Source organism: Pogoniulus pusillus, chromosome Z (assembly GCF_015220805.1).
Source record: "Pogoniulus pusillus isolate bPogPus1 chromosome Z, bPogPus1.pri, whole genome shotgun sequence".
Lineage (NCBI taxonomy): Eukaryota > Metazoa > Chordata > Aves > Piciformes > Lybiidae > Pogoniulus > Pogoniulus pusillus.
Window position 1 is genome coordinate 103,165,397 of NC_087309.1, and position 71,112 is coordinate 103,236,508.

Consider the following 71,112-nt stretch of genomic DNA (forward strand, 5'->3'; position numbering starts at 1 on the left):
ATTTGGCTTAGCTTAATTTAGTAAGAAAACCGCTATTAATTAATAGCTGAGTCCTTTTCCAAAAACTGACTTCCAAATACATATAGTCAGATTATTAATGGTATCCTCGTAGAATTCTCATGCAACTGAACCTGTTTATCAAACGAAATTAATCTTTGTATATATAGTTGTGGGGGCGGGTTTTGTAAAAATAAAAAATAATCTATTTTTGATAAATTTTCTTCTCGGCCACGAATTATTACTGCCCTCCGCAACACCTATCTACAGCACCTGTGTTATGAGATACGGTGGGAGAGGTAAGTGTCTGTGATATTTCAGCCTCATTGTGTAAACCATAGGGAAGCAGAGAGCATTCCACAAATAGGATTGTTAACAGAAGCAAAGTATCCATGAACAGATTTATTTTTTAGTTTCCATTATCCCAGAACAGCTAAGATAACTACATTTTCTGATGGAAGTTTAAAAAAATCCCATCCAGTGAGGAAGCTAGGTACACCTACGTGATGTTCAGTCTGTTTTTACTCTTGATACTAGTTTAAAAAAAGAAATCCCTCTTGCCAAGTTCTAGGCAAGATCACTGGGTAAACATTAGTCATCAGCTGTACCATCAGCTGGCAATGCTTTTGGAATTGCTTTTCCTTTCTGCAAGTCAGCTCATAGAAAGGTGCAAGCCAACATTAAATCTGTTAGTTATGATGAGGTTCAGCGAAGTCACTCTTCAATGTGTTAGCTATTATGAAGTTCCTCATTTTAAGGCACTTTTTTGGTGCAGCTTTGTAAAGCAATTCTCAAGTTCTTCAGAAGCAAAGCCATTGCCAGACACACTGACTAGCTCAATTATTAACAGAAGTTATTATCCCCAAATGTCCAGCAAAAAGACTGAAACATGATGAGTTAAATCTGCTTAACAGAATCACATTCCCCTGCACTAGCTGAGTACATGACCTTCAGACTTTTACAACAGCTTTTCCAAGATTTTCTCCCTTTAACATTCCAATGAAAGCTGCTGGCATGTTCTCAAATCCTTCAGTGACTTGTTCATGATACTTCAGTTTTCCCTGTTAAAAGGAAGAAAAAATGCTGAGGTTTCACTCACCAGCTGCCTAATCTTTATCATTACCTGTGCACTGGTGAGCTTCCACCTCAAATACTGTGTTCAATTTTGGGCCCTTCACTACAAAAAGACATTGAGGTGCTGGAGTGGGTGCAGAGAAGAGCAGTGAAGTTGGTGAAGGGTCTAGAGAACAAGTTCTGTAAGGAGAGGCTGAAAACTGGAGTTGTTTAGACATGAGAAAGAGGCTTAGAGAAAACGTCCTGAAAGGAGGCTGTTCCAAGGTCTTTTTTCACATATAACATGACAAGGTAACATCACAGGCCTCAACAAAGCAGAAGGGTTCAGGCATCTTCACCATGGTTTGGATTTCCCTAGATGGCTTGAAGATTAAGTTAGACGGAAGGGAAGTATCATGCTGGGACCTCACCTCAGCTATGAGGAGACCCCTTGCAAAGACTGAAGTTATGGTGTGAGTACAGCTTACAGAATACCATCCCTTCCCTCATTACCTCTATGACCCATTTCATCAGTGCCTTCAGACCTTCCTCCCGGCGGTTACTCCAGCGATTCACAATAAACCCTTCCATATGAAGCTCTTTGAAGATCATTGGAATCTGAATGTAAGGCCCTGCAAGAAAAAGGAATCAACAAAACATCTGCAATTATCAGTTTCATCTAAATAAGAACCAGTGCATAAAGACAGCTTTTAGCCAGGAAAGAATGAATCACTTTTGTTCCAGCCTGAAGCAACGGATATTTTTTTTCCAAACAAAATTTCCAGGACAGAACACCAAGGATTCACAGACAGATAGATAACCAGTGAAACAAAGGCCTCATCCATAAAACTGTGGGGATAAACACCCAATACTTCTCAAAAGTTTCACTCAGAAGTGGCCTTAGCATCACCTGAATCCTGGAGACACTGTTCTGACCCGCTTGTTTGACAGCCTGCCAAACTCTCATGCCCTTTCTAAATCTCAAAAAAGTCTACACACATTAAAAAACAGTTCCCTCACTCATTAAAAAAAAAAAAGCTACCAAAAGCTTGTCCCATTTTTAAAGTGATCTGAGTGTCCAAAGCCAGCCAATTATCAAAGTGAATTCAGACCTCCCACTTCTTCTAGAAGGCAAGTCTGGAAAAAACTTAATGTTATTGAAAGCGAGTACTCATCTCAGCTATATCACTAGCTGAAATCTTATGGAAAAACAACACAAACAAACAACCTCCTAGGCTGCCTCATCCAAAAAAACCCAAGGGAAATCCACTCTCTCATTTGAGAGTACATACTGTGTAAATGGCATTGGGCCACCACACCTGCCTTCTACTGATCTGTATCTGATTAGCGCCCTGGGGAGTTCTAAGCTGTTTGGTCTCTCCCTCATTTGTAACGAACTAATGTTCTCCATCCAGTACGGGTGTGCACAAAGGAGCATGAGGGCACATACACACAAGGTGTGTAGGCACACCCTTGCTGTGCCAGGCAGCAATTAGCTACCCAAACACACACAATAAAAACAACCAATAAAGCCAATCTATTGGAAACAATCAATAGCATCTTGAGAGGCTCCCATTATGTTTTCTTCTCTGTCACCAATAGACAGGAAATAGATTTAGACACAGGAGAGCAGGTTCACACCTTTCTGAGGCACAGAGTCGTTGTACTGAGAGATGGCTCCACAGACTGCAATTCTTCCATATTTCTTCATGTGGTTGACAGCAGTACTAGAGAATTCTCCACCCACCTGCAAGAACCAGAGCATGTGCAGTGTAGCAGACAATCCACTGCTTAGCACTAGCCTGTCTTGCACAGTGGAACCAACAGGTTCAATCAAAGGCAAGTGAGTTCCACTACTGCAAAGAGTCAGTGTAAGCACTTAGTCAATATCTATGGGAACTCGATCTCCCTCTTCTTAAAATTACTTAGGAATTTGTTTTAATAATAATTAATGCATTCATAAGAGTTACCAGGGCAAGGTGGGTGCGTTGCAATCCACAGGGAATGTCCCTGGACTGGCAGACAGAATGCTGAGTGAAAGACATGCTGAAGGGGTGTTGACTGCTCTTTAAACAAGGTAGCTAGCCTGAGAGTTTAAGGCTGGAACCTCAGTGATACCCCTGTGCCAGGTTCTATTATCCAGTATAAAGTATACATCAGGGATACTAAGAAATGAAGGTCTTGTTCTCTAGCTTGAAGTCAAACTGACATGGTTTGACTGCATCCATACTGCTAAATGCTCTTTGCCTCCAAATCAGGATAGTGACATTCAAATAGCTTAGTAGAACAATCCACAACCCCCATCAACTTCAGACGCACTTGAGAGAGTTCAAAAACTCTCTGCAAGCCACTGCGGTAATTTTACAAGTGGTCCTGGTAACCGTTTTGGTTCAGGTACCAGTGCAGTCCCCTAGACCACATCATGTGTGTATCTCCACACAGGTTCCCTTTTCAGTAGGAGCAGAGAACTGTCTGTGCTCCAAGATGGGGCAAGGAATGGACTGGAGCCCTCTCTCTGTTCAGCATCAGTTAAATGTTTGCTCCCCAAAATGCTTCCAGAGAGTGAAAATAAGCTTCTCCCTTTCTGTTGGCAAATATGACCAACAAACTGGCTCTGCCTTTCAGTCTCTGTTCTTTCTGTTACTGCCCATGTTAGCTGAAGAAAAGTGTGGGAGGCAGTGGGAAAGCAGTAGCGTCTTACAGAGACTATGTCTCAACTAGATGGAACTCAACATCGATTTCCTGGTGTAGTCTCCAATTAGATGTGTACAATATTGATTCCCTGCTGCAGTTTAAGGACAGTCTGCTCAAGACAAGGCCTTCTCTTTGGACTTACATTGTCAAAGAAACAGTCATAGCCATCAGGAGAGGCTTTACGTAGTGCTTCATCCAAAGATGTAACAGTCTTGTAATTAAAGGCTTCATCAAAACCTAATTTTTTCAGATAGGCAACCTTGGGATCTGAGCCAGCACAGCCAACCACTTTACAACCCTGCAAGGAAAGAAAAGGACCATTTCTAAACATTGCCTCACAGCACAGGCTCAGGCTAGCTTTGTTACACCTTCAGGAGCATATCCAATCTCAAGACCTTACTGTAGGCATGCTTTCAGGGATACTTGATCCCCTGATCATTGCCTTATTCCCCTGTCTCCCAGGTGAGCCTTCTAAGCAGCAAGTATGAGCAGTTCAAGCCACTCACTGCAATTTTAGCAAGCTGTCCCACCACAGAGCCCACAGCACCAGCTGCAGCATTAACCAGCACTATTTCTCCTGGCTTCATTTTGCAGACCTCCAGCAAACCAAAATATGCAGTGAGTCTGTGAAGAAAAAGAAAGAATGGTCAGTGAGGAATAGAAGAGGTCAGATATGCTACTTAGCCACATTGAAAAAAAATACTGCCACAACCAGAACAAAATTCATTTTTCCTCATTCTTTATGAAACACAAAAAAACATTTCTTAATTTTTGTTTATTTTTATACAACCATCTCAGAAATAAACCAGAAACAACTAACAGTTACACTACTGGTAAGCAGAATGCTGTGGCAGAATTCTACCTTAGGTGAAAATAGCTTCCCTTGTGCTCACCAGCCAAAAGGAGAAATACAGAGATAACTCTGCAAAGTGAGAACTCAGTTGCATGCTGGAACAGAGAGTAAATCCAAGACAGACAAAAGTCAGTAGCCACACCTACCAGATTGAGGCAGAAATCACATGATACTCAGCACAAATCAAAGCTGGCAGAAGAAGTAAAAATGGTGGGAAAATCTTGCTGAACTGATAGGCACATTGGTCCTGAGGACTACTGTGGTTCCTGGGTAAATAGTAACCAGTAGGAAGCACAAAAACCTAGCTCAAGTGTGTTCCACTGATCATGTAAATTCCAAATGACGTCAGGCTCTGCAGGCTTCCTGAACTGATGTGATCAGCTGGCCCAGAATCTTAATAAACTCTTATTGAAATCTCTAAATTCAAGCTTAGAGCTTCCTACTTAGTTGGAACTGAATACACCTAGCAGCTGACTGAAAAGTCATTTGCATTGTGTAAAGTTGAAATCTGAGAAGCTCTACATCACATAATCATTATGAAAGCCTTCCCATGTTGACAAGACTGACCAAGTCCTGATCTTCCATAGAAATTATAGAGTGAGAGGATGACTGGAAGACTGCAGTAGTCAATATGGATTCCAAAGTAAGCACCCCTCTGCTGCAGTGCAATTTAAAGGACCTCTATTTTGCTGCATAATACAATAGCTGTCTTCTGCTGTTTTGGGAGCAGTTCTGGAAATGTGGCAATAGCCCAATCAGCAAATTTGAGTCTTTCTACTCAGGCTAATTCAGATTGAACTGAATTCTTTCCAGCCCATCCTAGATACTCTTCCTACATTATTACTGTTCCTCAAGAAGAGGCATCATAACTTCCAAAGCAAACCTCCTCTGATAAAGAGGATAGGCAAACTTCAGAACCTCTACAAGGTAAGGGCATCCAGAAGCACACAAGTATTTTATCAGAGTGATTAGACAACATGCTGGTAGAATACGACAAGGTTAAATGGTTATATAGGTAGGCAGAAACACCCTGTACAGTAAAATTCAGGGACAGCTACCTTTGCATCTCAAAACTCACCCGGGCATGCCAACTGTCCCAAGAGCAAGAGATTTGGGGAGCGATTCTGGCCAAGCAGGAGGAAGGAGTTGTAGGTCTTTCCCATCAGAGATGAAATGAGTTCTCCAGCCACTGTTAGTCACAACAAAGGTCCCCACTGTGAATGCAGGATTCTTGCTTTCTACAATCCTGTTTAAAAGAAGACCCAAAAAATCAAAACCAAACCAACAAACTCTGTGAGAGACAATTCATTACTGTCTCTTCCCTTCTTTATTCCTGTTGCCCTGTGATGCAGGAGAAAATAAATATTTCACACCAGACTATTAGCCCATACCTGCTTGTGGTGTAGGCTTCTGATGCCTTTCCTAAAATGTCTACAAACTCTCATCACTAGGGAGATACTGGGCAAGACGACTCCAGACTCAGCTCTGCCCAAAACAAATTCAATGTTCTAATATGGATGCTGACTTTTTTGTATTTTTTCACTACCACCAGTGTGGTATAAATTCAGGCCAGAGATCAGTGAGCAAAAAAAAGGCATAAAAGAGGATGCTGGGATTAAAGGGTGGAAAAGCAAGAAGTCACAGAGGGGATGAAATAAGCTGTTTATTTAACAAGAATCTTTTTTAAAGGTTGGACACACTGAAGATGGAACCTCTTGAGGTAAGAACACTAGACAGAAAGAAGTATCCAACAACAATGAAAAAATTGTACTCGTGGTATACCCATACCAAATGAAAATTCAACTTCCTTAGCCCAGTGAGAAACCTGTGTTGGAAAGGGATAGGTAAACAGCTTTGAAATATTGTAAACAGATGGCCTTCTGTTCAGCAGACTTGGTTGTTAATTTACCCCAGCCCACAGTGTTCCTGCAGACAAACATAGGAGTCAAAGGCCACAGATGTTCCCAAGAAGAAAGTTTGGGTCAGCACAACAGGAACAAGCCAACAAAGGGAAACATCTGTGTAGCTAAATTACCATGAGCTTGGGGAAGGATGGATGGAAGATTAGGTAACTCCTTGGCTAGACCTGTATCCTAGGTGATGCTGGGATACTCTCAGCTGGAGAAGACAGCATGCATAGTTTCAGGCAAGTAGTTACTAGCACATAGATTTCAAAATGTGATGTTGACACTTGAAAGTGCAGTTGTCAGTCTGCCATACCTTTGCCTGAATAATTTCCTTTGAAAATATTTATCACACATAATATAAATATAAATAACACACACATTGTGTCAGAGGCCTACGTGTTCCCTATGAAGGTATGGTGGTTTAGGTGTTACCCACCCCCCCACACTTTAGAAGGTACCCCAGCTAACTCAGCCAGACTCTGGGAATATAAATGAAGCTATTTATTTACAGCTAGCACAGTATACAAGCAGATATTTACACTATATACAGTTATATACAGAAATATACAAGGTAAAAGTAATACAGAAACACAACTCCCCTCCCAGAAACCTGAGTCCCCAGGAGGGGCTCTCAACCACCTTCCCCCTGCCCCTCTCAACCTTATCCCAGTCTTAAGGAAGAAAAGAGGTTCAACCAAGAGGTTAAGAAGCAAGGTTAGTGGCAGTGAGGTTAGGGAGCTGCAGCTGAGTCCGAAGCCAGCCAGAAAGTGAAGACAAAATGGTGAAAGTGTTATCTAATGTTTACATTCTTCTTCAGTGAGACTCTGAGGGAAGGAGACATCACCATTGTTTTCCTTTCACAGCCAATTATCTACCTTTTCTCACCAAAACATTCTAGCCTGCTTCAAATTAGCACAATCCACCCCTGTCTACTTCAGAGTATCGCTAAGAACTATGTGATCTAATCTAAGTTCAGTTCACACTTCATTCCAGCTATCTCAGATATAGGTGATTCAAAAGCTCAGAACAGTTTGTCTCCTCACAGATGAGATGAGAACAGGGACTCCCAGGTGACGTTGGGTTCGTGCTCATGTACTGTAGATTCTCTTGTAGATCCTTTCAGTGTTGGACACTGATGGTACCTAGAACAGAAAACTCCTAACAGATTGTATTATACACTCTGAATTTAAACTCTCTCAGCTAAAGTTGTGGAATCAGTGTGGAATACACTGGATTTCACCATTCTCCTGCATTACCCAGTAGGTGTGACCAGGACCTTCAGCAGATACCACCCCTCAGACAGGTTTCCCTTCGCCCTAAGGAGAAAATACCCAAACAGTTTTCCCTAACAGATTCTTTTCACGTACAACAGGAACTTTATCAGTATCTACTGGTTGGACCAAGTCTGATTGTGCAGGTCCTGCTCTGTTTATTGAACCTCTACTATTTACCAACCAGGTAGCTTGTGCTAAATGTTTGTCCCAGTTTTTCAGAGTTCCACCCCCCATGGCTTTTAGGGTGGTTTTCAGCAAACTGTTGTAGTGCTCAATCTTCCCTGAAGCTGGTGCATAGTAGGGTATATGATAGATCCACTCAATACTGTGCTCTTTGGCCCAGTGTATCACAAGATTGTTCTTGAAATGAGTGCCATTGTCTGACTCGATTCTCTCTGGAGTTCCATGTCTCCACATGATCTGTCTCTCCAAGCCAATAATGGTGTTACGTGCAGTACCATGTGGAACTGGATAGGTTTCCAGCCATCCGGTGCTGGCCTCTACCATCATTAGCACATACTGCTTGCCAGAACGAGATCGAGGTAAAGTGATGTAGTCAATCTGCCAGGCTTCACCATACTTGTACTGTGACCATCTATCACCATACCATAATTGACCTATCACGAGCCCATCGGTATGTTCCATCTCTGCCTTGATGTCCAGATGAGTCACGGGCCCACTGAGCTAAAAACAGTTCACCTCAGTGTTTCCAGTCAAGGTCAAGATCAGAGTTGGTATCAACTTGAGAAATCTTAGCAGCTTGGTCTGCCTGCTGGTTGTGTTGGTGTTCCTCAGTAGCTCTGCTCTTAGACATGTGTGCCGCACCTTCACTGGAATTTTCTCCAGCCGTGCATCAATGTCCTGCCATAGATCAGCACACCAAATAGGCTTTCCTTTCCTCTGCCAATCACTCTTCTTCCAGTCCTTCAGTCAACCCCATAGAGCATTGGCTACCATCCACGAGTCGGTGTAGAGGCAAAGGATAGGCCAATTCTCACGTTCAGCCACATCAAGAGCAAGTTGAACAGCTTTTACCTCAGCGAACTGACTGGATTCTCCTTCGCCATCTCTCGCTTCCGTAACTCTCCTGGTTGGACTCCAAACCGCTACTTCCATATTCGCTTGTTCCCAACAAGACGACAGGAACCATCTGTGAACAAAGCATAGTTCTTTTCCTGATAGGGAGATCACCATAGGGAGGAGCTTCCTCAGCACAAGTTATTTTCTCCTCTGGAGGTTTGGTACAGTCTGTGCCTTCCGGCCAGTTGGTGATCACCTCCACCAGACCAGGTCGGTCAAGATTACCCATTCGCGCTCGTTGGGTTATCAAAGCCATCCATTTAGACCAGGTTGCATCTGTGGCGTGATACGGTACTGAACCTTTGCCTTTGAACATCCAGTTTAGAACTGGCAGTCTAGGAGCTAAAAGCAATTGTGACTCAGTTCCAATCACTTCAGAAGCTGCTTTCACTCCTTCATAGGCTGCTAGTATCTCTTTCTCTGTTGCAGTATAATTTGTCTCTGAACCTCTGTAGCCACGTCCTCAGAAACCAAGTGGACAACCATGTGTCTCATTTGGAGCTCTCTGCCAAAGACTCCAAGTTGGACCATTGTCACTGGCAGCTGTGTACAGAATGTTCTTAATGTCTGGACCAGATCGCACAGGTCCCAAGCCCACTGCATGGACTATTTCTCGCTTGATCTGATCAAAGGCTGCTTGCTGTTCAAGTCCCCACTCGAAATTGTTTCTCTTACGAGTCACATCATGCAGAGGTTTGATAATCTGACTGAAACCAGGTATGTGTAGTCTCCAAAATCCCACTGCAGCTAAGAAAGGGTGTCCTTCTTGTTGGTGGGAACTGCCATGGTAGAGACTTTGTTGATCACATCCTGAGGAATGTGACGGCGACCATCCTGCCACCGCACTCCCAGAAACTGAATTTCTCTGTCAGGTCCTTTGACCTTGTCTCTCTTAATGGCAAAACCTGCTTGCAACAGAATGTCAATGATTTTGTTACCTTTCTCGAGGACTTCCTGAGCAGTTTGGCCCCACACAATGATGTCGTCGATGTACTGGATGTGCTCTGGAGCTTTACCTTTCTCCAGTGCATTGTGGATGACTGAATGACAGATGGTTGAGCTGTGCTTCCACCCCTGAGGCAAACGGTTGAACTGATACTGGATTCCTCTCCAGGTGAATGCAAACTGAGGCCTGCACTCCTTTGCTATGGGAATAGAGAAGAAAGCATTAGCAACGTCTATGGTTGCATACCATTTAGCCTCCTTCGATTCCAGCTCGTACTGGAGTTCCAGCATGTCCGGCACAGCTGCGCTCATGGGTGGCGTCACCTCGTTGAGGGCACGAAAGTCAACTGTGAGTCTCCATTCGCTGTTAAGTTTGCGCACAGGCCAGATGGGACTGTTGAAAGGTGAATGAGCTTTCTCGATGACAGCCTGACTCTCCAATTGACGAATCAGCTGATGAATGGGCAACAAAGAGTCATGGTTAGTTCTGTACTGCCTATGATGAACAGTTTGAGTTGCAATTGGCACCTCCAGGTCCTCTATGTCATGATGTCCCACAACTGCAGATTCATCAGAAAGTTCAGGTCTAACAGACAATTTCAATTTACCATCCTCAATCTCTACAGACGCTATTCCGAAAGCCCATTTGTGACCCTTAGGATCTTTGAAACAACCTTGTCTCAAAAAGTCAATTCCTGGAATGCAAGGCACATCAGGACCAGTTACAATAGTATGTTTCTTCCACTCTTTACCAGTTAAACTGATCTCAGCCTGTATCTGAGTTAACTCTTGAGATCCACCAGTGATTCCAACAATAAATATGGACTCTGTCCCTTTGCAATTGGATGGCAATAAAGTACACTGAGCACCTGTGTCAACTAAAGCCCTGTATTTCCGAACTTTTGAACTGCCAGGCCACCTAATGAATACATTCCAATAGATTCGGTTCTCTCCACTATCCCTTTCCTCCTCCTGGCTGGAGGCAGGGCACCCCTAATGCTGAACATGGCATGTAGGGTGTACACAGTGATTGGTGTTGTCGTGAGAGAAATTGCAATTGTTAGAATAATTGCAGTTGCTCTCAGGAGCTGAAGAAGTGACAGCTACTTTTCTGGCACTGGCAGCAATGCCTCTGTTTCTGCCACTTTGCAGTTCCCTGACTCTCTTTGAAAGAGCTGAAGTAGGTTTACCATCCCACTTGTTCATGTTGTCACTGTACGTGCCACGCAGAATTGCCCACAGTGACACACGTGATTGCTGATGTCTAGGTGGAATTTGTCTCCTTCTGGGCTGGAATTGCCTTGCAGGAGGTGGGCGTCTGTTCCTGATGGCAGAAACATGCACCCATTCAGATGATGCAGGGATGGTATCCTTTACCAGATTGGTAATGTTTCTGAGATCCTCCTTCAGTTCTTTCTGTATGGCAGAGACTAGGCCAGAATGTGACAAGCTATCCTCTATCTGCCTGAGCTGATCAGTGAATTCACCAACAGTGAAAGACCCTCCATTATCACTCCTTGATAGGAATTTACTGGCCAAGATGTTAGCATAGGATGAAGGAGCAAGCTTAATAAGCTTCTTCATGAGACCTGTTTCAAGAGGAGTATCATCAGGCTCATGTGTACCATGATCTCCATAAAGCACTTCCTTCACAGCAAACTCCTTCAGAAGCTTAATTCCCTGCTCAATGGTGTTCCACTTCTTGGCAGCCCATGGCAAATCATCTCGGGAAGGATATCTCATAGCCACAGCCAACAGAAGGCGTGTCCACAAGCTAACCTTACCAAGGGGACTTGCCAGATATTTGTTCACTCCACTCTCCTTGGTGAGTGGTCCCAGCTGCTTGGCAGACTTGTCTCCTACCTGCAGAGCATTAGCACCAATGCCATGACATCTCACTAGCCAGCTTAGGATTGGCTCACCTGATTCCCTTGAGTATTCCTTTCTAACTTCCCTGACCTCTCTGAGAGGATCGTTGGAGTCCTAGATGTCATCGTCTTCCTCTTCCTCCTGTTGATCTGGTTGTCCCTGGCCTAGAAACAGAACCTTCCTCATAGCGCTCTTAAACTCATTGGAACCATCCTCTTTCTTGGCAGCCAACCTCACAGCGCTCTTCTCATTTGAGTACTGCGATCTCAGCATGTTCGCTAGGTCTTGCAGACTAAATGTTTCCTCTTCCTCCTCTTGCTCACCAGAGGTCCTCTCTCTTACATCCTCCTTTGAGTCACACTTTGTCAAAAGCTGTGTCTTGGCTTTTGCCTTAGCAGGTGCCAAAAAGGCCTGCACAGCAGCAGACTTTGATGTGTCTGCTGGAGGGTTTGAATCATTGGGGGTCTGGCCTGAGGTCTGTGAGTTCAGATCTGCCTTAGAATTAACAGGGTTCTGGTCTGCTGGCTGGGGATTTGAACTGGCTGAGCTGGTGTTATTAGGACTTGGAATGATTGGGCTAGTGTTACTATTAGTGTTATCAGTAGAGGGGACATTCTGATTTTGAGCCTGTACTCCTGGGATGCCTGCCAATCCAGCTTTGTTGTCATTCCTGTCAGGAACATTGGCAGTCTTCCCAGAATCTGAAGAAGTAGGTACAGGGACTATCCCTGGCTATGCCCCTGACTGGGAGAGAGGTGGTGTTCCCGAATTATTTTGATTTCCACTAGTACTTTGTTGATATGAGACTGTCCCTGAATTGGTCTGTGTCCCCTTGTTTTGGTTTGGTTTTGAAACAGAAACTTTCCTAGTTCTTAAAGCCACTGCATTCGAATTTTTCACACATAATGCCAGAATATAAAAATTAATACTATAAGAGCCAGGATAATACACACCATACCTGCCACAGTTTGTTTTGTGTAAAAATCTTTGCAAGGGTCTGGCATCTCAGTTTGGGGGTAAATTACCCTCATGAGGGCTGTAGTTAAAGCAGTATTTTGGTTGCTTGTAATATTATTGACAAAAACCCCTGTAATGTTACTGGTAAGATTTTCAGTGACATTAAAACCAGCATATCCAAGAATGAGATCACCCCAGGACCAGAAAACGTTTGTAACTTTAGCTTTAGCCTTCGTATAAGCTAAATTAAGAAAGTAAGCAACAATTTGAGCTTTTATCCAATTGAATGCCAGAAAACAGAAGCCAGACCACATCAGAGCTCCAACCAAATACAACAGCTGCTTTATTAGCTTCATTCTGATTCCCAGAGTTAATTAACAGTCACTCAAATGAATCTGCCCCATGTTGGGTGCCAAATTAAATATATATGGTGGTTTAGGTGTTACCCACCCCCCCACACTTTAGAAGGTACCCCAGCTAACTCAGCCAGACTCTGGGAATATAAATTAAGCTATTTATTTACAGCTAGCACAATATACAAGCAGATATTTACACTATATACAGTTATATACAGAAATATACAAGGTAAAAGTAATAAAGAAACACAACTCCCCTCCCAGAAACCTGAGTCCCCAGGAGGGGCTCTCAACCACCCCTGCACCTTCCCCCTGCCCCTCTCAACCTTATCCCAGTCTTAAGGAAGAAAAGAGGTTCAACCAAGAGGTTAAGAAGCAAGGTTAGTGGCAGTGAGGTTAGGGAGCTGCAGCTGAGTCCGAAGCCAGCCAGAAAGTGAAGACAAAATGGCGAAAGTGTTATCTAATGTTTACATTCTTCTTCAGCGAGACTCTGAGGGAAGGAGACATCATCATTGTTTTCCTTTTACAGCCAACTATCTACTTTATCTCACCAAAACATTCTACCCTGCTTCAAACTAGCACAGAAGGCAAATGAGATTTAGAGTTAAGAATTCATTCCAGCTAATTTCAGATGAGAATACAGCTGTAGCATTATGTAGACCCAAGTCAAGAACAGGTCATGCAGGGTGAGATGTCTGGAATGCCGGCCTGTTCCTTCGAGATCTGATGCATATGTGGATAAAAAGAACTGAAGATCTTACCTGGCAACCTGTGTGCCTATCATTATATCCCCTTCCTTCATGTCCATTTGGCTGCAAAGTCTGTAACACAGGCAGAAGTAGCTTACTGTAAGCAACTTTAACAACATTACAGATACATTATGAAATACTAACTGCTGTCTGACCCAAAGCGGCACCACAAGCAATGATGCAGAACAGATCACAAAGAAAATGTCTTTGTAATGATACAGTTTAATGTTTTCCATAGCCAGCTATTTAATCATTCCGTCTTGACTCAATACTAGACTAGTGTTGGAAATACAGTGGCATTCATTTTCTCAGCATGGTCCACCACTACAAGGCTAAGATGACAAAGAAGTATTTCTGCCAGTAGGGTCCACAAGGCCATTTCAGCTACTATTATTTCAAACTACCCAGTCTCCTTGAGCTTGAACTACCACCTACTAACATGGGCATACCAGCAATTTCCTACTTAGAATATGTAGCCTTATGTACAAGGTTGCTAAGATATGTGAAGCAGACACTGCAACAGGGCTGCAGTCTCATTTGAACCCATCATATTCCAGTGAGATAGACATGACAAGAAAAATCAAGTCTGTAACATTGTTATCCTAGTATCTGGCTAAATCTGGCACAGCTCTATACTGGGAGTCTTGTAACTGACACATTTCATAGAAAGTAAAGGCATATGGGATTCTTGCAATAGGAGTTGCTTCAAGCACATAGTCTTTGGAGTAAGATAAGTGGGAGATCAAATGCCATGTCTTAGCTATTGATTTAAAAGAAGAAAAGGCAGTACCGCATGTAAGGATCAACACTGAGAAACACTGATTCAAGCAGTAATTCTGTAACAAAAGACAAAGGAAATTATTAGGTATTAGCAGTGCAATAAAAGCATTGTTTCCACAAGTCTGTCTTTCAACAAAAGCAACCAGAATTCCTGACAGCTCAAAACTGTGCTTTAGGGAAAAACTACCAGAAACAATTACTACATTCATCAGCTTTTTCTGGATTATCGCTGTGGTGTTGCACATTTTCTTTAGTGTCTCCATAGCAGGTTAATTAATTTTCCATCTCCTTCATCTGCCTCCCCCCTTTCTAAATGGCTCAGGCCGTACCCCCCCCCCAGTCAAAGCACTAACTTTCGAGCCACACGCAATGCCTTCCCGTGATTCAGCCAGCAGAGGGGAGTAAGAAACCTTGCCACAAGTCAAACACAAACTACTGCCTTCAAGAGAAAGCAGGAAACTACTTACTGTCTCTAATGCCACTAGTTCCTGTGAAATATACTATTAAGTAAATTTAAATTCTCATTCACACAGAAATTTTAGCTGTTAATCTCCATCAAATAATAATTTTCATACATGCTAGAAGTGTATTCAGATATTATTTCCCCATTACTCAGTGAGAGTATGAGGAATGGTCAAGGCCATGTAACATAACAAGAAAGGTTATATCCTTTAAAATTGTTTTTCTGGCATCAAGTTATGCCGTCTCTTGCTGTAGGGGATTAAAACAGGACAGAAGAAATTATTCCATGCCCTTAAGTATCTACAGATATGGAATTTTTAATTCTGAAAGCTACAGAAGTATACATGTTATTAAAACAGTTGAAAGTATATGTAAGAAGAAATGACTTTTCAAACTTTTAAGTTGTAAATATCACTAGTACTTCAATGCAATTTCTTTGGCACCCCTTCTAAACAAAAGCAAATTTTGCAAAGGGGGGAATACAGCATGGTACGGATGTCCATGTGAAGCAAAAAAACAAAGTTAATTCTTCTATCAAGAGCTCTTGCATATAAGAAGTTCTCATTTTACCTGCCCTTTTTTAAATGAGACAAACACAGAAATAAAATCTGTGCATTTTCTCCCTCCTTTCTATTTGCCCTCTCCTACTGTCACAACAGGTCAAATGTAGCACTTGCAAAAAAATAGGTGTTGATAGTTGGACTTGATGATCTTAAGAGCACTTTTCCAAACAAAACAATTCCGTGATTCTATGGATGCAGATAGAAGTTTTCTTGTGTTGTTTCTCAAAAAGACCAGCCTAAAATTGATTCCAGTCCCAAGGCATCCTAGCTGTGGCCTCATTCCCACACGAGTGAAGTCTGCCCTCCTCCTGCACTATCCTCAGCACCTTCTCTATCAGAATTAAAAACTCCACTGAAAACCTCCTCCCAGAGGCTACCGTCGTCTCCAGCTTTCTCCACAGGATTTTGCAAAATAAAGCAGATGAAAAATTTTCACCAGTAAAGCACACTTGAGTTTTACTACAGTTTTCTCATTTGCTTTGTATCAAAGTTCACTGCCCTCTTCATAAATTAAACATAACCTGGCACCTTGTTGTTTTCAGTTTCAAGGGCACACATACCATGTCAGCAATTTTCTCTAGTAACCATTGTATGAAAACAGATTCAAATGCCTTTGTCATCAGGCACCCCATGTCATGAGGCAGTGTGAGACCAAAAAGCATGCTGGAGTTTGAAGAGCTTAGCCACTGTTTATATTATCAGAAGGCAGCTTGTCTTAAATCCCACCAAACATGTCAGCATACACTCTCTTGAACAATTCCCCATCTCTGCTGAAGTGCCTGGCTTGCCACAACTTGTGCCAACCTGTTTTTGAAAATCCAAGCAAGAGATACGTGCAAACAGCTGTACACATGCAGTCATTCACCAGCCATCAGACTGGATTTCCAGAACCTCTGGAAAAACATAAAAGCAGGTGACATTCCACTTACCTCCCTCCTTTAGCTTTGGCAGCTCTATTTTTTTCAGGTCAAAGTCACTGATTTTGGGGAAACCCTCAAAATGCTTCTTCAGAACCCATGCCTTGGCAGTCGCCATCCTGTGCCACAAACAGTACCTCTGTCAGAAAGATGACCAATGGTGATGGGCTGCCCATGTGGGCTGATTTAGGCTTTGTGAGACAGAACAGCATCTGGATCATGTGCCATCACACCATTCAGCCTCTGCTTGAGCCCTAGGGCAATATTGCTGGATCAAGGAAACAGCTGAAAAAGCCCCCTCACTGTCTAAGCTTCCTGCAACCTGCCTGCTGTCTGCAAGCTCTGCACCTTAAAGTAATTAAGGAGAGGGAATTACTAGTTTAATGTTACTAGTTTAATGAGGAAAATAAACCACTGAAACTCACTCTTTTCCCCCAATTACACAAGATGAGTACTGAACCCAAACTTTTACAAACTTGAGTCAGAATGCAAATGACAAAATACAGAGGTAGGAGAGACCTCTTTCCATGACACTTTGCATGCTGAAAGAAAAGCTTCTCTAGGTGCCAGGCTCAGGGCATGGAACTGAGAGCACACTCTCACCAGTATTTTCCATGCAAGATGGAAATGAGCAAAACACTTGCATTCATTTTACTTTTGCAGCCCCTTTTTCCTTCCTACAGGCAAGCACAGCAACGAGAACAAAGAACAAAGTTTATACTTAGTGCAGGCAGGTGGAAATCCCTCTTCTGTTGTCAAGGACAGACAGTAACCTTCTGCACCCAACTCAGTCAGTGGCTGGACTTCTTCAGTCACACGCTCCTCCTAAAAGGCAGAGATGTCTACTTTTATCAGCTGAGCTGGTACCGCCCTCAGACCATATCCCCAGGAGGAAATGTAAACCCGCAAGAGGCACACCCAGTGTGATTCACCTTTCTCCTATCGACATCATCATTACTGACCGCTCCAATTCAGCTCCACGGGGATGTTCTGCAATATGCAAAGTTAAAACAAACAACCTCCCCAGTCCTAGGCACTTTGCAGCAGTCTGGAGAGCAAGACTATCCCCCTGAGCAGTAGTTTCTTCAGATCACCTTTTAACAGTCCATCACTAAACTTTCAAAGAGTTCTGCCACTGAGGAAAAAAAATCCTCATTAAAAATTCATATAAAATTAAGCATCCAGTTAATCATTTAACACAACAATAACCCATACAAAGGCTACTATCAGAAGAGAACACTCTGACATTTAATAGTGAGATGTCTGCAGGCTATCAAAGAACTTCTGTGCCCACCTGTGTGCTGTAACATCTGCAGTACTCCGGCTACACCTCTGTATGCTGGGATCTCTGTGTATTGCAGAGCCACCTTAAGGAACAGTAAAAAACTTTGGCACTATGCCCAACTGTGTTGCAAAAAAGTGTGTGACAGGGGGAAGGTTTTGCCCAGAGACTTTGTACAGCCTCTGTTGTAAAAATACTCAATTAAAACATGAAGTTGGAAGTGTATAAACAGTAATATTTAAAAGCATGTTTAATTACCAAATATCTGAAGACAAATGTGACACTGACAGAGAGTGGTGGTGAATGCAGCCACATCCAGTTGGCAGCCAGTCACTAGTGGTGTCCCCTAAGGTCCTGGGCACAGTCCTGTTCAATATCTTTATTGATGATCTGGATGAGGAGATTGAGTCCAGCATCACTAAGTTTGCAGATGACACCAAGTTAGGAGCAGGTGTCAATCTGTTGGATGGTAGGAGGGGCCTGCAGACAGACCTGGACAGGCTGGATGGGTGGGCAGAGGCCAATGGGATGAGATTTAACAAGGCCAAGTGCAGGGTTCTACACTTTGGCCACAACAACCCAAAGCACCACTACAGGCTGGGGACAGAGTGGCTGGAGGACAGCCAGGTAGAAAGGGACCTGGGAGTACTGGTAGACAGTAGACTGAAGATGAGCCAGCAGTGTGCCCAGGTGGCCAAGAGAGCCAATGGCATCCTGGTCTGTATCAGGAACAGTGTGGCCAGTAGGACAAGGGAGGTTATTCTTCCCCTGTACTCAACAGTGTGCCCAGCAGGACAAGGGAGGTTATTCTTCCCCTGTACTCAACACTGGTCAGGCCACACCTTGAGTACTGTATCCAGTTCTGGGCTCCTCAATTCAAAAGAGATATTGAGATACTGGAATGTGTCCAGAGAAGGGCAACACAGTTGGTGGGGGGCCTGGAACAAAAGCCCTATGAGGAGAGGCTGAGGGAGCTGGGGTTTCCAAAGCCCCCATGGGCAGCAGTCCTTAAGAACAAGGGGGTCCAGGATGGTTGGACCTACTTTAAACAGGAGCTCTTGAAGGCACAGGAACTGGCAGTTCCCATGCACCGAAAGATGAGCCAGCAGGGAAGGTGACCAGCCTGGATGAGCAAACAGCTCCTGAAGGAATTGGGGAAAAAAAGAGGGTGTATCACCTTTGGAAGGAGGGGAAGGCTTCTCCTGACGTGTTTAAGGAGGTAGCCAGATTATGCAGGAGAAAATTTAGAGAGGCTAAGGCCCAGCTAGAACTTAGGCTGCCACCTCTGTGAAGGATAATAAAAAGCACTTTTATAAATTTATCAATGCTAAAAAGAAGGGCAAGAAGAGCCTCCACTGCTTACTGGACCAGGAGGGGAACACTATAACTGATGACGAAGAAAAGGCTGAGGTCCTGAATGCCTTCTTCGCCTCAGTTTTCAACAGTAAGGAGGGAAGAGGAGGAGGCAAGTGGCCTCTTGAACTGGGGGATGGGGTCAGGGAGCCGTGTGAATCCCCTGGAAATTCATGAGGAATTAGTTCAGGACCTGCTGAGCCACCTGGACACCCACAAGTCCATGTGACCAGATGGGATCCATCCCAGGGTGCTGAGAGAGCTGGCAGCTGAGCTGGCCAAGCTGCTCTCCATCATTTTCCAGCAGTCCTGGCTCACCGGAGAGGTCCCAGGAGACTGGAAACTGCCCAACGTGGTCCCCATCCACAAGAAGGGTCAGATGGAGGAACCTGGGAACTACAGACCTGTCAGCCTGACCACAGTGCCAGGGAAACTGATGGAGCAGGTTATCTTGGGGGCAATAACTGTGCACCTGAGGGATGGCAAAGGGCTCAGGTCTAGCCAACATGGATTTAGGAAAGACAGATCCTGCCTCTCCAATCTGATCTCCTTCTATGATCAGGTGACCCACTTGGTGGATGTGGGGAGGCCTGTGGATGTGGTCTATCTGGACTTCAGCAAGGCCTTTGACACTGTCCCCCACAGCAAACTGCTGGCTAAGCTGTCAGCCTACGGTTTGGATGGCAGCACTCTGTGCTGGGTTAGGAACTGGCAGGAGGGCCGGACCCAGAGAGTGGTGGTGAATGGTGCCACATCCAGCTGGCGGCCAGTCACTAGTGGTGTCCCTCAGGGATCTGTGCTGGGCCCCATCCTCTTTAACATCTTCATAGATGATCTGGATGAGGGCATCGAGTCAGTCATCAGCAAGTTCGCAGATGACACTAAGCCGGGGGCAGATGTGACTGGGTTGGAGGGCAGAAGGGCTCTGCAGTGGGACCTTGACCACCTGGACAGATGGGCAGAGTCCAATGGGATGGGGTTCAATAGCTCCAAGTGCAGGGTGCTGCACTTTGGCCACAACAACCCCATGCAGAGATACAGGCTGGGGTCGGAGTGGCTGGAGAGCAGCCAGACAGAGAGGGATCTGGGGGTGCTGATTGATATCCGCCTGAACATGAGCCAGCAGTGTGCCCAGGTGGCCAAGAGAGCCAGTGGCATCCTGGCCTGCATCAGGAATGGTGTGGTCAGCAGGCGCAGAGAGGTCATTCTGCCCCTGTACTCTGCACTGGTTAGACAGTTCTGGGCCCCCTAGTTTAGGAGGGACACTGAGATGCTTGAGTGTGTCCACAGAAGGGCAATGAGGCTGGTGAGAGGCCTTGAGCACAAGCCCTATGAGGAGAGGCTGAGGGAGCTGGGATTGGTTAGCCTGGAGAAGAGGAGGCTCAGGGGTGACCTTATTGCTGTCTACAATTACCTGAGGGGTGGTTGTGGCCAGGGGGAGGTTGCTCTCTTCTCTCAGGTGGCCAGCACCAGAACAAGAGGACACAGCCTCAGGCTGCGCCAGGGGAAATTTAGGCTCGAGGTGAGGAGAAAGTTCTTCCCTGAGAGAGTCACTGGACACTGGAATGGGCTGCCCAGGGAGGTGGTGGAGTCGCCGTCCCTGGGGCTGTTCAAGGCAAGATTGGACGTGGCACTTGGTGCCATGGTCTAGCCTTGAGCTCTGTGGTAAAGGGTTGGACTTGATGATCTGTGAGGTCTCTTCCGACCCTGATGATACTGTGTGATACTGTGATACTGTGGTTGTTTAGCCTTAAGAACATAAGCAAAATTTTTTCACTGTGAGGGTGACAGAGCACTGTAACAGGCTGCCCAGAGAAGCTGTGAAGTCACTTTCTCTGGAGACATTCAAAGCCCACTTGGATACATTCCTGTGTGACCTATTCTAGGTGATCCCGCTCCGGCAGGGGAAGTTGGACTAGATGATCTTTGGAAGTCCCTCCCAACCGCTAAGGTTCTGTGATTCTGTGTAATTGTCACCTAAACTCGAAAACGTTTTTACTTAAACCACACACAAAACCAAACAAACAAGCAAATAAAAAGGTGTCACTGCCTTGGCATTTCTTTCTCCTGCTGCATCATCTCCAGAGCATCAGTAGTGCTGATCTGTAATTCTCAGTAACAAAAGACACAAAAGCTATTGCAACACTACAGCCACAACAAGCAAACTCAGTAATGGGGCTCGCAGGAGCCAAGAGTGAGTTCAGAGTCACACAGAACTGATTGCACTCAGTTGCTTATTTCCATGAGCACTACAAGAAGTTTGTCCCAGCAGCCTGTCCTGCATTCAGACACCGGTACCCAAATGCTCCAGGCCAGGCATGACCAGAGACAAGGGATGCCAGATCAACTGGCAGCCATGAGCTCATGTGTCATTCATCTGTACCCCAAGGGAGCCAACAGTGATTCAGAAATTCTTTGGCCCACCTCTGGCCTTGAGGCTCCAGCTATGTTTACATTCCCACCATTATCTCTTAATGGCTTGATTATTTACAAGCTGTGCCTTGTTTTAGGATGTCCTTTTGTCTTCTGAAGGCAATCTACAAAATCTGGGGAGAAACTGTTTAGAAGGTCTTGTAGCAATAGGATAAGCATCAATGTTTTTAAACTAGAGCAGGGCATATTTTTTAAGTCGGACGACTGATCAAAGTTCTTTAAAATGAGGGTAGTGTAATACCAGAACAGTTTGCCCAGAAAGGTCGTGGAGGCTTGATCCCTGGAGACATTCTAGGTCAAACTCGATGAGGCCTTTAGCAACCTGCTCTAGTTGGAAATGTTCCTGCTCACTGAAGGGAAGTTGGACAAGACGACCTTTGAGGATCCCTTCTAACCTGATGCATTCTATGATCTCCCATGTGGTGCTCTAAAAAGCTTCACAAAGGTATGATGTCATCCTCAAATTAAAAAAAAGTTGTTGAGACTCTCATCTTTCTCCTCTTCTGCTGTTACATTTAGGCCTCACTTTGTAAACAGGCGAAACCTTCTGCTGATTGCTTCTCACCTTCTACTGAAATCACACTGTGGTAGCCATTTCAAGGCTAGGGATGTTTTCTGTAGGCCATAAAATGAAAAGGACCCAAACCAAACAAAAAGGAAACAGAACACAAATATTCAATTAATGTATTCATAAATCAATGCCCAAGTTAACAAACCAAGAATATTTTGTATGTTTAGATGTAAAATCACAGGAACTGACAAGGACTATGCTGCTTAGCCATATTAAAGAACTCTAAGCCATAAACAGCAGCGACAACAGCATTTGTGAGGTCCAGTTAAAACATTACTGGACTAAACACTCAGTAGCTACCATGTCAGCTTCAAGAACACTAACTATTGTGCTCTAAAACTACTCTGTCACCAGTGGACTTGAATGTTGCATTTCCTATGGGTGTCTTCTATATAGTTATGTTTTATGTTTCATTATAATAATTACTGCAAAGAGGCAGAAATGATAAAAACTTCAGAAAGTAAAGTCTGTGAACATGATAAAAACATTATTTTAAAAATAATAATTTTTTAGCAAATTCCAGGGGGGAAAATAAGAGTAAGGTGATGTATTTCTTCCTGATATTCTTATAGGAGAACCACTAAAGTTTAAGTGAATTCTGCTGTCCTTTGAGCTATCCTGGTCCTCTGGTTAAGCCCATCAGGTTATGAAAGTATAAAGTTTTATGTTAATCTCAATCAACATTTTCCATAAAACCAGACATCTAAGACAGAAGTAGTGGACTGGGGAATCTCAGCTTTGTGCACTAACAATATATATACATAAGTATTAAAAGATCTAGTTTGTGGTCAAGCAATGTGGTCCGTGCAAACTGTAGCAGTGCTGCAAGCAAAGCACCTTCACACAGGTTATCCAACTCAATCCCCAAAATCAGCATGGGATGGAAGGTCACAATTCAGGAAAAAATGACAGAGAAGAGAATCAAAGAACTGCAGTGGTTGGAAGGGTCCTCTGGAGATCCTTGAGTTAAATCCCCCTGTGAAAGCAGGATCACCTAGGGCAGCTCGCACAGGCACACATTCAGATGGGTTTTGAAAGTTTCTAAAAAAGAAGACTCCACAGGCTGTCTGGGCAGCCTATTCCAGCACTCTGCCACTCTTAAAGTTTTCCCTTATGTTGAGGTGGAACTTCCTGTATTCCAGCTTGTGTCCACTGCCCCTTGTCCTGAAATCTAGGAATTTTCACCTGGAAGTAGAAGAAGAGACTAATGCTCTCAAGGGCACATTAGTCAAACCAGCAAAGTTTAATCTCCTTAACTAACCACAACTAACATTCATTTCTTATGTGGTATGGTTTCCTAGCCTGGGCTTGCCCAAATCTAACCTTGAGGACAAAACTGTCTTAAAAACCTGTCAGTTACAAATCAGTTCAATTAAAATTTCAGGTTAACTTAACAGCTCATCTTGCTGTCAGTCACAATTAATTTGCAGATACAGCTGTGGTACTTGGTTCCTTTTATCTCTATTCCAAAATGCCAAGCGCTATGCTCCTAGCTAGGTTGGCAGAAAAAAGATGTATGATTAAAAGTTGAATAAAATGTACATCTCAGACATAATTAGTGTGTAGATTGGTTCTGAGGAAAAGAAACACTGATCACTGGAACAGTAAAGTTGTTCAGGAAATCATTATCTTAGCTAGTCCCTTTCTCCAGAACCAATTTAGGCAGACTTCTGCAGCATTTCAAATCAATCTCCCAGGCACCAGCATAAAGGAACCTTTAAAATACTTTTTTAAAGCAAGCAAACAATGAAACACAAACACCTAAAAGGACTTTCTGGCAGTAAAGACTGCCAAGGGAGTCACACTGCAGAGGCTACCCTGGGATAGCTCACACAGGATTACCAATCACCTGGGAGTGAATAGGGCCTCAAATTCTAAGTGCCTGCAAGTCTCAGAGAAGATTAACCTGTTCCCCCTCTCTGGCTTAGCTAAGCTATCACAATGCTTTCTCAGACATTGTTTCTTCCTGTGGTGAAAAGCAAGGTAAAGGCAAACCACTCCCGTGCTACCGTTGGCAGACACCATCCTGCAAATTTCTGAGCAAGCATGACACTGCATTATGGAACAACAAAACTGCACCTTCACCTGCTTAAGTAATGCTATCAAGCCCTGGAAGGAGGATAAAGGTTGGAAGTGAGTACTTATCACTTGGTAGAAAGATGATGCCACCCTGCACTGTATTACAAAACTAATTCCAACAGAAGCTCATCAGTCCTGCAGGGCAAGCTCACAGAGGGAAGAGAAAGGGGAAGCAAAGACTGGCACCTGAAACAGGTAAATTGTCCCTTGGAGATGACATGTAAAATGAGAATCTTAAGTACTATGTATGATATGAAAGAATGAGCAAGAAGCCTACAGGTAAGGAGGAAGACAGAACATGGTAGGCAACCTGAGCAAGACACAGATTCTCGAAGGGCCAGCTATGATTCCTTGGGCAGTAAAGGGTTTCAAGCACTCTCACTACTTCCCCCCTTCCTTAAATGTTGAAAGAGTCCAAACACATGCTGCAACATCAGTAAGAGCAAGATTTCATCCAGGCTGTTGGGACACACTGTAATTCAGTTTTGTTTCTTCAAGTTGTAGGGGCATGCTTGTTACTAAACCACAAAAGAAATATTTCAGATGCTTGAATTTACACCTGCCAAGGAAAATTCTGGCTTTTTCAAAAGACCTTTTAAGCATAAATTTCTGGTAAACTCTATTTGATTTATACCCTGTACTTTTTACTACACCACAATGGATTTCCGAAGGGCAGACTTCAGCTTAGTTAATGAACTAACTTGCAAAATTCCTTGGGAAACAGCTCTTAGAAACACAGGGGTCCAGGAAGGTTGGACCTACTTCAAAAAAGAAATCTTGAAAGTGCACGAGCAGGCTGTCCCATTGTGCTAGAAGAGGAGCTGATGAGGGAAACAGCCAGACTGGATAGGCAAGGAGCTGCTGAAGGAATTAAAGATAAAAAAGAGGGTGTATCACCTTTGAAAAAAAGGGGAGGTACCCCAGGAAGAGTTCAAGGACGTTGCTAGGTCTTATAGGAAAAAATAAGGGAGGTAAAAGCCCATTTGGAACTTAGGCTGGCCATTGATGTTAAGGAGAATAAAATATGTTTCTATAAGTATATTAATGGCAAAAGTTATTCACAGTTTGATTAGCACATTAAAACTCATTTATCTTATCATCTGGGAAGCAAAGCCAGAAAAAAGTTGAAACACCAGATGAGGTATTTAGCAGGTGATTTAGAAAATCTGGCCTTCCTTCTGCTTTGTGAGAGAGCAAGCAAATATCTGAAGGGAGGGAAGGAAGGAGGAAATGAAGAAGGAAAGAAGGAAAGATCATAGAATATTTTGGTTGGAAGGGATGTTTAAAGTTCATCTAGTCTGTGCTGGATCAAGAACTGGCTGGATGGCAGAGCTCAGAGAGCGGTGGTGAATGGTGCCACATCCAGTTGGCAGCCAGTCACTAGTGGTGTCCCCCAAGGATCAGTGCTGGGCCCAGTCCTGTTCAATATCTTTATTGATGACCTGGACGAGGGCATTGAGTCCAGCATCAGTAAGTTTGCAGATGACACCAAGCTAGGAGCAGGTGTTGATCTGTTGGAAGGTAGGAGAGCCCTACAGAGGGACCTGGACAGGCTGGATGGGTGGGTAGAGGCCAATGGGATGAGATTTAACAAGGCCAAGTGCAGGGTTCTGCACTTTGGCCACAACAAACCCAAGCAGCGCTATAAGCTGGGGACTGAGTGGCTGGAGAGCAGCCAGGAGGAAAGGGACCTGGGGGTACTGATAGATACTAGGCTGAAGATGAGGCAGCAGTGTGCCCAGGTGGCCAAGAGAGCCAATGGCATCCTGGCCTGCATCAGGAACAGTGTGGCCAGTAGGACAAGGGAGGTTATTCTTCCCCTGTACTCAGCACTGGTCAGGCCGCACCTTGAGTCCTGTGTCCAGTTCTGGGCCCCTCAATTCAAGAAGGATGTTGAGGTGCTGGAACATGTCCAGAGAAGGGCAACAAAGCTGGTGAGGGGCCTGGAGCACAAATCCTATGAGGAGAGGTTGAGGGAGCTGGGTCTGTTTAGCCTGGAGAAGAGGAGGCTCAGGGGTGATCTTATTACTGTCTACAACTACCTGAAGGGGCATTGTAGCCAGGTGGGGGGTGGCCTCTTCTCCCAGGCAACCAGCAATAGAACAAGGGGACACAGTCTCAAGTTGTGCCAGGGTAGGTATAGGCTGGATGTTAGGAAGAAATTCTTCCCAGAGAGAGTGATTTCCCATTGGAATGGGCTGCCCAGGGAGGTGGTGGAGGCACCATCCGTGGGGGTCTTCAAGAAAAGACTGGATGAGGCACTTAGTGCCATGGTCTAGTTGATTGGTTAGGGCTGGGTGCTAGGTTGGACTGGATGATCTTGGAGGTCTCTTCCAACCTGGTTGATTCTATGATTCTAGTCCAGTTCCCCTGCAATGAACAAGAACACCATCAAACAGATGTCTAGCCTGACCTCGAATGTTTACAGGATCGAGGCATCTATCATCTGTGTGCAACCCGTGCCAGTGTTTCACCACTTTCATTGTAAAAAATGTCTTCCTTGCATCTTTTCCAGATCTCCTCTCTTATTTTAAAACCATCATCACCCTATGTCCTGTCACAAGAGGCCCTCTTAAAAAAGTCTGTCCACATCTTTCTTATAAGCACTGTTTCAGTACTGAAAACTGCAATAAGGTTGCCCTGGAGCTTTCTCTTCTCCAAGATGAAAAGCTGTACCACCCAGCCTTTCCTCACAGGAGAGGTGTCCCATCCCTCTAGTCATCTTTGTGTCCACCCTCTGGGTCTGTTTCAGCAGGTCCATGTCTTTATTGCACCAAGTACTCCAGAACTGGATGCAGTACTCCAGTTGGAGTCTGAACAGATCAGAGCAGAAAGTCGGATTCAACTCTCTTAGCATGGTGATCTTATTTCTTTTGATGCAGCCTGGGATGTGACAGGCCTCTGGTCTGCAAGCACACATTGCTGGGTCACGTCTGGCTTTCATCCACTGGTACCCACCATGTCCTTCTCAGGACTGCTCTCAGTCGCTTCATACTCCAGCCTGTATTGATACCAGGGGTTGCCCCAGCCCAGGCACAGGACCTTACACTTGACCTTGTCAAACTCATGGGCCAAATTCTCAAGCTTGTCTAGGTCCCTCTGGATGGCTTATCATCCCTCAACCACACCACTCAGCTTGGTGTCAGCTGCAGTCTTGCTGAGAGTGCACTTGATCCTGCTGTTTATGTCATTGATGAAGATGTTAAACAGTACAGGATACCAGTTGTTCACCAATCTCCATCTATGCATTGAACCATTGACCACTACCTTCTGAATGGGACCATCCAGTCAATTAATAGATTAATGATTAAATATTGGAATGATAGGGGCCCCAGAAAAGGGAAAACAAAACCGAAATTAGTCCATTATTGTATGATAATATGGCCAAAGGAATTAATACGTCCACATGTGCATTGGTCTATGTTTGGGTCTTTTGAGGACTGGGTTTATCAAGCCCTGGTAGAATGTGTGAGCAACAGGAAAATATTTAGCCAGGAGGAGGATGAATATGTTGACCTCTGGAAACTATCAGCGGAAAGAAAAGTTACAGCGCTGTATGCTCTAACAGCAGAAAGAGACAAAAGGGAGAAGAGAGGAATGAGATAACTTAGATAACTTACCGCCGCTTCAGCCCCCTCCCCCTCCCTTGCAGCTGCCGCCGCTTCAGCCCCAGTGCCACCTCTGCAGGATGATCAACCCCCAGCTGCTAGAACGAGGAATAGTACAAGGGAGAGTCAGAAAGTACAAGCTACAACTAAAGAATTAAAAGGGACAGGGCCCAAGGGCCCTCTGTAGAATCAGAGTTCAAAAGAAAGAGAACCTCCTGTGTGTTATTATTGCAATAAGAAGGGACATATCCAGCAATAGTGCCGCAAAAGGACACAGGATGAGAAATTATTCAAGGAAGACTAGGGGAGTCAGGGGCTGGATCTTTTGGAGACCCCACCATCTACTGAGCCCTTGATAAAATTATTAATAGGACCTCATAAGGAGGAAGTGGAGCTTTCAGTGGACACAGGAGCTGAGAAGACCACCATTAAAAAACAACAACTCCCAACAGGGGTACAAAAAGGGAAGAATAGCACAATGGTCATAGGAGCTAAAGGAGAACCATTTAAAGTACCTATTTTGAAGGAAGTAGAAATAGAAGCAGAAGATAAAATTTGTCTAAATGATGTGTTATTATTACTGGAGGCAGCACATAAACTACAAGGAAACAATCTACCTCCAGAATTTCAGTGGTACAGTGTAATAGACCTAAAGGATGCCTTCTGGGCTTGTCCACTAATGGAGGAATCAAGGGATTACTTTGCTTTTGAATGGGAAGATCCAGGGACAGGGAGAAGACAACAATTAAGGTGGACGGTACTACCTCAGGGATTTACAGAGTTCCCCAACTTATTTGGTCAAACATTGGAGAAGTTATTACAACAGCTGGTGTTTCCAGAGGGGACAAAATTGTTGCAGTATGTGGATGACTTACTGATAGCAAGAAAAAAACTAAAGAGGCAGTCTGAGAAGCCACCATACAGACTCTAATTTTTTTTTGGAGCAAAAGGACTTAAGGTATCAAAAGAGAAGCTACAATTTGTGGAACAAGAAGTAAAGTATTTAGGACACTGGTTGAGCAAAGGGGAAAAGAAACTAGACCCTGAAAGAATATCTGGGATCTTGGGGATTAAGACTCCAGAAAATAAGAAGGAAGTCAGACAGTTATTGGGACTTCTTAGATATTGTAGACCATGGGTAGAAGGATATAGCAAAAGGGTAAAATACTTGTTAGTTATAGTAGATCACCTAACCTAATGGGTGGAAGCTTACCCAGTGACCAGAGCAACTGCACATATTGTGGTAAAGGTATTATTGGAAAATATAATAGCAAGATATGGGGTAGTGGAACATATTGATTCAGATCGAGGGACACATTTTACCTCAAGAATAATTAGGAAACTATCAGAAACCTTAGGTATTTCATGGGAATATCACACTCCGTGGCAACCCCAGAGTTCAGGGAAGGTTGAACGAATGAATCAAACACTAAAACAGCAATTAGAAAAATTAATGTTGGAAATTCAGTTATCATGGATTAAATGTCTGCCTATAGCATTGTTAAACCTAAGGATGGAGCAGCAGAGCAGCACGGGACTTCCCCCCTACGAAATGCTATAGGGAATGCCATATTGGGCCGGGATGCCCAGGGGTAACAAACTGATAGAGGATAAGAACATCCAGAAGTATGTCACAGAAATCTTCAAAAGGCAAGATGAATTACAGGAGATGGGGATGCTGGATAAAACTCCACCTCTGGGGTTTGCAATCCATAAAATTAAACCTGGTGTTAAGGTACTGAAAAAGACCTGGAAAGAAGAAATTTTGTTACCTATGTGGGAAGGCCCTTTTCTTGTGTTACTCACCACAGAAAACGGCCATCAGAACAGTGGAAAAAGGGTGGACACATGCCTCATGAGTAAAAGCACCTGTCCAGGAGTGGCAAGTGACTTCGGATCCAGGAGAAAGAAAAGTGACACTAAGGAGGCAATAAGATAAGCACTGGCGGAATTTGTAAAACTTATCACTCCTACGGGACTAATTGGGACTTCAGAACCAATACTCAAAACTGGCAACAGGTGTTTAAACTGTTACAAACAGGAAGGATTGTTTAGTGGGGAAGAATTGGGGTTTTTTGGTGATGTTTGTTTGGTTTGGGGTTTTTTTTGTGTGTTTTTCTTTTGATTTGACACATATTTCAAGAAAAGCAAAAAGGGCAGTGAGAGGCACCCAAGGAAATAAAAAGAGGGCAAGACCAGAGTGGGAACCAGTGCTGCGGCTGAAGAAGGGCTGCCGAGGGCTGTAACCCCTCTGGGCTGTGACTGCCAAGTAACATGGCCCTGACTGGACCTCTTCTGTGCATATCTGGGTTAAGCCTCCTAGCCCTGGAACAAGCCCAGAATTGCAGTGACTGCATTACTGCAACTCTGAGGGGCAAAACTGTGTCTCAAACACTGGTATACCATAAAATTTATGAGTGTAAAGGACAAAAGTTAGATCCCTATTATCACAACCAAACAGAATATGCCACATGTCATGAGAAGGGAAAAATCACTTGTTATGATCCAAAGGAAGTTCCCTATCTATGGTGGGTAGAAATAAGGGCAAATGATGGGAAAGGCAAATTGTTAGGAAGAAGCCAAATGACCACCAACCTCAGTCAACCCCTTTGGGTAACTTTTGATGCTTGCCAGGCTATTGACAATTATGGTGCTTCAAACTGTGGGAATATGGGGTGGAGATGTTATTGTAATAGGCAAGAAAAATATATTTGATCAGAGGATCCTGGCCATTGCCACCAGTATCGTAATTCACCTGTATATGTGGTGGAAGCACCTTGGGTCTTAGCCCAGGAAAGAGCCCAGTACTATTGTGGGGAGACATGGTGGAATTGTGTGTGTTGGGCCACCTGGAAGAAGGGACCAAATTCATGGGTAGGTCTGAGAGTGGGAGTAAAAAGGGGAATCCCATCAGCAGATTGCACTGCTGAAACCTGTAATCCAGTGAATCTAACAATATATGACATAGAAAAATGGGAAAAAGCAACGTATATGAGATATGGAGTCAGAATTGCAGGAAAGGGGTCAGACCCAGGGATGATGCTTGACATAAAAGTCCTACAAGAGGGTAGAGAAGGGAAATCACAACATTTAGTATTTCTTTCATTTTATCATGAGATAAAATCAGGAGTTAAGTATGAGATTCCAACAGTAATCATTGCAAAATCATTGAATGTAACCAATTGCTATGTCTATGGAGGTACCAATCAAGGAGATTGATGGCCCTGGGAATCAATGGAAGTGAACATCTCTGATCCTAACACCTGGAAAGTAGAGAGAGGTACCAGAAAGCAGCAGTGGGTCCTACAAACCAGTATCATTGGAAGAAGTTGCTGGCAGAGACTGGGTGGTTAATTTGTAGGGAATTTGGAGTGTGAAGGAGGTTATGAGTGGAATGAAACTAAAAATACATGGGAAAGATGGGGCACTCCTCTGGAGATGCCATCCCAATTGAGAAACTGGACTAATGGTAGCACAATCATAAATGGGTGGCCAGCCTCGAGTGGATATTACTGAATATGTGGGAGAGTAGCATATGCTCACCTACCCAAAAATTGGGTAGGATTATGTGTATTGGGAACAGTTAGACCCAGCTTCTTCCTGTTACCTATCTCCAAGGGGGGAAGATTAGGTGTACAGCTGTACACTGAGACTGATGAGTTATGAAGGGCCAGGAGGGATCTCCAAATGGGAAACTGGAAAGACAACAAGTGGCCTCCCGAAAGGATCATTGCCTATTATGATCCTGCAACATGGGCAGAAGATGGATCTTGGGGTTATTGAACCCTAATATATATGCTTAACAGAAAAATTAGACTGCAAGCAGTAGTAGAACAAATAGTAAGCAAAACTGGAGATGCTTTGAACCTGGTAGCAAAGCAAAATACCCAAATGAGAACTGCTATATATCAAAATAGATTAGCATTAGACTATCTACTGGCTCATGAAGGGGGTGTGTGTGGGAAATTCAACCTAACCAACTGCTGCCTGGGAATAGATGATGAAGGAAACGCTGTTAACCAACTGGTAAAAGAGATGGAAGAAAACTGCTCACTTCCCAATACAAACCTGGAATGGGGTAAGCTTAGAGAGCTGGTGGAATAACCTGGGGGTAAGCGATTGATTTACTAAATTGGCTTTAGTGGGCGGGGGAGTGATGATTGTGATATTAATTGTACCCTGTCTCGTTCCATGTTTTGTAAGACTGATCACGATGGTCGTGCAAGGGATGCAGGTAGCCATTGTACCTGATAACCCAGAAGGGAGAACCAAATCTCAACCTATAATGATTATTCAGGTGACAAAAGAAAGGATAAAAGATGGAGAGTTAAACTCTCTAGAGCAAGTAATTGCTCGATTTGAAGCTAAGACACAAATCAAACTGATCAAAAAGCAAATGGGGGATTGTGTGAAATGTTTGATCTGATCAATTCGTGGCAAGAAGCCACAGACAGGGAGGAGGGGAGATTCTGAATGGAGCTGCACTCCTCCTTGCACAGCCATCACAAAAGCAAGTACTTGGTTTAAGATAACAGAGCAATAAATAATTAGAAACTAGAAAGGGTGGTGGAGGAGGAAGGCAGGTGGAAGAGACAGCCTTTGCACATGAGCAAACCGAGGAAGAGTCATACAAAGGACACTACTAGTTTAGAGTTCACGGAAAGGACACTTGAAGAAGACCCCTAACTTCATCGGGGAAGACCCCTAACTTCATCACTGAAGACCCCCAGAGGGACCACCGGATAAAAAGAGACATGCATGGAAGAGATACCTCCCATTCTTGAAACTGATAAGGAAAACCCAACCTTTTCTTAGAATTTGTAATGAATATGTAATAGAGTAGGATATGAAAACACTGCAAACAAAGGGTGTGCGTTAGGGCAGAGCAGAGTCTCCCCACGCACCCAGACCTGTACATTGCTGGATTCCTGCAACTCTATTAAAAGCCTTATTTTGCATGAATCTAAGTTTATGCCTGTTATTTTTGACACTCGATATTACTTTCCTCAGTAGTGTCCAGATGTTACCAAATGAACAGATGACAGGACATGGTCAAGTGCTTGTCCCAGCAATGCCTTAAGCAGATCGAGCTGCATTCAGCGTCATCCCCGAGGTGAGCAGACACTCAGAATTTCCCCTGCCGTCTAATTATTTCAAGTTATAGCAATAACCGTAGCCGATGAGACGGGCAGTTCAGCACAGCGAGTGTTAGAGCAGCTCCCCAGACCACAGTCTAGCACCGTGTCCCGGTCACTGCACAACACTGCAACCCTGCTGCAAGGCACAGCATCCTCCTCCCTGCTTTTATGGCCTGGCTTACAGCACTGCCAAGAAGAGTCAATGCCGTCAGCAGACGCAGCTTCTCCACGCTGAGCAGTGCAGCCCTGGACTGCTGCTGCTCTTCCAGCCACAGGCGCTCACAGATCTGAAGTTGTTTTTATTCTGCTCGAATATAAACACCTCTCCGAGTGACTACAGACTGCTGAACAGGCACTGACAGCTGTAGGGAAGGGCTGAAGTACAGAACTACACTTTCTTAATTTTAACGTCGTTTAAGGGCGGTACACAGCCCCACAGTAAAGCCCAAGTGCCTGCACCCACTCCCACCGCTCCTGCACAGCTACAGCTCCCGGCAGCAAGTCCCCGCCATGTTCTGCTCTCAGGGGCGGCGACCGCATAGCCGCCTTTTCCTCCCTCCTGGCAGCAGGTACCTCCACGCCGTCCCCTCACAGACCGAGTCTGCATGCGCATCCGCCTCCTCACACCGCGTACCTGCCGCCCGTCCTCCGCTCGCGGAAGCGGAGCAGAGTCACTGCCGCGGCCCAACTGCCAAGAGGGGAGGAGCCGGGCGGCGCGAGCCAGCCCCCAGCAGGCGCGCGCGCGGTAACGGTCGCTGGCTCTCGGCGCCAGAATTCAATTGTTGCAGCAGCTCAGCTTTGGAAGCGGCGCTGGTAGTGAGGTACTGGGGCTTGGGGAGGTGACAGGCTTGCGGCTCTCGGCGCCAGAATTCAGTTCTTGCAGCAGCTCAGTTGTTGAAAGGGTGCGGGTGGTGAGGTACTGGGGCTTGGGGAGGTGACAGGCTTGCGGCTCTCGGCGCCAAAATTGAGTTCTTGCAGCAGCTCAGTTGTTGAAGGGGTGCTGGTGGTGAGGTACTGGGGCTTGGGGAAGTGGCAGGCCCGCGGCCCGTGTGCTAGACATGTCTGCGCTCGGAGAGGGTTCGCTTGGCTGGGGCTCCCGAGGGGCTGTGGGTAGTCTCCGCGCCGGCGGCGCGAACGTGGAGATCGGTGATGGCAGCAGGGGCATGTGGTGGGCTGTGGGCGCTCCCCCAGTGAAATTTACCAGACCAGCTCAGACGTCTTGGAAGTAAGATAAAGCTGTATTTTACAGCAAAGCTAAATTTACAAGCATATATACACAATATATTTATATGTATTTACAACTATGTACACTTTAGGAGTAATACATAGATATAGTCTTACCCCACCCCCACCGGCAACAAAAGTCCAAGAGGAGCTAAGGCCAGCCTCTCTTTCTCCAGATGGAGAAAAACCAGAAAAAAACTAACGTGTTATCTGGTCAGTCAGAGTTAGTGGAGAAGTTAAAGCAGCGAAGGAACAGCGAACATATCCAGTGCCCAAGAGCCAAGAGAAGAAAATTTTTTATACGTTGGCTTTTTGCACCCCTTAGCAAACCAAAAGCATGCTTGCTCTTCATGCTCTCACATGTTGAACTGCTTGTTTAGCATACAGAACGACTTGGGGTTTTTTCCTATTGAAGTACATAGGGCCTTAGTACAGGTATCTTTCTGAGTACTCTTTGGATGAATACTGTGTCTGGTCTCTCAGGAATACAGTGAAGATGTACCTCAAGTCAATTGTGCTTGAAGGATTTAAGTCCTATGGTTCGAGGACGGAAATTTGTGACTTTGACCCATTTTTCAATGCTATTACTGGCTTAAATGGTAGTGGCAAGTCCAATATTTTGGATTCCATCTGTTTCGTGTTGGGAATTACCACCCTGTCACAGGTAAGGAGTGGGAGAGCATTTACTCGAAGTATTCTATTTGCAATGTTTCATATTATTGTCTTGGAAAGTCTCCCAATAGGAAAGACCTGAAATGATGCTTTTATAAAAAAATAGTTTGTTTTATTCGGTTTTTCATTACATAAACTAGGGTCTGTCATTTTTACAGTGAACTACAGTTTCCTGAGTATACTACAGTAGTTCAAAAGGATACAGCTCAGAATGTTAGACACATAGATAAATCCATCACTAGAATATTAGACATAGAGATTATCACTTTCTGAACTGCATAATTAATAGTAAGTGCTTATGACTGAACTAATCATCAGGGTGATGTTGGGGTTTTTATTTATTTACTTATGTTATTTTCTTTTTTCTAAACCTCTTCAGTTTTTTTAAGATAACTCATGCAGAAACAAGTAGCTGGCTCACAAAAAACTCGAGTGTCACACTGCCTGTGGTTTTGCAACAGCAGCACCTGGCAACTCCCATGTGCCAGTGTTTCACATAAACTCTTAAACCTACAGCAGCATCTGCATTTTGTAAATCAATCTATGCAAAGCCTCCAGTAACACATTAAAGCTGTGTCATGCATTTCTTTCAACAACGTTTATCTGTTGTGGAATTTAGGTGCGAGTTTCCAGCTTGCAAGACCTGGTTTATAAAAATGGACAAGCTGGAATTACTAAAGCAACTGTGTCTGTTACCTTCGATAATTCTGACAAGAAAAGAAGTCCAATAGGATTTGAAGAGTGTAAGGAGATCACTGTCACTAGGCAGGTGAGTTTAATGTCTGTACTGTGTAGTAGCCTATATACATGTTTAGCATGCTAGCAGAACGGCTTTATTAGAAAAATGAAACAAAAAACTCCAAATCAAAATTTCATTTTTAAAGCCCTTAAGTTTTAGCAATTGAGGCAGTGCTTCTGCAGTGTTGTTAGTCGCACAAACTATAAAAGTAGGTCCAGGGTTCTAGATCTAAAAAGAAAGGAATTAGTTGAGAAATTAGTTTTGTATTGTACAAATGTATCATTAATGTTTTCTATGAACTTGCACAGAAACATTTTAATAATGAAATCACATTTATAAAGCAAGTTACAGTTTTCTGGTTTGTGTCTTTTAATTCTGCTTTCTCAGTTTCTTTTCAGTAGTTGAACCGTGTGTTAGTTTGGTCTCTGAGAATTAAAGTGCCCTGAAGGGACAAAACAAGATGTTCCCCAAGTTTAAAAAAAAAAGGCTTGTTAAGTTTGGAAATTTTCACTTAGTACTGCCTCTGATTAGTTATTCTTATTTTTTAATGTATCTTTATTTTAAATGTGTCTTTAATCCAACAAGATCTGTTTTGGTTTGTATAGTGTTGATATATATGTGTATACAAAGATAGAATGTATGGGATCTGTTCATATTTTCTGCATTCTGTATTATATTGAGTAGCATTTAAATGACTTAGAGTTTTTTCTGTTTCTGTTCCTTCTCCAGGTTGTTGTTGGAGGCAGAAATAAATATCTTATCAATGGTTTGAATGCTGCCAACAATAGAGTGCAAGACCTCTTCTGTTCTGTTGGGCTCAATGTCAATAACCCTCACTTCCTCATTATGCAGGTGTTGTGTGTGTCTTAATGACACTTCTATTTTATCTGGATTTTATAAAATTTGTGGCAGAATAGGTAGTGGAAAAACACTTAATTTTCTAATCAGAGAAAAGCAATGTCTTACCAAGTAAAAAAATCAGCTGTCTGTTAAGATTCCCAGTACAGCATAGATTGACCCTAAAATGTGTGACTTATAGCACAAGGCTTCATGCAACACTCATGTAACAAACCTTTTCCTAAAATACATTCCAGTTCTATTTTTCTTTGTGTTCCTATAAGAGAGAGGTGTTTTTATTGCTGTCCTGAAAACACACAGATGTTCTTTCCCATTGCATGTTTCATATGTTCACATTACAGTTTTGAATTAAGTTGACTTACCTCTGTTCTTAAGTCATAATTAATAAGGGATAAGCTGACAAGTTAAAAGGACCCTTACCAACACCAAACTAGGCACTAGGTAAATCCCAGAAATATTTGCAAGGAATAATAAAGCAAAGAGGGGTTTACTGGTTCAAATAGAACTTTCCCATTTGCAAGAAGGGCAGTGTGGGGAAAAGGGCAGTTTTGCACCTATTCTTCTTCCTCCTAGTTTCATATGAGATTGATCTCCAAAAAGCCAGTTTATTATTAAAATCTTGTTCAGTATCTAGAACAAAATATAGATGTTAATTCTTTCAGCCATAATCAGGAATATGAAAGGTGAGCCTTAAGATGAGATAGAAGGGTCATTTCAAGCTTGCTGAAGAAGTGACTTCTTGAAGTTTTGAAAGTAAAACAATTGAGCTCTGTAGTAGTTTGGTAGTTTTGTTTGATTTTTGTTTGTGGTGTGATTGTTTGTTTGGTTTTTGCCTTTTTTTTTTTTTTTTTTGCAATACACACAAACACTATTATTATCTTTCTGTTCCCAGGGGCGAATTACCAAAATTCTAAGTATGAAGCCGCCAGAGGTAAGAAAGTTGAGGGAACTTTGTCTGAAGTTGTACTGTTTTGAATTACAAAGATCAATATTTCGGGAGATGGGAGAAGGAAAATATTGGAAGGAGATGAAATGTTCAGTTCTGTTCTGAGTTAAATCTATCTAACATAAGAAATGTCTAATTTTTGTTATTTGCTTGAATTTCAGATTTTAGCTATGGTTGAAGAAGCAGCTGGTACTAGGATGTACGAAAGCAAGAAAATAATTGCCCACAAATCCATAGAGAAAAAGGAAGACAAACTGAATGAAATTAAATCGGTACTACATGTTGGAGAGTATACTTTATTTGATACCTGTTAAAGATAACCAGTGCACTGTGGGTTCTAATGTGCAGAATATTTAATTTCTGCACTGAAACTATCTCTTCATGCTTAGAAACAGGAGTTTTAAAAATCAGCATATAAATATTCTGTTTTGTCTTTCAGGTCTTAAATGAGGATATCGGTCCAGCTTTACACAAACTGAAAGAGGTATGAAAAAAAACCAAAAGAGTGATAGGGTGTTTGAAGAGAAATGCTTTCAGCTGCTGTGAGCCAGTATGTGGTGGCTAACACAACATATTTTCAAGCTTTGCAGAATCTTCTAGAAGATTCTACCATTTTATCTTCTGTCCAAAGGCAGAAAATTGTGACACTGAGGACTGCCAGGAAATATAGAGGGATGTGTAGGGAGAAGGAAGAATATAAAATGAGAACATATATTAGCTATTAAACTTGCCAAGTGATATTTCTACTGCACAACTGTACAAATATTTTATCTTACGATTTTTCTTAAGCAGGCCTGTAACATACAGTACAAAATGAATTAATGCAGAGAATCCTTCCTCTTATCTACAAAGAATATCTTAAAAGTGCATAAAGGTTTTTCTCTAACAGTGCTGCTTATTTTTCCATCAATATTTAGAGCTTTTTTATTTTTAATTGGTGTCTTTTTAGGAAAGATCAGCCTATCTAGAATACCAACATGTAACACGAACAATTGAACATTTAAGCCGCCTCTGTGTAGCTTATAATTTTGTTCAAGCTGAAAAAGCAATGGAATCCTGCAGTGGAAGATTACAAGAACTGCAGGCTCGCGTGCAGAAGCTTTGTGAATCAAAGGCTGAAAATGAACATAAGATGAAACAACTTAATGAAGAAGTGGCAGAGATGGAAAAGGAAAAGAATAAGGTGAGTACAGAGCTGTTGTTTGATATAGTAATATTAAATGCAGTGATTTTATAGAATTGTGTGACTGTGGTGCAGCTATTGTCCAGCCATGGACAGGAGAGAGTTCAGTAAGTGCTGATAGAGGGTTGGAATGACCTTAGAGACTGGTGTAGCAAATGCAAACAAGTGTAAGGCTAGAGTCTGGTTTTTGCCTATCTCTGCTGACTTAGAATTGCCAGACACAATATATGTGTTGTTGAGAGAATATGAAGAATGTCTGCCAAGTAGTGTGTAATCCTAACATAGTCCTAACGCAGGTGCATGTAACCAATTGGAGTCTGAGATGATTTGTAACCTTCCTGTGTAGCCTTCTGATAAAAAAGTATATAACCCCATGTCTGGGGTGCAATCAAGGGATTCGGATGGGATTTGGTTTGGATTGGATTTGGATTGGCTTGTGTCAGGCTTTTGCCCCATCTCTTATCCCCCTGATACTATGGTATCACAGCCTATGACAGTTGTGCCTATTGGAATATATGAGAAGGGAATTATATTTACAGATCATAGAATCAGTCAGGGTTAGAAGAGGACAAAAGGGTCATCTAGTTCCAACTCCCCTGCCATGGGTCAGGGACATCCTACCCTAGAGCAGGCTGGCGAGAGCCCCATCCAGCGTGGCCTTAAACACCTCCAGGGATGAGGCCTCAACCACCTCTCTATGCAACCCATTCCAGGCTCTCACCACTCTAACAGTGAAGAACTTCCACTTCACATCCAGTCTGAACCTACCCATCTCCAACTTTGCTCCATTCCCCCTAGTCCTGTTACTCCCTGAGAGCCTAAAAAGTCCCTCCCCAGCTTTTTTGTAGGTCCCCTTCAGATACTGGGAGGCCACAAGGTCACCTCAGAGCTTCTCCTAACTGAACAGCCCCAGCTCTTTCAGTCTGTCCTCATAGCAGAGGTGCTGCAGCCCTCTGATCGTCCTCGTGGTCCTTCTCTGGACATGCTCCAACATGTCCACGTCCCTCTTGTAATAGGGGCTCCAGAACTGGATGCAGTACTCCAGGTGGGGTCTCAACAGAGCTGAATAGAATATTCCATTGATTGATTTTTTTTTTTTCTTCTGAGATGTTGGTTAGATTATGCACTACTCACTGTTCTTATTTGTCTAAAAAAAGCCCATTTGATGTTTTAATTTGTCTGAAATGCTTTACATCCAGTCACTTGGAAGAAATAGCCAAAGAATAGAAACTGTTTGTCCCTGTGTCTTCACTCTGTGCATTCAGTGCGAAGTTATTAATTCGTGTTTTGTGGGATTTGTTTTCCCTTCATTTTTTCCTGATGTCTCCAATAGGCAGCTCCTGTTTCACAAAAGTCAGTTTTGATCTGTTTTGGAGACAATGAATTTGGTTAGATACAGGATGGCCCCTAGGGTCTTTATGTGAATAAATGGAGCTTTTGCACAGGGAGAGTACTTGATGATACCAGATGATGCAGATCAGTAGTAGCATCAAGTTTTCTGGATTTGAGAGGGAAGAGGTATTCTGACCTGATGCATTGGAGCCTAACGTCTTGCTTCATTTGATACTGCTGCTTCTATATCTCACTATGAATAGAAGATGAAATACTACAATTCCTCAGTTTCTTTAGGGTTTATTTAAAATTCCTTTATTTCTGATCGTAGGAAGCTGGTGATGTTCTCCGTTCACTGGAAGGTGCTCTTTCAGAAATTAAAAGAGAAAACACCAGAATACAAAGTGCTGTGGATCTCAAGAAGCAAAACTTAAAAAGTGAAAAGTTGAAGTATGAAGAACTGGTAAAAAGAATGCAGAAGGTAAAACCTTTGTATATAGTTTTGGTTTAAACTCTAAATTAGTTAAGATTGAGGAGGACAGCTGTTCTCTTATTTGGTGCAATAAGAAAGATAACAACTAGCAAATAATAACATTGGTTGGGTGTTGTTAGATTTCCATGGCATAGGAGTAGCTTGCAATTAAAAACTGTTTTAGCAAACAAAAATGTTTGCTAATCTACCAGGATTAGGAGAGATCCCTATGGCTTCAGAAGTGTTAAGGTCTCTCTATGTGTGGTATTCTTAAAATTAAACGAGAAATTTCTGTACTGCATGTTTGTTAAGTGGATTTTTTTATTTGAAAGGAGAACTAAAGGAAAATACTTCTCAGAAACTGGGAAGAAAACCTTTTCTCCTAGTTTTTGGGCAAGTTGTCATCCCCTCCTGTGTTTCATATTTCTGTAGATCTTCAGTGTAGTCATGGGGCAAGTACACACTTGAAAACATGCAAAGACAAATTGTAAGATGATGAAATCTAACCAGGGGGTTATAAAAATGTAGCTGATGAAACTGTTCACAGCTCCTCACCTAAAGAATGTGAATTTAATTAATGAAATTTGCTTTTCCTTTCTGTTTTTGCTTTTTGTTTTGCTGCAGGATTCTAAAACGTTGACAGTAAAGGAGAATGAAATGAAGAAGATTGTGAAAGAGCTAAATGCTTTACAGGAAACAAGTGAAAAAGATGCAGCTGCTTTAAGTGCAGCACAACACGATTTTAATGCTGTGTCTTCTGGCTTGTCCAGCAGTGGTAATGGGAAAGATACTACTTTGTCTGAACAGATGATGGCTTGCAAAACTGAAATCAGCAAAGCAGTAACAGAGGCTAAGCAGGTAAGAGAATGAAAGCTCTGCTTGTCTCAGACCAGCCTTCCTGCTGCTTTTGAAAAACCTCTGAAAGACAAGTGACATACCGTATCTTCAAAGGTCAATGAAAAGATACACAGGGTATCTCTGTCAGGTACTTACCAAGTTGGCATATGCATTAAATGAATCTTTGATAAAACAGGTAATAATAAATAAATAAAACATTGCATGGACAGATAAATAGGGAAAAGCTGTAACACTGCTGTGAGGAAGTGCAGAAACTGGTGTTTGAGACACAAAGTAAGACAGTGCTCAAGTGACTGATGGTATTGGATAGGAAGAGTTTAAGACTCTTTTCAGTGATACACATTCAACTGTGGAGGTTTCTACAGTAAAACTAAATGGAAACAAAGTAAAGATTCTCGAGACTGAATGGAGAGTTCAGAAGAAATTATTTTCTCTTAAGTTAACATGGTGGTTTAACACCACACAGAATCTGAGATTTACTCCAGAAGGAGTGAATAACAACACTTGCGCAGAATTTGGAAGCTAAATGAAATTATGTACAAAAGTAAACTAAATATAAAAGGTAATAAACATACATCCATATAACTGAATGACAGTGCAGACCACTCCCCTGGACAAAGCCCAGAAGGCAGTTGCCAGCTAACAAAATATCTTTTCCATCCCTGACACTATTCTTACCATAACCCAAACAAGGCAAGCAGGCAAGGCCATAAGGAGAGAAAGGGAAAAGCAAGAAGAAGGAAGAGCAAGCTGTGCTTCAGATTATATAGGGATTTTGCAGACCAGTGGAATGCGATAGAAATATCTCTTATGTTCTGTTCAGCCTCTAGACTCTTGAATTCTCTGGAAACATTTATTTACAATTAGGACATCAGTCTTAAACCTGTAATGGTTAAAGTGTGCTAGTCATGGACCTGAAACAGGTGCCACTTCTGTTGTCTTAAGATAGAATCGTAGAATCAACCAGGTTGGAAGAGACCTCCAAGATCATCCAGTGCACCCTATCACCCAGCCCTAGCCAGTCAACTAGACCATGGCACTAAGTGCCTCATCCAGTCTTTTCTGATACAGGCCAGGATGCCATTGTCTCTCTTGGCCACCGGGGCACAATACTGGCTCATCTTCAGCCTACTATCTACTAGTACCCTCAGGTCCCTTTCTGTCTGGCTGCTCTTCAGCCATTCTGTCCCCAGCCTGTAGTACTGCTTGGGATTGCTGTGGCTGAAGTGCAGAACCCTGCACTTTGCTTTGTTATATCTTATCCTATTGGCCTCTGCCCACCCATCCAGCCTGGCAAGGTCCCTCCCACTACCCATCAACAGATTGACACCTGCTCTTAGCTTGATGTCATCCACAAACTTCCTGGTGATGAACTCAATCCCCTCATCCAGATCATCAATAAAGACATTGAACATGACTGCGCCCAGCACTGATCCTTGGGGCACGCCACTAGTGACTGGCTGCCAATTTGATTTGGCACCATTCACAACTCTGGGAGCAGCCTTCCAGCCAGTTCTTGACCCATATCAGAGTGAATCTGTCCAAGCCATTGGCTGCCAGCTTTGCCAGGAGCTTGTTGTGGCAGACAATGTCAAAGGCTTTGCTGAAGTCCAGGTAGACTACATCCACAGCCTTTCCCACATTCACCTGGTGGGTAACCTGATAGGAAACCTTTGCTGGGGTACCTCTCAGTAGAGTTTAAATTATCAGAGTTCAAGTGCACTTTGCTTGTCTCAATGGGAAAAAATGGTTTGGGGATAGTAACAAGAACAGCTGTGTCTCATATTGTTTTGGCTTATTTCTTACTGAGCTCTGCTCACGTGCTAATGAGTTGCATCCCAGTTCAAGATTTTGTGTCTTTATTTCCAAATCACCTGTGGTCTTCCTTTCAAAAGTCCAGGCTGCTTTTTAGCATTTCTGCAACCAGTGGGACCTCTTATAAATTCTAAGAGTACCATGTTTAGTACAAGTGTTCCAAATCTGCACCTGCTAGATCTTCCTTGAAAACTTTATGGTTCCATAGTTTTTTACTCCTTGCAGGCCCAAATGAAGTTGAGTTACGCACAAAAGGAATTAAAGACAAAACAAGCTGAAGTTAAGAAGATGGATGGAGGTTACAAGAAAGACCAAGAAGCACTTGAAGCTGTCAGGAACACAAAAAATCAACTAGAGGAACAGATGAAGAAGCTGAACTACAAAGGTCTGTACAGGTGCACAATTTGGGGGGGAATCTGAAAAAGGTATATAGAAATGTGGCGTGTTTTGTCCACAGAGAATAGTTTAAAATTATTTTATTTTTTTACATTAAGGCCAAATTTTTATGGAAAACTTAATTTGTATTTTAAATTTAGATGAAATAATGACCAAACTCCCTATTCCCGTTTTTCCCTGCCTGGGACACTAAAAGTTCACTTCTCATTCCAGGTGGCATCTTCTGCAGAATATAAATTGATATTCTGGAATGACATTCAAAAGAAGCATGTTAGAATTTTAGGAAATATTTCAATTAAGTATTCTCTACATATATATAGGTTAACAATCTAACATTCTAGTCCTTAAAGTAATAGATTTCTGTGCTCTGGTTGACTTCCTGATTGTGCTCTACTCCTCAGAAGAGAAAGAAGCCACCCTTTTAAAAGAGCAGAAGGCGTTGACCCATGACATTCGTCGGCTGAAGGAACTGCATGAAAGCTTAGTGGCAAAGTTTCCTCATCTACAGTTTAAATACAAGTAAGATTTTGATGTGATCTTAAAAGGCATTTGAAAGTGCTTTTGGGGATATTTTATGTGTGGCTTCTAGGGCTTACAGGATAATTCTATTAATTTGGTTGCTTTCTTTTGTAGTGCCAGTAAATAATGCCTATCTTACCTGCAGTGCAAGTGAAGAGAATATGAAGGGGAAGTCAAGAAATGTTAATGGAATTAATGTGTGACAGGGAGAGTGGTATAGTCATTCTTAAGTGACAGCCCTCTCAAAATAACTGGGATTTTCAAGTTTTCTGTGATCATATTTGCAAGCCATGATGCCAGTAGCTTAAAATTGTAAAATCCAAGGTCTAAATGTTAATCACTACTTTTGAAAGCCCTGCCAGAGGGCTCTAAGTAGACTTGCTCTGTGGAGGTCAACTTTGTATCTGTCTTCACCAGTCAAATATACGCAACCCTAAATGTATTTCTCTACATTATTACATAAGCAAATAGTTCTGAATGAATGCATGTAACTGTGCAATACTAGAGCTCTTTGTAAAAAAAGCAATTAAAAATAGCATGAACAAATTTTAGGCAAATGAGGGAGGCCATTGTTTTAATGACTTTGTACCTTACTCTTTATTGGGAAGGTTCTTGCCCTTAAGTTTTTAATGTCTGTGTTTTTTTACACTGTAGAATTTATTATTTATTATACCAGTATAATAAGCAGGATGAGATCTTAATTACAGATTTCTTTAAGATCTTTGAGACAGAGAAACAAAACATGTGATTGTCATATTTTAAGAATTCCAGACAGGAACTGGGATCCAAGATGTGTGAGAGGCCCAGTTGCAAGTCTTATCGCTGTGAAAGATGCATCCCAAGCAAAAGCCCTAGAAGTTGTGGCTGGAGGGAAACTCTTTAACATTGTTGTGGACACTGAGGTATATTTATTACTTTAATACAGAACTCTGAATGTTGAGGACTTGTGATTCAGAGTTAGCAAGATATGTGCATTGTTACTGAATGCTGGAGAGGTGTCTTGGACCCTTGCACACCTGGAATTTGGGCAAGACAGTTACACATAGTTGCTAGCTACAAGATATTCCTCCTGCAATGCCCTACTGTCATCCTCTGCCAAATGAATTATGTACTTAGGTATGCTTTGTTACTCTTCCTATTTGAGGCTACTGGCAAACAGCTTTTAGAAAGGGGTGAACTACAGCGTCGATGCACCATCATTCCATTAAACAAAATTGCTGCTGTGTGTGTTGAACCAGACAAGATCAAGTTGGCCAAAGCCTTGGTATGAAAATAAATGTAATATTTACACTTTTGCTTGTGTACCTTTCTCATTCTGTTTCTTTGACCTTCTTAGTTGTTCGTTGCTAATAACAGTTTCTATGGGATTTGAGGGTATCTTGCGTGTTTTTTTCTTTATTTTTTATCCTTTAAGCTATACAATGTTTAAATGGATATTAATTATTCCACTTTTAAATGAAACAGTTTCAAAACAGAATGACACTTTTAGAAAGTGTTCTATATCAAGTTAAACTTGAATGAAAGACTAATTGCACTTCCTTCGATTTCCAGGCTGTCCATGGTGATGTGAATTTAGCCCTTCACCTAATTGAATATGAACATGAACTGCAGAAAGCAATGGAGTATGTCTTTGGAGGAACACTGGTCTGTAATAACATGGACACCGCCCAGAAAGTGACTTTTGACAAAAGGATAATGACAAAAACGGTTACAACTGATGGAGAAATGTTTGACCCCCAGGGCACACTGCGTGGAGGCAATTACTGGTTTTATTCATATAATAGTACTTAGTAAACAGTTCAACAGCCATGGCTTTGCATGTTTCTTAATAAAAATAAATGTTAACCTTTATATTTATCCTTATACTGAGGGTAATATGACCCGTTTGAGCAAAGATTTTTCAGTCTTGAGCCTGAAGTATGACTGATTAAGAGAAAGTGAATAGCAAACTATTTGTACAAAGTAATTTCGATTGGCTGTAAAATTCTCTTGGAAAGACAAGTGCTTGGATTTCAAGCCTGGAAGCAATTTCACAGGATCACAGGATATTAGGGGTTGGAAAGGACCCAAGGAGATCATTGAGTCCAACTCCCGTGCCAGAGCAGGACAATACTATCTAACACAGATCATAGAGGAACATGTCAGAGAGGCCTTGAAAGTTTCCAGAGAAGGTGATGCCACAGCCTCTCTGGGAAGCCTATTCCAGTGCTCTGTGACCCTTACAGTAAAGAAGTTCCCCGTTGTGCTGAGGCGGAACCTCTTTTGTTGCAATTTACACCCACTGCTCCTTAATTGTAGTTTTGTGAGCTATGGAAAGGTAATATCACAAGAAACACAGGTGTAGTATTCAAAGTCTGCAGAACTAAACTCTAACAGAGAAGGCAGTCTTTACATGTAGCCTAGCAGCTTTTCTGTTTCGTAATTAATAATGCTGGCTGATGTTTTTAATATCTCAAATTCGCTCTTTGCCAGTGATGATTCCACTAGTCTCTTTCCAATTAGCTTGACTTGGCTTTCTTTATTGAACAGGTGCATTTCCAGATGCTGCACCAATCTTGTCTGTACTCAAACAAGTTAAAGATACTGAAGCAGAACTCACTGCAAAGGAACATAGACTTGAGGCTGTGGAGAAGGAGCTGGCAAGCTTGAAGAAAGTTGCTGAAACGTAAGTCTTGCCTTATAAAATGTCAGTTGTATTTCTTATGTGACTAAAGAAATGTAATATTGAGAAGTATTTTTGGAGTGCATGGGGCCTGTTGAGAATGTAATATGCACAAAATTATTCCCTTCTTCCCCCTTCCCTCAGCAAAGTTAGTTTTGATAGCACATGTAAGAAAAAATTCTTTTGAGTAATGGGTGGGGCTGCAGAGAAAAGGCATACAATGATGACTACATGAAATCACTTGAAGTTTTCCGAAGTTTCATGAAGTTCACTGAAGAATGATTCTGCTCCAGCCATGGTTTGTAACAGCCATGCTGAAGTTCAGCTTGTGATAACTCTTGGTTTTTTCCCCAATAAAAATAAAAAGACACTTCCAGAAGTATAACAAAGAAATAAATTTTGGTTTGAGAACTTTCTTTCAGTGCTTCAGCCTAGCAGTTGTCATGATTCTGGTTCGAAAAAATGTGACCTCTGAATTGCTACCCTGTTTTACATTTACTTTGATTTGATTATATCTTACCTGGGTTACATAATCAGATATTACCTATAAAATTTGCATACCTACAAACTTTACTGTTAAAGAAGTCCTATCAGACTTTCATGCCTATAAGCTGGTTGGTCTTGCAGTAGTCATTGTGTCTCACAGTAGAAAAGGAATGTAAGTATTTATCTCCTTATTTCTATAGCTGCTTCCTTCACTTTTGCAGATGAAGTGTGTTACAATAGCGTGTGTCATTACTGTCTTCAAAGGTACCAGCAGCTGAAGCAGCAGTGGGAGATGAAGACTGAAGAAGCAGAGCTACTGGAAAAGAAGCTTCAGCTAAGTGCTTACCACAAACAAGAGGAAGAGCTACTCGTGCTGAAGAAAACAATTGGTGACAAATATGTTCTTAATCTTTTAGCTGAAACCTAATTGCTCAGAATGAGATGGGTATTTGAGCTGCAGGATCTTTGCATGAGATTTTCACTTTGAAAATGCTAACTTTGAAATATGCAACAAATGTAGAGTTACAATAGACTTTGCAGAGAGAGGATTCACAGGAGGTGGGTCATTCTCTTGTAATAAAGGTTCTATTCTTAAGTGTTTTGTGTACTGTACCATATAAGAAAAAAGGTTTTAAAAGATTAGATCCACGTAAAAAAGTTTTTAAATGGTTCTAATTCTATATTTAAATACTCTTCTTATGATTAAATTTTTGTCTTTTTCTTCTTCAAAGCCATCTATTTTTTAATGGGAACTTCAGATTAGCAATATAAACAGTTTTCATCACAAAGCAGATTGGAAAGACGCAGAAACACAGATGGAAGCAAATGCAGGAATAGATGAAAAAAAATCTAGAGATAAAACAGAGAGAAGTGATACATATGTAACCTTTGTGTTCTAGGGATGAAGTGATACCTTTCTAGGTAGCCATCATATTAATTACTTCTTGATTCTGTAATTTAGCATGTACTCTCTGGTGTCAGAAAGAGAAAAGACTTGTTTTTACAGAATGCTGAAGTTTGGAAGGGACCTCCAATCCAGCCTCCTTGCCAAGGCAGGATCACCTAGGGCTAGCCACGCAGGAACACATCCAGGCAGGCTTTGAAAGCCTTGAGAAAGAAACTCCTAGTTGTCATTCTGCTGCCCCACCAATAACTGGTAATGAGCAGAGTGTTTTTGAGCAGTCATTGGAATAGCTGCCTTCAGTTACTAGCAAGAATACAATGATGTTTTCCTGTTAGAGGCAAAGATTTATTTCAGTTAGAGGATGTAAATGTAAAGATAAGAACTGTGCTCAATCTCAGTATTTGTATCTTGATTCAGTGGAGTGTGAAGAAATATTAAAGAGAACTGAAGAGACACAAAAGGAGGCAGAAGATAAATACAAGTCATTAGAGAAAAAAATTAAAGACAAAGAAGCAGAGCATGCACAACAGCTGAAAAATGCTCAGCGGAAATTAGATGATGCCAAGAAAAATGCAGACACTTCAAGCAAGCAAATGAAAGAAAAGCAGCAGGTAAAACTTAACCTTTGGCAGTTTTCTTCATGTCAAAAGCAGTTCCAAGAATCAAAATTGTGACTCTCTGACAGTTTTAAGACTTCAAGTTTTGGAATTTAATGTATTACTGTTATGGTTTGAGTCTGGGTACCTTTAAGATCCATAAAGTTGAGGGCTTCCAGAGGCTTAGATAGGTGTAATTTTTTGTTACTTCATTCCCACAAGTCCTGCATCACTATAAAACTGGCTGCAGAGTCAGTTTTTTCCCCTTTTCCCTCCCTCTCTGCTCCTGGGAGGATGCCTGGAGCCTTATCTTGGATTTGGTGCTGGGGAGTGAGTCCTGGTTTAGCCTGGCTCATGCTGCAAATTTTCACCTGGAGTAGCTTGGCTCGCCCTGGAGCTGGCGAGTTGAATTGGTGGCTGCATCACTCAAGTATGGAGGGGTGCAAAGAGGTACAGTATTGGGGTTGGGCATTCAGGTGTGGGATTTTGGCATGGTTTTGAGGGAGGTTCATGGAAGCTTTGGCCTGGGGAGGTTTTGGAAAACTGTGGCCTATGAATTTTAATTTGTGTTTTATATGCTTTTGCACTGCTATATGTAGTTATAAGTTGCATGCCCATTTAAACTTTCGAATTATCCAGTTCCAATGTGAAATGTTTTCTTTAACTACTTTGAGAAGAGTTAAAGAGCCTGTCTCACTCCTTAAACCAAGACAACTGCTCTGTAGTCAGTAGATGTGTTGATGCTTTGCTTTTGTGTGAAGTTGCTCCCTTGCAGAGGATCAGGTACTGCTAATCAACAGCATTTACTGTGTCAAACTGAATCTTAATTCTTTCCCTTTATATACAACTAATGAATTAATACATAAAAACATTTTTCTAGGAAGTTGAAGCTTTAGTTCTGGAACTCGAAGAGCTAAAACAAGAGCAGGCCTCCTATCAACAACAGATAAAGCTTGTAGATCAAGCAATCAAAAACTACGAGGAGCAAGTTAATGCCTTGACAGCTGAAATGTCTAAGACAAAGGTAGAAGTGAATACTGTTTCATTACCTGTTGTGATGTTAATGAAGATAAGATCCTGTAAAGCTCAGATCCTAATGTGTATTTTGTAGTCAGGATTTTCTGATCAGCACTCAGTGAGTAGTTATTTTCTGGCTTTACCATGTGAGGTTTTTTTTTACTCCTTCCTTGCTGTGTTCTTCAAACAACTCACCTTTAAAAGCATCTAAGAAGTGGCTATTTGATTTGCTTCTCAGGAATCTCTAGAGAAATCAGAGAAGGAGGTGGCCAAACAAAAGGAAGTCGTTGAGTTGCAGAATAAAGCAATTAAAGCCAAAGCTGAAGAGATATCAAAATGCAGAGAACAAATTAATGCATTACATCTTCAAGTTAAAGAATTAGAACACAACATCAGCAAACATCAGCAAGACACGGATGATGCTGCTTCCACGGTATTTCAGAACTGTGCTTTTCCTTGCATTTTGTGACCAGGAGTGGTTATTTCCCTTGCCTCACGCAAACAAAATAGCACTTTTTACTTAATAAGCACTGTTGTATCTTGATGTGAGAAGTTTTATCCCAAGAGGAAGGGATAAAAAGTGTAAATTGTAGCAGCTTACTGGTATGGACTAATAAAGGGTAGATTTTAGTGATAAAGTAATGAAGGAGAGGATTCTCTCTGTGTGGATGAATATGGTAGTTAACTAAGCAAACTAATACTGAGATTTTGTGACAGTGACTTAGTCCAAAAAGACAAAAAAGTGTTTCAAGTAAATGTGGTGAACATGTGTGAAAGCTTCCCTTAAAATAATTGGTTTCATCTATAGTTTTGGAAATCACATGAAGCATTGTAAAGATGGGACCTGTGCTGCATTGGGATATAATTAATGTTGCAACTTCAGGATGTTTTTGTGGTGTGTGTTTGTTGTTTGTTTGTTTGTGGTTTATTGTTATTATTTTTAATTTATGTTTGAGAAAGGAAGGGGGAAAAAAAAGCCTTAAAATCTATCTTCTTGTTTACAGATCAGCAATATGATGAAAAAATACCCATGGATAGCTTCAGAGAAGACATTTTTTGGTCAGCCAGACACAGCCTATGACTTCAAAGCTAACAGTCCTAAAGATGCATCTGTAAAGCTGCAGAAGCTGCAGGAGAAGAAAGATGTGTTATCAAAGACTGTAAACTTGAACTCCCTGAATATGTTTTCTGAGATGGAAGAGAAAGTAAGCATTTTATATTTTAACCTAGAAAGACTGGGTAATTTGGGTATATGGTACTGTGTGTAACATAGCTCTGTATTTTCATGTGGTCTGAGTGTGGCAGGAAGCCTTCTCTTAGCATTTGTTTACTAGCCCTGCATATTTCACTTGTGCACCAGGTTATACATAATCTTAACTTTGATTTGTATGAGCCATTTCATGCTTTCCTAGGTTAGTTCATCTGAAGTTGGCAGCAGCAGCATTAGGCAAGCTGTGTGATACCCATTACAGTAGAAAGGCTGCAGAGCAAAAAATTGGTCATCTTCAACTGTGATTGCTGCCTTGAATTCATCTGTCTTGAGGCTGTTCCAGGATTGTCTTAAAACTGCCTTTTGACTAACAGACACTTCAGCTTTTCCAGTACTGTTTCGTGATTAGACTGGCCTGTTTTGTCAGATTCCAGAAATCTTTTTTCTAAACATAAGTAAACGTGAAAGGGAAGTGCATCTTTCAGAGAAAGGTTAGCATTTCTTTGCTGATTGTTGAAAATGTGCATTCTTTCATTTTTGCAAAAAACTTCCTAACACTGAATTAATGCTTTGGGTTTCAGTCTTGTGGTTTAGAGCGTTTCATAGTTACTGAACCAACAGTGTGAAACAGTATGATTAGCACAAATTGTCTTTGAGCACAAAGTTCACTGAAATCAATCTTTTTTTTTTTTTTTCCTCTTTTCTCCAGTATAATGACTTGATGAAGAAAAAAAGAATTGTAGAGAACGACAAGTCACAAATTCTTCTAACTATTGAACAGCTTGACCGGATGAAAAAGGAAGCTTTACATGTAGCTTGGAAAAAGGTATGATACTTGAAATCTAATCTTCACATTTTAGCAAAGGATCAGGTTTGTCTTAAATGACTGTTTTACCTATTTCCATGGTAGGAAAAAAAAATCCCCAAACTGAGGGATGTCCCCTTCCAGAGCTATCTCCCTTGCCTAGTATTTAAATTACACAACTTCATTTCTCCTGCTTCACCTCACTTTTTTGAGAATTAAACATGTATTGTGTGAGAATATTAAAGACAGAGTTAAACCTGCAAAACTATTATTCCCTCTTAGTTTCTACAGATTTCAGGAAGATTAAGTTAGTGGCATGCTGAAATAATTTTCTCTCACATGAAGTTGGACAAAACAAGTCTTTTTGTTTGCTTAAACTAGTGTTTGACCAGGGTTGAAGTCTTAAGGTTATGTGCAGCCCCATACAGCGTGAGCGCTGTGGACCTGCCTGCCACTGAGGGGCTAGGTTTTATCAACTGTTGCTCTTTCAGATTATTTCTGTTACTCAAACACTGTATTGCCTTAGTAGTTTAGTTCTCTCATATCGTAATAACGAAAGTTAAAATTTTCCCCTTCTGCATGGAAAACACATTCTGCTGTACCATGAGAACTTGTACTACTTAGTCTTTAAAGGAGTCTCACAAATGAAGCACTGGTTTTAATTGTTACTGTTTACTCTAGGTACCACTGACAAAATGGTAGCTTCTCATTGCAAAATTTTTTTTGAAAAATCAGTGATTTTGTATTTAAAAGCATCATGGGTGGTAGACAGAGTGCATCTCTTGAAATTTTTATCTGTTTACAAAGTTGCATCGCCTCCAATACCTGGACATAGCTTAAGTAATCATGTGAAGAAAATGGTGTAAGGATGCTGGTGTGAGTCTCTTACAAGGTGTTTATACCTATAATAGCCTCTATTTTTTTAAGTGGAAGAAATTACAGTTTACCATTTAAATCTGAGGGAAGGAATAAACATTTCCCTGGCTGATAGCATAAAGTCTCCCAACATTTCTCCCATTTCATGCTTCTGAAGTGCTTAGCATAACGTGTTGGCTCTCTGCATATGCTTTGGTGTTGTTTCTCTGCTCAGTACACAGTAAATAAAAGATTCCATATGCTAATATATTCTCACTATCCTATCTGTGCTAATCTTCCTCAGGACATAAGGCACTGGAAATTTTGATCTGTTTGTGCTCTTGATTCAGAGCAGGTAGTTACATCTTCTATGATCTGACTTCTAGGTGAATGAAGACTTTCAGTCCATTTTCTCAACACTTCTTCCAGGAGCCAAAGCTAAGCTAGTAGCTTCTGGTCGTGGGAATGCCTTGAATGGCCTGGAATTCAGAGTTGCCTTGGGAAACACCTGGAAGGAAAACTTAACAGAACTTAGTGGAGGACAAAGGTTGTTCATCTTTGTGGAGTTTTTGTTGGTTTTCCATTGCAGTTTAGTATATAATATGTCTAATTAATTACAGTTCAAAAAAGGAAAAACTCAGTATTTTCCCTAGTCAAATCAGAGACTCTGTCTCTTTCCAATTTGATGTAATATTGAAATCATTATTAATGCAGTTCAACTCAGAGAGGAATCTAGCTTAGAGACAAGCGTCACTCAGCATTTTCACACACACAGTTTTCCTCCATGGAGAAGTGACAAAGAATTGGTGAGGAAGCTGCTGTTAACTCCAGGTAGTGCTGATGGTACTGTTGAATTGAATGTTGCAGTCTTTGAGTTTTCCTCTTGAATCTAGAAAGACAGGATCTGCCTGGGAGTCAAGTAATGTCATGACAAGGAGAGGTTTTTATAGTGTGTAGGGTGTGAGTGCCTTTGCAAGTTCTAAGGGAAGAAAAAACCCAAAACTTAAGAGTGAGAAACAGAATTTAGGAAGCAGTGAGATCAGGACACAGAGCTTGCTGAAGGTCAGAATGCTTTAAGTACATTGAAGAACAGCATTGCAAAACATAGATTATGTAAAGCAACAAAATACCATCCCCCAATTGACCTGATCTTCTGACAAGAGTAAAGTCTGCTGTTTCTGGGGGGAGGCTTAAGACTAACTGTGCAATCAGAAGCTGTGTCAGAAGTCATTCTCGGAACTCGCAGCATGGCTCACCTTTAAAGAGTGTTTTATGAACAAACAAGTATTTTCATAAGCCAAAGCCTCTCAAACAAGAGGGTAAAAGCATAACTTTTTTATTCTCTACGTTAGATCACTGGTGGCCTTGTCCTTGATCTTAGCCATGCTTCTTTTCAAGCCCGCCCCCATATACATCTTGGATGAAGTGGATGCAGCTCTTGATCTCTCCCATACCCAGAATATTGGGCAGATGCTTAATACACACTTTAAACACTCCCAGGTATGATATTGAAACCTTTGTGATCACCTGCTTATGCACTTCATTATTTTCAGAGGCAGTCTGTCACTAAGGAGCCTCAGCTGTTCAAGTATTTCATTCCAGAGACAATGTGGTATATTTCCAAGTTGCTTTTCTGTTGGAAATCACCCTGATAGGGCAACTGTGGAACTTTGTCAGCATTATATTACAAAGTCAGCCCTTGACGGTGTGACTGAAAACCAACTACTAATAGGGAAGAATATCTGCAATAGGATCAATTTCAGGCATCATCCACATCTTGATTTTTTTTTTTTAAGTTTTTGCTGGAATTTTGTTAATTTTGAAAAATATTTAAATTTTAATCCTGCTGAAATAATCCAGGCAGTGGAAGAAAGGATCTGTGGCTTATGTGTTGAAAAAGAAAGTCTAGAACTGAAGAAACTGACTACTATGAGGGAAAGGCAATACCTGCATCTGGTGGTAGAACATGACCTTTCCACATTGGGAGAGAGGAGGGTAACATTTGAGACCAGTGTGGTAAAGCAATTTGAGCAATGCATTTAGCCTATGAAATATCCTGCCACTTTACAAAATTCCTGGCAAGGCTGTTTCCAGTGATTGTTGAAGCATTGACAGGTGTGGTCTGTATCTCGGGACAAGCTCTGTGAAGGGGCCAGAACTGTGTCATTAACTGTAGAAAATGTCTGGCCTGTTCATAGCGTGTTCCATTTGGCTTCTGTGCTTAACATTTTTTGGAAGAGTTGCCACCAAGATAATACCCAGATAAAGTAAGATTGATCCTTTTTGAAGTCTTTTTGTGCTGGGTTAAAGTCTTTATTCGGTTGACAGCACTTACTTAAACTTTTTCTTTTGTTTTCCTGTAGTTTATTGTGGTGTCCTTGAAGGATGGAATGTTTAACAACGCAAATGTTCTCTACAAGACCAAGTTTATGGATGGTGTGTCGACTGTTGTGAGACACAGTGACAAAAATCGTCGCACAAGTCAGAAAAGTACTTCAAAAACTTGCAAAAGTAATGAAATTAATAACAGCTTTGCAGAATAGGAAAAGACAAAAATCGTCGCACAAGTCAGAAAAGTACTTCAAAAACTTGCAAAAGTAATGAAATTAATAACAGCTTTGCAGAATAGGAAAAGACAAAAATCGTCGCACAAGTCAGAAAAGTACTTCAAAAACTTGCAAAAGAAAGGAAATTAATAACAGCTTTGCAGAATAGGAAAAGACATCACTAAAGGTGCCTTGTTGCCCAGTCTAGAAAGGCTCGGCAGAAGCTCTTTCATTTTTTAATGCAAAAGTTTTGGGGATATTTTTTAGGGGGGGATCTTTTATGTATTAGTTTGTAATTCACTTGATACTTTTTTTAGCTCTAAATTTGAGAGGATGCTGTTGCCTATGCTGTTGGCTAAGCTGACTACATGTATTATTGTCTTCCCATGAGTAATTACTGTTGCCCTCATGAGAGTCTGCACATAAGCATACGCCAGCAGTAGTCTTGTAAGCACAACAGAAGCCTTTGAGTGAGGACAGTCTGATTTGTCTTGCACTGCTGGCAGCATTCAGAAAGCCTGCTGCAAATTTTAAGCACTGTCTCCTCTTAACAAGTAGCACCAAGCTTTTTTAATTGTTTTCAATAAGTTATGGTTTAATTTACATTTCAATTCATAAATACTTTTGAGCAGTCTGACTCTGAGTTCTTCCCTTGCTGTTTGTCACTGAACCATGCATCCTCAGGTTTGAACATCCTGCTGTATTTCTTCAGGCCAGATTATGTATGTCCCAGGTTGAGGCTACAGGGTTAAAAAAAAATTCTGGGGACTAGAAGATTGTTACTCAATCCCATAATTCTGCTATCTCTTTATAGACTCACAACAAAGTAAGTTGGTTCTCCTTTCCTCCTCCTCCTGCCCTGAGTGTGCGGCGGGAGTCAATTTATCAGGAACATGTAAGCAGTAGGCCTCTTGGATGGTGGAGGTGTTGGGGGTGGGGGGAGGATTGGAGCACTGGGGAGTGTAGATTTAGTTTCTGGGGATGGGGGAAACTTCAAGGGGGTTTGCCATGGTAATTGATTTGTAATGTCTGTCGCCGTATTCTCTCTCTCCAAACAGAATTCTGTATTTTCTCTCCAATTTGATTTGAGAGTTTAATCTCTGTCGGCTGTCTTTAAAAAAAACTGTGACAGAATTTCGGTGGCCCGTATGGGGAAATCGAGATGGTTGGTTTTTGCATGGACTGACTTGGAGAAAAATACAGAATTAGAGCTTAGGGAAAATGGTGCCTCTTAGTGAAGCAGGTATGGAGAGTTGGAAGGCTTGGAGAAGTGAGCCGCTCCCCTCTTGGGTGGCGGAGGAGGTTGAGAGAAGCGGCAAGAAGCGAGTTGAAAGGTCTGAGGTGGTTGATGATGCTATGGGACCCCTGCCCCTGAAGCGGCCACGGCTCAAGCTGACCCACAGCAGGGTGCCCAGCGGCCCTGCACGGGGCGAGCTGGAGGGGTGGGGGAGAGCGGAGCAGGCAAACCCCTGCGTGTTTGCCCCTCCTGATGGCAATCCGCGGGCGGTGGAAACGCAGGCGGCTCCGGCCATGCCGGTGGCCTCTCCTGGACCCGTAGATCCAGGCAGCGTTTCGAAGATGGCGCCAGGCGGAAGCAGCGCCGTCCTCCCGGGCGGGCTGTTGGCTGTGGCAGCCACCCTCTTGCTGGGCGCAGCCGCTCCCTATGCAGGGCATGAGCTGCTGACTGCGGAAGAAACGGCCGTGCCTCGCTCCCCCTCTTGTCCCGGCACAGGCAGCTTGTGCGGGCAGGCTGAGGCTGTAGACAGCGAGCCTGCATTGGGAGTGCGTCCTGCTGGGGAAGATGCGAAGAACGGCGATGGGAATCTCCTCCCGCTGCGAGTCAGCCTGAACTTTACTGTGGCGGACCTGGCGGTACCGAGCATGGGAGGGGGAGGGGGTTTGTCCCCCTTCCCGTGCACACTGGCTGGTTCCGCACGGAACAGCCAGCCAGGACTAGCGCCAGCGACAGCTCTGGTGCTGAACTCAAGCTGCAGGGCGAGCCGCAAGGGTGCCCTGACGGCAGCGGCTCCTCTGTCCAGTGAGGCAGCGGTGAGGATGGACGCTCCTGGTCAGGCAGTGGTTGCAGCGAATGGCACTGATCCCGTAGAGGATTTCTTTCCAATTCTGCCACCTCTTCGTCGTCCACCACCAGAACCTCCTCCTTTTCAATTGTCTGTTGAGAAGGTGGAGGGAGAGGTGCTGGGAAAGGTTAAGTTAAATTTGAAAAGATTTTGTTCAGACTGGGGAAGGAAGATAAGGGCATGGACTGGTGGTGTGGGCGTTCACTTCTGAGTGTGCAGCTAGAGGGGAGGAACTGCAGGACGGAATCCTCAGGGGTGGTGGATGGCCTGGTACAAGAGACAAGTGGAAGCATGGGACTCATAGACACTGGAACACATCTGTGACAGAGATGGAACTCACCTGTGATGAAGGGATCTTCACTCCTGCATGCGTGAGAAGCAAACTGGAGCAACAGCTTGAAGAGAGGAAGTGAACTGGACTTAGTTGCCCCACCTGACTGCCCCAGGGCTGGAGACACACCATTTGAGACGACTATGGACTGAGACAGATTGTGCTGAGAAGGACTCTGGGAGAATCTGCACTGAGTAACTGAGACTTTGCAGTGGGCAGTTGCTTGGATGCACGGACTGCAAAGAGTTGAGTGAGAATGGCCTGAGACTGTCTGTTACTTGATGTTGAGTGCTGCTGAGCACAATGCAGATGGAAATAGAGTTCCTTTGTTTGTGAAAAGGATTTGTTGGAAAATTGTATGGGTATTTGTTGCCTTTGAGTGGGGATACAACCTGTCCAAGGGGTGGTTATTTCCTAGTGGGGGAAGTCCAGGACATGTGTGTTGGGCAGTGCAGGAGGGTGGTAAGACCAAGTGTGTTCTGCAAATAAACAGTTTGAGTTTAAAGTGTCTACAAGTTGTTATTGAGTTTCTTTCAGATAGTGGATGTCATCTGAGAAGTCCCATTCGATGAGAAGAGTTGTGTCCAGGATCTGAGTGACAGATGGGTTTGAAGGAAGGCAGTGGAACGATGCAGGATTTGGATGGCACTGTTCACTATATATAGAGTCTGTGTCTAGCTAGATGAGCAGTGTGATGAGCAGGAATTATGGGATTGAATATAGGGGTGGAATGAGACTACAGGGTTAATTTTTTTTTCTGGGGACTAGAAGATTGTTACTCAATCTCATAATTCTGCTATCTCTTTACAGACTCACAACAAGGTCAGTTCTTTCTCCTTTCCTCCTCCTGCCCTGAGTGTGTGGTGGGAGTCAATTTATCAAGAACATGTAAGCAGTAGGCCTCTTGGATGGCAGAGGCGTTGGGGGTGGAGGGAGGATTGGAGCACTGGGGAGTGTAGATTTAGTTTTTGGGGATGGGGGAAACTTCAAGGGGGGTTGCCATGATAATTGCTTTGTAATGTCTGTCACCGTATTCTCTCTCTCCAAACAGAATTCTGTATTTTCTCTCCAATTTGATTTGAGAGTTTAATCTCTGTCAGCTCTCTTTAAAAAAACAATGATGATGTAATTCCATAGACTGTATGTTACAGGTAGAAGAAAATTTTTCTAGACATGAATTGTCACGCTCACGTTAAAATGCTCTGATGTAGTTTGGGTTGTTTGGTAGTGTGCTTTGGGTTTTTTTTTTAGTTTGTTTCAGTTTTATATTTGCATTTAGGTTTTTTTTTTCTTTTTTTTTCTTTTTTTTTTTTTTTTTTTTTCTTTTTTTTCTTTTTCCTGTACATTGCCTTTGTGAACTCCCTTACCAATGTGGCAATCCAAGTGTGGCACACTCAGACCCCTCCCCCAGGAAGCCAGACTGGGGGGGAGGGACCCACCCCCACACACCTTGTGTAAGCAAGAGAGGGGCTTTACAGGAGCTGACATTTATCTTGCTTCTGACACTTCCTTTTTGTCTTGTCTTTTTGGCTCGAAGTGCTCTCCTGTGGTGGTGACCGTGAGTTCAAACTCAAATTTGGGTTGCTGAGAGATCCCCTCAGTTTTCCTTTGTGCTTGCACTCTCTTCATGTGGAAAGCAGTTCCTAATAGTCAGGAAATTCTCTGCTTAAAAGGGAATTCAAAGGAATCTCACCTCTCTGCAAACTGGGGTCCCTGCGGAGATCTTTCCTTTCATGAGTCAGTGTGCAGCAGGTTATGATTGATCTTTCCAAACACTGTAATCAAGTAATTGATAATCTGACCAGTTATAACAGAAGTTCTAAACCAAAGACTGAACTTAGAAAAATTATTAAATTCCAAGGAGACCAGCTTTACCTGTTACAAGTTTTTTTTAATAACTGCTGTTTGTTTTGTCTCCTTCGTAACACCAAATAAATTATCCTGCTGCCTTCAGTGGCCCGATACAATCAGAATGGTATAGGGTAGAAGGGACCTGTGGAGATTATCTGGTCAAGGCCCCTACTAACAGATGTATCCCTAGATTGGGTTGCACAGGAAGGCATTTGGGTGGATTTTCAGAGTCTGTAGAGAAGGAGATTACAACATCCCTGGTCCAGTGATATGTTGCTCTCAAAATACAGACATTCACCTTAAATTCAGGTGAAACTTTCCATGTACTAATTTGTACCCACTGCCCCTTGTCCCATCACTGGCTACCACTGCAAAGAATCCATCTCCATCCTCTTAACCTTCACCTCTTAGAGGGGAATCTTGTTAACGAACACAAATATCTCATGCTTCCAGGCTTTAATGGCCCCAGGTTGTTGCAGAGGGGAATTTCTGTACCTGCGCCTATTTGGCAGAGGAGAGAAATTAGTTTGGGGAGATATAAATTTTATATTAAAATGTAATTTATTAAATTCAATATTCTGAACTCTCGCCACCCCCAACCACTGTATATTAATATTAAATGTTCGTACACAGTTATGAAAACAATTTAGGATAAAATATGTACAGGGAAATTGTTAATTAACTAGCAAACATTCAAACTACAAACAGAGAAGAGTTTTCCCCGCAGCTTAATGCCGTTTGGGATCTTTATGCTATTTGCCCAGCAGAGCAGGCTGAAACTCTTTCTGCTCTATGGCAGAGGCAACTGATGGTACAGAGGTATCAAAGCTTTCACTCACAAATGTTATTAATTATTAATCACCCTCTGGGGCTGCGTCACAGCCTGTGCCTAGTGTCCAGACTTCTGGGGATCTCTGCCCATGGACTTGGAGACTGGAATCTCCCCGGCTTGAGGGGAGAGGATCAATCTTTTCAGTCTCTGGGGAAATATTTCTGACCTTTGTTCTCCTGACGAGGGATGATCTCTGCCTTGGTGCTGCTGTTACCCGTCCCCCTTCACTTTGGAAATCACCCAGACTAGACTCAGCTGGCTCTGGAAATTGAATGAAGCTTATTATTTACACCTTAGCAGAATATACAAGCAGATATTTACAGTGTATACGGTTATAGACAGAAATATACAAGGTAAAAGGTAATACAGAAACACAACCTGAGTCCCCAAGAGGGACATCCAACTGCCCTTCCACCTTCTCCCCCTTCTCAACCTTACCCCAGTCCCAAGGAAGAATGGATGTTTGGCCAGGGGTTTAGGAAGCAAAGTGGCTTTATCAGAGAAACAGCAGACATGTTAGAAAATGCCACTCGGAGCTCTCCGGCAGAAGAAATGCCTTATCTGTGTTTGGATTCTTGTTTTTGTAGCAAGCCTATGAGTGAAGTAGGCATCATCCTGTTTGTTTTCCTTTCACAGCCTGTAATTTAATCCTCAGAAAAACATTCTAGGTAGGTTCAAACTAGCACACCAGCACATGCACGAAGATGCAGAACTCCTTGACTATGACTTTTTTTCCCCAGTATTATTAATATTTTAGAATTATTACCGTTATTACTGTTCTTACTAGATGCAGTTAAAAGCTCTTGAAAACTCATCACTATATTTGTAAGGCTCTCTTTGCCACCTCAGCTCTGCCATGTATTCTCTACTCATGACCGGTACACCATTGACACAGAGGATGGCAAGAACCCTGCAAAGTTTTTTGTCACTGCCTTGCATCTTTCCTGGCTCATTTTCACTTACGGAAAATGTGGGATGCAGGGCAGAATAAGATAGCTTCAGAAATAGATAAGAAGATATTTGGACAGTAGTGTGACTGTTAAGTGTAATCTGCACACCAGGTCTCCTAATGAATACCAGAGCAGCTGAGGGAAAGAGTGACCTGTTGCTTCCCAAGAAATATCTGGTCTGTGGCCAGAGGATGTGTCCACCCCACAGTGAGATCTAGGAACCTCTCTCAAATGCCCCAGTTTAGATATACCCAGTGGCCATGGGAGGCACATCCATGGAGTCTCTGAAAGAAAACTTTCCAAAAGACTATCTTCCCATACTGCCTCTGCAGTGAATTTCTGTTTCTGTAGAGGCCTAACTTAGTTCCTTGTTGTGAACACTGACCATGGCAGGGTCATCTTTAGGGCATCAGCATGAATGAGAATCAAGAGAAATAAATGTCCCTGAATTTAGGTAAACTTGCAGAAACATTGAAAACACAACGATGAGCCAATCTATGTTCATATTACCTTGCCAGACTTGAGAAAGTATCCAAAAGGCTTTATAATTGCAATGCCATAGACTCCTGCTCAGGTTTTGACTGTGCTGCTCTTAATCAGATATCCCAGAGGCAATATCTTGAGCTGTTGTAGTTCCACTGGTCTATTCAATATAACTAAGCAAGACCAAGACAGTGAATGGACGTTCTTCAATACGCTCAATACAGAGAAAGCAGCACTTGACAGGTAGCTAAGTGCATGCTGCCCTGTCAGAGTCTATGCACACAACTGTTCACTGGCAGTGCAAAGGACACTATCAAAATACTGATAAAGTTAAAGGAGACTAACAAAACAACAGTATCAGCAAAGCACATCAGCCAGGAAGCACATTTAAAGACAATGGGGCTCACTTGATGGTGTGACCACTGGTTTGGTCCTCAAAACACAAGGGCTGTGTCACTAGACCTGCTGTTTTCTGATGACTTTGGACATCAGAACTCATTCTGTTATTATCTTTCACCCAGCTGACTGTTGCATGGGATAGGGATACTGATGACTCCTCCCTCTTTAGGCATAGAGAGATGTGGACAGTTGTCTGCCCTTGAAATGTTTGGTAACCATGGAAATCTGGCATGGTCATCTCTGTGTGAGGACAAGACTGGCCTGAAAGAAATGGCAGAGAAAGCAAACACACACTTTGTCCATTGCTGCAGAGAAGAATAGTCTGAGCATCCTGAACCCTGTGTCCAAAGGAGACAAGTCTTCTGGATTAACAAGGCTGAATGGAAGCTAGAGGAAACGTTCCCCTTTTTGGGATGCTTAGCTCTTGGAAATTGTTTCCATGAGGTATAGAGTGACCCAGAGTACAGCTAAGTTAGTCTTCAATCCTGGTGAACAACATGGCTGTCTGCACATCAAAAACGTGTGAAACACTATGTGTGACAACATCACCATTTATCCTTTGAACACCTGTATCCTTTCAAGGTCAATTATCCAGAACAAGCCTGAAGTAAGTGACAAGCTGCTGTCCAAGGCATTGAGATCAAATGCAGTTTGTGGGTTAGGGAGATTCATTTATCTGGTGAGTGTAGTTGGGATAATAACAGTTTGATCCTCAGCCACCTACAAGGACAAGATCCGACATCTCCTTCAAACCACAGAGATTTGTGCCTTGCTACTCTTTTAAGCATGGCCAGTAAGCCATTAATCAGAGTATCAAAGTGATCCAATAAAAAGTGATACAAAGATGATCTGAAAGCCAGAGCTCCTTCCCTATTAGAGCAGAGAGTTGGTGATGTTAAGATGGAGAGAAGACTCTGGTGAAATATTCTTGTTGGATTTCAGCCCTTAAAGGGGGTGATCAGAAAGCTGGGGGCAGACTTTTTAGCAGAGGCTGTTGTGACAGGACAAAGGTTGATGGGTTTTATCTAAAACAGGGAAATTGAAACTTGAGAGAAGGAAGAAATTTTTACACTGAGGATGGTGAGACCCTTGCCCCGTTTGTGTAGAAAGGTGGCAGAACCACTCCAGGTGAGGTCGTTTAGGTCTCTTAGCAACATGCTCCAGTTGCAGATGTCCCTGCTGAGTGCAGGGAATGTTGGACTAGATGACCTTCAAAAGTCCCTTGAACTCAAACTAGTATGTGATTCTGTGAAATGACAGTCATTTCTTCTCCTTTTGCTGGAGTTCGTGTGTGTACTTGCACACCTCTGCACATGATGTATTTATGGGGAGAGAGACAGACAAGAAAGAGAGAGCATGAGCGAGCTGTTAGGTGCCTGTTGAACTCAGGAACAGCAGAGCAGAAAAGTAAAGGCATATAGTGAGAATCTCCTTCATATACCTTTAGGCTTGTTGGAATAAGAGAAAGACCTGAAAGAAAGGAGGAAAACCCATCCCACTGGGTATTCTGGCATCCTGTAAGATTTATGAACTGCTAAATTTAGAAAACTAATTTCCTTGCTGATGGTGAATTGTGGGCTTTTGTGCACGAGTCACTGAGAAAAAGCACAAGTGACTTCCTCCGTGAGAGCCTGTACAAGTAACATAAAATAGGCTCAATTAATCTTTTCAGGCACTGAATTCACTCTGAATAAACAAAGTGTGTATCACATGCTATGCCCAGGATAGGTAATCAGCCTTAAAAAATGCTTCTCTTCACAGCTCTGCTTTTCTCATTATTGTACTGCAAATAGTTTTCTGGAAGGAAAACCTGTTTGAGCAGAATGTTAAACAACATTTGTCATTTTCCTGCATAAACCAGGCAAAAGCCTGATGGATCTCAAAGTATGTGGTCATTTTGAAGCTTACCCTGAACCTTTGGGTTTTGTGCTGCTTCTCTTCAGGAGGTTTTCCATTGTGACTGGTAATTTCCAGGACTCCTGCTTGAACTGACACAAGTGAAAGCTCTGCAGGAATCACTCAGGTAATTAAACAGAGTGGATCATCATAAATTATTGATGGGGCTGGGATCTTGTCCCGTACAGGAGAGCTCAACTGCTTCACCTTTATCCATAGTTGTTTCTTCATGGGGGCTTAGCGCTGCCACAAACCACATCATCAAGATCATTGCAGAAGAGACCAGTAATTTTGGGATGAGGCATTAATGAGTAGATGCAGATTTCATTGGTCCCTTTGTATTGGGTTTTTTTGTTGTTGTTGTTTTTTTTTTGTTTGTTTGTTTTTTGTTTTTTTTTTTTTGCAAGGACAAGTAAGGAAATCCTTACTGTTCACTTCTGATGGCAAGTTAAAAATCTGATGAAGAAATAACTGGGTAGGGCTCCTTGGAATTTGCTATGGAATAGCTCCTAGCAAACTGGCTAAATTGTGCCTTCTAGCCCAAAAAGAGATGGAAAAACAGTCACAAAGAAAAAGAGTTCAGCCTCAAAGCAGGGCCTCATGCTTTTTAATGGGAAGGTGTTTTGTACTGGTCTCTCAAAGTCAGAACATGAGAGAACGACATCATTGCTACACACAAGGTGCTTGGCCTGCTTTTAAAGTTAAGGACAGAATTCCAGCACTCTAAAGAATGATTAAAGACCATGAACTTATTAGATTTTCATTCTAGATGTTCAGTTTGTTTATGTGAGCTTTAGTATTTGCTATTAGGTTTATATGGCTGTATTTTATTATACTTCACAGCTGGTTAAACTTGGCTAGGGTGATTATCCCTGGGAATATGAATAGTCTTTGTTTTAACAAGCCAGACTTTACACTCTGCCAGAAGATAAATGCACTGCTCCTCTCTTTTTGCAGGGGATTACTGGATGCTACAGGGCAGTGGTGGAAATCCAAACTGATGTACAATGCATCAGAAAAAGTGCCTTGTTAAAGTGGTAAGAGCTGGCACCTCAGTGAAGCTTGCCAATGAACAAATTGATGGCACAAACTATCCATACCATACCATACCATACCATATGGGTTAAAGAGGTGAATAATGGTGCCATCTCTGAACAGACTGAACAGACATGTTGAGATGGTATGCAGTGTATTACCTGCGTGGCAGCCACCGATGTAATTGAGATGATTTCCTGTTGCCTTGTCACCAGTAAGAGACGATCACTTTCACTGCCGCCTCCAAGTGTCATTCCTCCAGGGACATGACTGTATTTTAGTAAAGGAAGATCAACTTTTGCCAAAACAGAACTACTTTGTGTTTTCTAAGGAATCCCTGCCATCTTTAGCATACTTTCTGGGCATTCATCCTTCTTGCCCCATGTCCTTAGGTTGCCAGATTTCTAAGCATGAGGAGTATATGCCCTCTGTGCAGTAAATATGGATCAGGTGCAGGTCTACTGGCTCTTGCAGCCAGACAGTATTTCATGTGGATGCAAACTAGTTTGGTTCCCAGCTACCTGTGGTCTGTGATGTCAGCCTTCAGTCTGGCTTGGTGCTGCACCTGTACCATGTACTGAGGTAGTACATTCCTGGTGCTGCTTAGCACTGGCCTAATAGGAGAATTGGGAATATTGTCATAAAGACAGTTTAGTGTCAGCCTTTCCACAGTCTCAAGTGGTTCATTATATGTGCAGTCCCTGGCTGAAATGGCCAGGAAAACAAATGCCTCTGTAATGGTGAACTGTTCTGCACAGCCAGTGCAATGTTTTGTTCCTTGCGCTCCCACTTCCATGATCACTTGAGTTTGTGCATTGCTCATTTACTTCTGGATGTACTTTCTCTCTATCAGCTTGCTGAGGCAGTTTGCCTTCCTTTTTCACCTGTAAGAGAGTATGAGATTGTCTCAGATATATTGCTTAGTTGGTCTGCTTCTGTTAGAGTGTCTTCCCCTCTTTGTACATTTTATAACAATAGAGCTGGAGCTGGAGAGTGAAGCTTAGAATCAGCAGAGCAATAGGAACCTAACTGGTTGCATTTTTTCTGTTGTAAGTAAATTCCCAGTGTCACTTCTTAAGGTTAAACTGTACAAACAGTTTAAGTACAGGTCTAAGCATCTAAGCTTCACTCTTTTTCCTGAAGACAGCTATCCTGGTTTGAGTTATGTTGAGACTAATTCTATTCAGTGATTTTATTTTCAGCTCAGTCTGTCCTTAGTACATGCACTTGCAACAATTTACAGCATGTTTTCCCAGACAGTGGCTGCTTCTGTCAGTGATCATACTTGATGTTAGTAGTTAGTACTGAGGACCGGTGTGCAGACCAATGTTGCTGACATATCTTGTGTACAATATTGTGGGTGCAGAGTCTCCTCACAGCAGATACCACACACTCTTTGCACAGAGGCTGTGACCAGTTTTGTTCCATAAGCATCAGCAGTGCCTTCCAGTCCACAGACTTCCCCAAACATCTGTTTTGTGGAGAAGGCCACTCTTGCTCCTAAGATTGCCAGAGTTGTCAGCAGATCCTCTTGCTTTGATATCTCAGAATTAAAAAAGGTAGCATGCTTTGCACAGAACACTTATTGAAATTGTGCATTTCTCTGAACAATGTTTTTCCCCTGAGAACAAAACCTCCTGAAGTGATTTGTGTGTGCTAAAGATGCCTGTAAATGTGTCAGACCTTTGACCCTGTACAGCAGTGTTCAGTCAAAGCTGAGAGACTATCACTACTCTTCCTCAGAAGTTTCTCAGAGGACTGTTAGCAAGTCATAATTCCATAAAGCCACCTTGCAGACTTGTTGTGCATGAAATACACACAGAGTATTTTAACTTTTTGTTTAAAACAAACAGCAAAAACGGAGCCCAACCCAAAAGCCAGAAAGTGGTTTTTTTTTATGAGGGTTGTTCTCCTCAGAGGAGCAATTGCCCTGTCCGTAAGAAACTCAGCAGGACTCGCAGCAACGCAAAGTGAGCTCTGCTGTAACCTGGATACAGCAATCAGATGTTTGTTTGTTTTCCCTTTTTCTGACTCTAAATGTGAGCACTGTTTGGCAACAGAACATTTCTCTTTTGGCTTGGGGTGTCTCATGAAAGCCATGTTCTGCTGTTGTTCTAGGTCCAAAGACTGAATGGAAAAGGCAGTGCTGGGAACCCAACAGACTCCTCTAAAGCAGATGTTGGACGGTTTGGACATGACTCCACCAGTGCTTTACAGAGCGTCTGCAGATAGTGAGATGAGATTTCATGCTTGGTGCTGCTGAATGCTGTCTGTGCTACCATCTTGTGGTGGCTGCCGATTTTCCACAGCAAAAGCATGGCTGTGTTTGCTCCTGGCAGAGATGGTGAGAAAGCTGCAGGAACGGCTGTGATTTTGGAGGCTGGCACTTTAACTTCTGTCTTGCAGTACTGATCACTATTAATTCGGGCTGTTGTGCGAAACTTCTGGCACTTTTCTGCTGGTTTCCATGTCAGTGCCCAGGGTTTGGCAGGGCTGACTGTCCTGGACTCCTGTATACCCCAAAATTCCTCTCCCTCCATGGTTTGAATGGGAGAGGAAAGGCAGGAAAAACCTGTTCTCCCCTTCCCCGCCCTGCAGGCATGAAGCAGGGGGAGCAAGGGGCTCTTCTGGCATGAGGGGTGCCCCGTGCAGTGCCCACGCTGGAACTGGGCTGGGGATTGGCTGTGTTTTTTGCACCTAGGAAGTGGTAACTCGACTTTTTGTCTAGGAAGGGTATAAATACTGAGGTACTTCCCACCTTGGGGTTCCTGCCTTAGAGTTCTCCCCTGCCTGGATAGTTCCTGCAGGAGGAGTGCCCTGGTGCTCTGAAGGACAAGCTCCCCAGGCACAGGACGGTCTCTGCTTGCTTTGGGTGGCTTCCCACCATAAGCATCCTTTGAAAGAGAGAGAACTGACATGCATCTGGACCGCCCTTTCTCTCAGACAGCCTAAGCAACTTCGGCTCAGCCTGATTAATAATAGTGGGGAATGCTGTTTAGTAGCTTAGCCTTTCCATCTCCTGACCTCTAAAATAGTCAAAATTTATCTATGGCATCTTTGTAAGATCTTCTTGACCAAACTGAATCTGCTAATTAAAACTAAATTAATTTCTGTATATAGTTTTGGTGGCAGGTTTCAGGAAAATCAAAGAATTCTATTTTTATATATATTCCTGACTTGGCCACATTAATGCCCTGCCTCCACAACACTGCCCTGTGTGAGAACTGGACACAGCCAGTGCCTCAGGGCAGCACTACAGGATATAGCTGAACTCGTCTGCCATGATGGTGGCACCTCTAGGAAGGTACAGTTAAGAAAGGGCAAACATCACACTGCAGTCTGAGGAGACACTCATCCTCCAGTCACATCCCTCAGAGCTTTTCTCTGACTCTTATCTATGACATTTTTTCCCCAGTATTATTACTAGTATTTTAGTATTATTAATATTACCCTTATTACTATTCTTATTTAGTGCAGTTAAAAGCTCTTGAAAACTCATCACTGCATTTGTAAGGCTCTCTTTGCCACCTCAGATCTTTCCTTCATTCTTCTTTACTCATCATAGGTATGTAATTAGCACAGATAACATAAAGAATCAGCCATAAACAGGGTATCAGGTACCAGCAAAATGATCTGCCACTAAAACATGCAGCTATCCAGGTCTCAGGCCTCAGGGAGTGCCAGAGTCTTTTGATTGTTATGGGTGGTAGTAGGGAGAACATCTATGCGGTGTGACTGGGTAGGTGATCTGCTCAGACTGGTGGCAGATCTACTAGTTAGTTGGAAGGTTAACAAGCATCCAGGAGGCTAAGAAAGAGGCTGCAGTACCTACCAAAAAAGGGAAAGAAACACAAAGTGAAGGGACTTTGTATCTTTCCCCTGACAGGCTGAAGACAACAGCTTAAATAAAAGCAGTGAAAGAAGGCAAGTCCATGGTTGGTATGGCAGGCGACCCGCCTCCTTGTCCACCTCCCCATACCTTGCTGCATACCTTGGTGCAACAGGTATGAAGCTCTGAATGTGGAAGGCCAGACAATGAATGATGTGGATGGTGGTGCACCTATATTGGAGGTGTCTCCAAGGCCAGGAAGACCTATCCCTGGTATCAAGACCATCCTCACAAGAACTGTATTTGTAGGTGACTTCCTTTCAATAAGGTACTCAGACTATCCTCTTGGGTGTGTGCTGTCTCTCTGGGAGCTTTGTTAAGGGCATCATTAGGAAGCTTTCTAGCTTAGTCCAGTCCTCAGACTCTTACACATTGCTGCTCTTCCGTATGTGTGGAGGTGAAGCCACAACCCATAGGGCAAGAGAAATCAAAAGTCACTGCAGGGCCTTGAGACATTTGGTAGGAGAATCTGGAGCACTTGGGTCTTCTTTTGCTGTCCTTCCAGTTACAGGCAGTGACAATGGAAGAAGGAGGTGGACACAGTCTGCTGATACATGGCTCTGTGGCTGGTGTCACAGCCACAGTTTTGGATTTTTTTGTTAGAGGGATGACCTACACAGCACCAGGTTTTCTGACATCTAGGTGGGATTCACCTTTCTCATAGAGGGAAGAAGGGCTTCAATCAAGTGCTGGTGGGATTCACTGACTGTGCTGTGATCTAGACTGGGAAGGGAGAGGCATCATGCCAGGCTTGCCTGTGACATGCTGTGAGATTATATGCCACTGTTAGAGGGACAGAGGGCTAGTGAAGGCACTCAGCCCGCTGCTCTGAGACATGCTGGGGACACAGCAGCACACTTGAAGGCTTATGGAGATGAAGCAGGAGCACCTAAGGTAATGAGAACCACCAGGGAAACATGGGTGAAATGCTGCAAAAGAGTTAAGGGGAGTTCCTCTAAGAAGGTGACACAGCAGAACAGCACAGCAGAAGTTCCTCTGCAGCAATGCACACAGCATGGGCAGCAAACAGAAGCTGGAAGCCACCATGCTGCTGGAAGCTACAAGCTGGCTGCCATTACTGAAACTGGAGGGATGAAGCCTATGGCTGTATTTCCCAACTTTTGAACTGCCAGGCCACCTAATGAACACATTCCAATAGATTCGGTTCTTTCCACTATCCCTTTCCTCCTCCTGGCTGGAGGCAGGGCACCCCAAATGCGGAGCATGGCATGTGGGGTGTACACAATGATTGGTGTTGTTGTGAGAGAAATTGCAATTGTTGGAATAATTGCAATTGCTCGGGGGAGCTGAAGAAGTGACAGCTACTTTTCTGGCATTGCTGCCTCTGTTCCTGCCACTCTGCAGATCCCTGACTCTCTTTGAAAGCGCTGAAGTAGGTTGACCATCCCACTTGTTCATGTTCTCACCAAATTGGTCACACAGAATTATCTACAGTGGTGCATGTAATTGCTGATATCTAGGTGCAGTTTGTCTCCTCCTGGCTGGAATTGCCTTGCAGGAGGTGGGCGTCTGTTCCTGATGGCAGAAACATGCACCTATTCAGATGATGCAGGGATCGTATCCTTTTCTAGACTGGATATGGAGGTTTTAAGTTCCTCCTTGTGTTCTTTCATGCTATCTTTAATGACATATTTTATCTCTATAGCCATAGTTTTTATGGCTGAGATGATGGCAGGATGCTGTCCTCTATCTGCCTCAATTGGTCAGTACATTCACAAACAGTGAGAGGCTTCCATTATCACTCCTTGATAGTAACCTGCTAGCCAAGATGTTATCATGGGATGAAGGAGCAAGCTTAATAAGCTTCTTCATGAGACCTGTTCCAAGAGGAGTGTCATCAGGCTCATGCATGTCATGATCTCCACAAAGCGAGTGTAATAGAAGCTGATAGGAGATTTTCTGTTCTAGGTATTCTGTGGCATCTAATAAGACACAATCTACGGGAGAATCTACAGTATGTGAGCATGAACCCAATGTCACCTGGGAGTCTCTGCTCTCATCTCATCTGTGAGGAGACAAACTGCTGTTTTCTGAGCTTTTGAATCACCTACATCTGAGATAGCCAGAATGAAGTGTGAACTGAACTTATGATATTCATTAAATATTGTAAATCTTGTTTTAGATTAGATTAGTTCTCAGCAATACTCTGAGTGAAGTAGACAGGGGTGGATTGTGCTAGTTTGAGCCTAGCTGGGATATTTTAATGAGAGAAATTAGATTATAAATTATGAAAATGAAACAGTGGTGATGTCTACTTCACTCATAGGCTTGCTGGGATGTATAAAAACAGGGACATAAGTATAGATAACACAGTTCTCTCTGGCTCTGG

At 42.7% G+C, this 71,112-nt stretch overlaps 2 protein-coding genes across 3 annotated transcripts; one reads left to right on the top strand and one right to left on the bottom strand.

The window, feature by feature from the left end:
- Nucleotides 1-384: 384 nt before the first annotated feature.
- Nucleotides 385-33,596, bottom strand: PTGR1 (prostaglandin reductase 1). Of its 2 annotated transcripts, none has more exons than XM_064176600.1 (11): nucleotides 33,494-33,596; nucleotides 17,178-17,281; nucleotides 16,469-16,575; nucleotides 14,525-14,570; nucleotides 13,747-13,806; nucleotides 5,676-5,843; nucleotides 4,251-4,368; nucleotides 3,887-4,042; nucleotides 2,692-2,797; nucleotides 1,564-1,682; nucleotides 385-1,058 (listed from the first exon to the last, which is right to left on the bottom strand). In XM_064176600.1, exons 3-11 carry the CDS (start codon nucleotides 16,572-16,574, stop codon nucleotides 948-950), a joined length of 990 nt encoding a protein of 329 aa, XP_064032670.1. In that variant the 5' UTR covers nucleotide 16,575; nucleotides 17,178-17,281; nucleotides 33,494-33,596; the 3' UTR covers nucleotides 385-947. The 2 variants fall into 2 exon arrangements, with proteins under 2 accessions (XP_064032670.1, XP_064032671.1); XM_064176601.1 differs by having other exon boundaries at nucleotides 17,178-17,298.
- Nucleotides 33,597-34,634: 1,038 nt separating this feature from the next.
- SMC2 (structural maintenance of chromosomes 2) lies at nucleotides 34,635-55,652 on the top strand. Its single transcript, XM_064140289.1, has 24 exons — nucleotides 34,635-34,808; nucleotides 35,436-35,585; nucleotides 36,285-36,407; nucleotides 37,306-37,344; nucleotides 37,521-37,631; nucleotides 37,799-37,843; nucleotides 38,309-38,542; nucleotides 40,206-40,355; nucleotides 40,971-41,204; nucleotides 43,245-43,404; nucleotides 43,817-43,934; nucleotides 44,698-44,836; nucleotides 45,079-45,198; nucleotides 45,486-45,690; nucleotides 46,464-46,599; nucleotides 47,347-47,471; nucleotides 48,404-48,597; nucleotides 49,463-49,606; nucleotides 49,838-50,032; nucleotides 50,604-50,804; nucleotides 51,519-51,635; nucleotides 52,856-53,016; nucleotides 53,822-53,969; nucleotides 54,833-55,652. The coding sequence occupies exons 1-24, from the start codon at nucleotides 34,641-34,643 to the stop codon at nucleotides 55,010-55,012; spliced, it is 3,597 nt and encodes a 1,198-aa protein (XP_063996359.1). The 5' UTR covers nucleotides 34,635-34,640; the 3' UTR covers nucleotides 55,013-55,652.
- Nucleotides 55,653-71,112: the final 15,460 nt, after the last annotated feature.

Bases quoted from the DNA above. Each gene is read 5' to 3' on its own strand.
- PTGR1 (XM_064176600.1), bottom strand. From the start codon at position 16,574: ATGGCGACTGCCAAGGCATGGGTTCTGAAGAAGCATTTTGAGGGTTTC. The intron at 13,807-14,524 runs GTACTGCCTTTT...CCTGTGTTACAG, and splicing joins AGTGTTGATCCTTACATGCG to ACTTTGCAGCCAAATGGACA. The intron at 1,683-2,691 runs GTGTGAACCTGC...TTTTTCTTGCAG, and splicing joins CGACTCTGTGCCTCAGAAAG to GGCCTTACATTCAGATTCCA.
- SMC2 (XM_064140289.1), top strand. From the start codon at position 34,641: ATGTACCTCAAGTCAATTGTGCTTGAAGGATTTAAGTCCTATGGTTCG. The intron at 34,809-35,435 runs GTAAGGAGTGGG...TGTGGAATTTAG, and splicing joins GAATTACCACCCTGTCACAG to GTGCGAGTTTCCAGCTTGCA. The intron at 37,345-37,520 runs GTAAGAAAGTTG...CTTGAATTTCAG, and splicing joins TAAGTATGAAGCCGCCAGAG to ATTTTAGCTATGGTTGAAGA.